Source organism: Vitis riparia, chromosome 5, assembly GCF_004353265.1.
Source record: "Vitis riparia cultivar Riparia Gloire de Montpellier isolate 1030 chromosome 5, EGFV_Vit.rip_1.0, whole genome shotgun sequence".
Lineage (NCBI taxonomy): Eukaryota > Viridiplantae > Streptophyta > Magnoliopsida > Vitales > Vitaceae > Vitis > Vitis riparia.
In genome coordinates this window covers 682,046-751,029 of record NC_048435.1, presented here as the reverse complement: position 1 = coordinate 751,029, position 68,984 = coordinate 682,046, and the positions used below count along the sequence as shown (strand labels likewise).

The 68,984-nt window shown below is 35.4% G+C and overlaps 8 protein-coding genes, 1 long non-coding RNA gene and 1 other non-coding gene across 14 annotated transcripts; 6 read left to right on the top strand and 4 right to left on the bottom strand.

Annotated features, from left to right (window-relative positions):
* The first annotated feature begins 487 nt into the window (after positions 1 to 487).
* Positions 488 to 2,461, top strand: LOC117914396. Of its 2 annotated transcripts, XM_034829737.1 has the most exons (3): positions 489 to 1,192; positions 1,270 to 1,638; positions 1,718 to 1,846. In XM_034829737.1, exons 1-3 carry the CDS (start codon positions 784 to 786, stop codon positions 1,753 to 1,755), a joined length of 816 nt encoding a protein of 271 aa, XP_034685628.1. In that variant the 5' UTR covers positions 489 to 783; the 3' UTR covers positions 1,756 to 1,846. The 2 variants fall into 2 exon arrangements, with proteins under 2 accessions (XP_034685627.1, XP_034685628.1); XM_034829736.1 differs by having other exon boundaries at positions 488 to 1,192; positions 1,270 to 2,461.
* Positions 2,462 to 9,093: 6,632 nt separating this feature from the next.
* Positions 9,094 to 10,460, top strand: LOC117913922 (GATA transcription factor 16). The gene is made up of 3 exons (XM_034829045.1): positions 9,094 to 9,509; positions 9,602 to 9,745; positions 9,839 to 10,460. Exons 1-3 carry the CDS (start codon positions 9,489 to 9,491, stop codon positions 10,133 to 10,135), a joined length of 462 nt encoding a protein of 153 aa, XP_034684936.1. The 5' UTR covers positions 9,094 to 9,488; the 3' UTR covers positions 10,136 to 10,460.
* Positions 10,461 to 16,680: 6,220 nt separating this feature from the next.
* LOC117914028 (extensin) lies at positions 16,681 to 17,736 on the bottom strand. The gene has a single exon (XM_034829186.1). The coding sequence runs from the start codon at positions 17,589 to 17,591 to the stop codon at positions 17,049 to 17,051; it is 543 nt and encodes a 180-aa protein (XP_034685077.1). The 5' UTR covers positions 17,592 to 17,736; the 3' UTR covers positions 16,681 to 17,048.
* A 6,124-nt stretch (positions 17,737 to 23,860) lies between these two features.
* Positions 23,861 to 27,756, top strand: LOC117915077 (COBRA-like protein 7). Its single transcript, XM_034830643.1, has 2 exons — positions 23,861 to 24,516; positions 25,879 to 27,756. Exons 1-2 carry the CDS (start codon positions 23,979 to 23,981, stop codon positions 27,294 to 27,296), a joined length of 1,956 nt encoding a protein of 651 aa, XP_034686534.1. The 5' UTR covers positions 23,861 to 23,978; the 3' UTR covers positions 27,297 to 27,756.
* Positions 27,757 to 29,015: 1,259 nt separating this feature from the next.
* On the bottom strand, positions 29,016 to 33,347 carry LOC117915075 (two-component response regulator ARR1-like). 2 transcript variants are annotated; one of them, XM_034830641.1, is made up of 6 exons: positions 32,876 to 33,347; positions 32,162 to 32,314; positions 31,668 to 32,048; positions 31,084 to 31,160; positions 29,804 to 30,988; positions 29,016 to 29,693 (listed from the first exon to the last, which is right to left on the bottom strand). In XM_034830641.1, the coding sequence occupies exons 1-6, from the start codon at positions 33,048 to 33,050 to the stop codon at positions 29,619 to 29,621; spliced, it is 2,046 nt and encodes a 681-aa protein (XP_034686532.1). In that variant the 5' UTR covers positions 33,051 to 33,347; the 3' UTR covers positions 29,016 to 29,618. The 2 variants fall into 2 exon arrangements, with proteins under 2 accessions (XP_034686532.1, XP_034686533.1); XM_034830642.1 differs by having other exon boundaries at positions 29,016 to 29,690; positions 32,876 to 33,346.
* Positions 33,348 to 39,657: 6,310 nt separating this feature from the next.
* Positions 39,658 to 42,658, top strand: LOC117915080. 2 transcript variants are annotated; one of them, XR_004651363.1, is made up of 4 exons: positions 39,658 to 39,789; positions 39,925 to 40,105; positions 41,406 to 41,996; positions 42,466 to 42,658. It is a non-coding gene; the product is annotated as an uncharacterized LOC117915080 (long non-coding RNA). The 2 variants fall into 2 exon arrangements; XR_004651362.1 differs by lacking the exon at positions 39,925 to 40,105.
* Positions 42,659 to 42,769: 111 nt separating this feature from the next.
* TRNAT-AGU lies at positions 42,770 to 42,843 on the bottom strand. The gene has a single exon. It is a non-coding gene; the product is annotated as a tRNA-Thr (tRNA).
* Positions 42,844 to 43,637: 794 nt separating this feature from the next.
* On the top strand, positions 43,638 to 48,358 carry LOC117915079 (protein DEHYDRATION-INDUCED 19 homolog 4-like). The gene is made up of 5 exons (XM_034830646.1): positions 43,638 to 43,891; positions 44,096 to 44,244; positions 45,276 to 45,353; positions 46,669 to 46,931; positions 47,900 to 48,358. The coding sequence occupies exons 1-5, from the start codon at positions 43,831 to 43,833 to the stop codon at positions 48,006 to 48,008; spliced, it is 660 nt and encodes a 219-aa protein (XP_034686537.1). The 5' UTR covers positions 43,638 to 43,830; the 3' UTR covers positions 48,009 to 48,358.
* A 558-nt stretch (positions 48,359 to 48,916) lies between these two features.
* LOC117915078 lies at positions 48,917 to 60,963 on the bottom strand. 2 transcript variants are annotated; one of them, XM_034830644.1, is made up of 6 exons: positions 60,408 to 60,963; positions 59,724 to 59,935; positions 50,329 to 50,614; positions 50,155 to 50,240; positions 49,951 to 50,042; positions 48,917 to 49,844 (listed from the first exon to the last, which is right to left on the bottom strand). In XM_034830644.1, exons 1-6 carry the CDS (start codon positions 60,732 to 60,734, stop codon positions 49,552 to 49,554), a joined length of 1,296 nt encoding a protein of 431 aa, XP_034686535.1. In that variant the 5' UTR covers positions 60,735 to 60,963; the 3' UTR covers positions 48,917 to 49,551. The 2 variants fall into 2 exon arrangements, with proteins under 2 accessions (XP_034686535.1, XP_034686536.1); XM_034830645.1 differs by having other exon boundaries at positions 48,917 to 49,811; positions 60,408 to 60,961.
* Positions 60,964 to 65,467: 4,504 nt separating this feature from the next.
* On the top strand, positions 65,468 to 66,213 carry LOC117915408 (major allergen Pru ar 1-like). The gene is made up of 2 exons (XM_034830989.1): positions 65,468 to 65,733; positions 65,837 to 66,213. Exons 1-2 carry the CDS (start codon positions 65,550 to 65,552, stop codon positions 66,133 to 66,135), a joined length of 483 nt encoding a protein of 160 aa, XP_034686880.1. The 5' UTR covers positions 65,468 to 65,549; the 3' UTR covers positions 66,136 to 66,213.
* Positions 66,214 to 68,984: the final 2,771 nt, after the last annotated feature.

Here is a 68,984-nt window from a genome sequence, read left to right as displayed (position 1 = left end):
TCTCGCCTGACACATGTGCTTAGTGCCTTGATGGGAACCTTTTCAAGAAGAAGACGGCACATGATGTAAAGATGCGAAGTGCCGTGCCACGACGAGGATTAGGAGAGTTTTAAGGTAACGTAACAATAACTATCGAACATTAAATTTGGGTCGTTGGAAATGTATGATGAAATAATATGAGGGATTAAATATAAACAAATGGAATTGAGGTAGCTTGAGCTTTGAGGTATTGAGGTTTCACACAGTAAATTTGGATATAAAATGATAAGATATTTGGACATAAATTAATAGGATTTGAGTTATAAGGTTCCTTTTGAAGAAAAAAAAAATTGGGTTATTGGACTAAAGTTAACATTGAAAACCTAAATTTGGAAGAATGATTTACCTTTCTTGAAAGTTAAAGTAATTTAAAAAATAAAAATAAAAATACCCTTCAACATATTATTCCAAATATTAATCCAAATATTTATTCCTTTTAATAAAATATTTCTACATTTTTTTCTATACACGTTCTCAAGCATTTTGTCATGATCCAATAATTCTTGCTTGTGTACTGTACTAGTCTTCTAAAATCCCTAGAGCTTGGACTTTGAACACCATTTTCCAAGCCATCTTTGCAAAATTTCATGATTACATTGGAATTATGGGTCGTGTGGGATTGAGCTCTGCTACCATCTCTCACAGCAACCAGAGAGGAAAAAGTCAACCTTGTGAAGTCTCTTAGGATAGTATTCCCACCACCAAGACGTCCATCCCAACAAATTTTTAAGAGCGGCAAATGAAATGACAGGTGAATTCTTCTCAAATGAAGAAGATGAGACGCAGTCTTCAAGCTCAAGATCAGCCTTCTGTTGGTGGAGAACAGCCCAGGAATTCCAAGACCATGCCCGTCTTAAACTGGATCTTCACACCCTCTCACACCTTACTCCCAGGCGCAGACTCCTTCGAGAACTGGAGAGACTCGCCTTAGTTGCCGACCAAGGCCTGGATGAGCTCCGCCACAAGCTCATCACCTACCACTCCGGCGATTTCTGGCTCCCCACCGGTGGAATCAGCAAGGCAGATATGGATGTTCCACCGGTTATCACTATGCTCCTGGTGGGTCTCTCTGGTTCTGGCAAAAGCTCTCTCGTCAACTTGATGTACAGTGTCCTTGGCCGTTCTGGCCTCATCCCTTTCGCTCAGACTTCGAGTAATGTTGGTTTACACATGGATTCTCTCTCTCTCTCTCTCTCTCTCTGAGTATGGTTTCTGCTTTTTTGCATTCAGGGGAGTCTTCCAATTACACTACGATGTTTTTAGAAGAACACAACGCCCTGAGATCGGTGCGAAGTGGGTTCTGCGTGTATGACACCAGGGGTCTAGATTTGAACCGCATGAGGGAGGGTCTCGAGGAGATCTCGTCTTGGATGGCTGATGGGGTACGCCATTATCAGCCCTGTTCCAGACCAGAGGACGACGCCACAACGCCTCCAATGGGGTGTCAACTGTCCTCTGCAAGATTCACCGCGCGCCCAGTCAATTGCGCTGTGCTGGTAGTGAACCTAGCAGAGATCACTAAAGCCTTCAACAATGGCGATCTTAAGCTAGCAGAGGCCACCAGAGACCTCTTCCGCTGCCCTGCCATCAGAAAATCAAGTAACCCTCTCTCTATATCTCCCCCTAGAATGATTCCTGATTTGAGATTGATTTCATGGTGGTCGTTGCAAACTTGCAGACGAGAAACCCCTTCTAATACTCACCCATGGAGACTAGTTAACGCCGGAGGAGAGAATCGGCGGTCGCCTGAAGCTCTGCGAGTATCTGGGTGTGGCGGAGGCCACGGGTGCATACGATATACCGTGTCTGACGGAGCTGGGGATACTACCCGAAGAGTCCGATCCGGTTACATCCTAAGCCTTAACCGAAGCAGTCTATCGGGTCCTGATCCAATCCGATCGGACCCATCTCCTGAAGAGAAAGCCCAAGGACTGGCTCCTCATCTTTTGGTCCTGGATCATGTGCTTACTTCTTCTCAAAACTTGGCCGCAAGAAAGTATAGAGAGCGTGAAAGTTTAACCTTTTTTTTTTCTTTTTTTCTTTTTTTCTTTTTTTGACTTTCTTAAAAAGGCCACATTTTGATTTTGCTTTGATTTCGTGGGTCCAAATTTGGGTCTAAGTGGGCTTCTTTTATTATTATATATGCCATAATAGATGGGGAACCGTGGAGGTGTGTGGATGTGGTTGAGCGAGAGAGAGAGAGAGAGAGAGAGATACCTAATCTCCCAAAGCCATCTGTCAGCCAACGAGTTTCCAGCTAATCTCAGAATTTTCTTGGGGCCCAAACAAGGCAAAAGGGCATTTCAAATTGTGGGCGTTTGGATATGGGACTTTGAACCAATTCGGATGGGTATGCAAAGTGATTATTTAAGGGGATGATATAATTACGTCTTGTTTGGTTATTCAAAGTTTCATTTTGGCATTTGATGACTCAAGAAATCTCTTCCTCTTATGTTTGGATCCATATTTGATGACTCAAGAAATCACTCCCAAACCCCCCTTTTCTATTAATAGTTTACTAAGTTAGAAGACTATGCTTTATTATAAAGAGATTAACAAAAAACCCATTTCTAAGAATAATTATCAAACAGACCTTTACGTTTTTCTATCATTCATTGGACTATGGACCAAGTGAAAACCAAAAAACAAAAGACTATAATGGTTAGACCCGATGCCTGACTTCTTGGGCCCTTACAGCTGGGTGTCTGCTAATTGCATGCTGGCTTGCTGCCTTGGTCTTTTGCCCTTTTAAGGACTGTCTAATCAGGTAAAACACATACCCCCTCTAGTTAGTGGATGAATCCCTTTGCAATAAAACAAGCTTTAGGTCTCTCAATTCATCCATCTCACCATGTTATGCATTTTTGGATTAAAGATATTTTCTTCCATCATTCTAATATTATTTTTTAATGATATATATTATTTTTAATTATTTTATATATTATTTTTTATGGGTAAATATATAAAATTTGAATTATTTTTAAAAAATTATTATTTTGTGATTTTTATTTTTTTCAAATGGGGTATGTGGAAACACGCTTTTCACAATAAATATTTTATTTTTATTTTTACTATTCTATTGTCATTGATGCATAAATAATAAAGATACTAACTCCACATGATCCATGTGATGAACTAATCTGAATATAGCCTATATGTCCAATTTAATTTTCATAGAAAAAAACAAATCTTGGGATTAAATAATCATTGCCAACTATCCATCCATACACATATCAATGAAGGTTGAATACTGTTTTCTTGTGACTCATTGTCTACCTTCATTTATTATAATATTACTTACTTTATTTACAATAATGTCATTTTTTAATTTTTAATTTTGTTTTTATTTGTCCTCATTTTATATTAAACATTAGTAATAAGGTCCCACTTAATATATCTCAATAGTTCTCCTTAGACTTTGAGAGCCAAATTTTTAAAAAAATTGGTTTCTTTCTTTTCTAAATTTTGAAAAGTTAATGATTTTAATCAACTAAAATTAGTATTTTTTTTCACAATAATCTTTAATTATGTTTTTTATTTTTAGTATTTAAAATTTGAAATTCTCGCTCATGTATGGTACTATTATTATAATTAGCATATAATTTATTATGTAATTGTATTTATTTGTATATTTTAAGACATATTATATAAACAAAATATTATTCATCCGTCATTTAACTAATAAGTCGTTTGCCTTACATGTGGATGTACCTATTTCAAAGAAGACATAACTTTTATCTTTTCATGACTAAATTTGTGGTCCTTTAAACATGATCTACTCAAATATTTAATTTTAAATTTAAAGTATGATTAGATGTTACCTTTCATAATTTATATGTGATCGACCCATATAAGTATTGTTTCATAAGGTGATTCTTGTTTTATATAACTTATTGTACTAGACTCATCTAACTTTATTAAATATTTGTTCAAGTTTACAGGACAATAAACTTGTGGAAGGGATCGTGTTCCCTTCTTCATGTATGAACGGACTTCATGGCTTTTTGCAAGGTGGGTCACCTAATCATGAAATTTGATTTGAGATATCACTTCCATTGAGACCTTGATCAAGGGTAGAACAAGGGAAACGACACCCCATTCTTTATAGTACCCTTTAAGTCGAGCATTGTATGTGACCTTGATGGGAAGGTTGACAAAGCATGTCTTTTGAAATTGACCCTTAACTCCTTATAAGTTTTAGAAGTTGTATGCTAAAGTCTTCTCACTATCTATCTATAAGGTAAATAAGTTATGAGTCACTGTATAGTAAGAAAAACTTAATCACGATTAGATAAATATCATTGACTTAGTCATCGTCATAAATGACTATAAGTAAATTCATAACCTACAGTAAATCTATTTGATTGATAAGGATTTGTGCACACATTCAATAAGCTTTAAATGTATTTTTATAAATATTCTTATCATTATCTTCCATCTAATGTTCCTTTTATTATATATCTTAATTTGATCCTCCATTATCGAGTTTCTTATAGGCTGTATAAGACCAATCAAGGATTTACCCGTGCAAATTAAAGAAATCGAGGGATCTATTATTACCTTTTATTGGGGAACTTTTTTGATAGGACTATCTTCGCTTTAGATAACAATTACTAGTTCCAATAAATAACATAATTATGGCTTAAATAATGAGTAATCAAACTTCACACATTTTTGTTAAAAGTAATTAGTCTCGATACCATTAATCATGACCCACATAAATATTATTACTTTTAGGGTACTAATCTTCAAGATATAACTTCAAAATATGGTCACATAAACTAGATGGACGAAATGAGACACAAGAGATGTGAAATAAACTAACTTTGGAAGTTGCCAAAGTGGAGTAAAATAAAAAAATGAGACACAAAAAGACAAGGCCAAAACCCTTAAAAACGAAAGGAAGGAAGGGTTGAAAATAGAGAGAAGCACGTGCACTTACTACTTTGAGAATGTTCAAATGGGGCAGTGACTGCTGACCAAACTGGCTCATCACTTGAATTTTAAAGGGTTATAATGGTTTGAAGGACCACTAAATTATTATAACTCAGTAAGTATATAGACTAGGAAAGGAGACCTACATGATAAGAGTCACCTCTTGCTGTGTCCTCCTGCAATTATATTTATACTATATAAGTTTTTTGCTTCAAACCCACCTCCCAAAAACACTAAACTTGCAGACTAGGGAGAGAGCTAAGTGGATAGTCTTTTACAAGAAGGTGAAGAAGAAACAAAACGCATCGTTTTTATCAAACATGGGGTTGGGTTTTGCTAAACAAAAACCAGTTTTTCACAGCAGGATTTCATTCTACCGAGGAGAGAGCAGCTGTGGCTGTCTTTGACTCTTTTTGCCTGCCCTCCAATGCTTCTCTTCTGCTACAATATGCATCGAGAGAAAGAGAGATGGAGAGGAGACCATGCTGCTGTGTGGCTCAGTTTTCGAGCTTAGTTTCCTTGTGTCTTCCTTTGAATTATGAGTGGTGGGGGAGGCAGAAGTAAGATATGAAAACCCTTCTATGGAAATTGAGGCTCTCATTGGTAAGTATTTTTTAGAATAATTTTCAAAAAATTGTTACCATAAAACTTTTTTGAGTATAGCTTTTAAAAATTATTACCATAAAATTTGTTTAATTTATTTTTTATCATTAATTTAAAAATAATTTTTATCTATTATATCTTATTTTTAATCATTTTTTTTGTATTTATATAATTATTTTTTAAAATAAGTAAAAATAATTGACATATTTTTCAAAAACATTATGTTTTCTGTATTTAAGAAAAAGAAATTTGTTTTTTTTATATATATATTTTTTTATTACCAAAAATGTTTTTTTTTTTGGGAGAATAGAAAAATTGTGGTCTAACAAGACCATAGTTATTTTTATTTTTAATTCAATAAGCTATGAAGCTATTTTTTTCAATATGAAAAGTGTTCTCCAAATCAAAAAATAGTAACATGACAAAGCATTACCAATCTCATTCTTAAACCCATCTAAATATTAATTGATAAAAGATATTATTAAAATGTTTGTTCTTAGGGTTCTCAACATTATTGAATATGTAGTAGGGTGTATGCACCAATAGTTCAAATGAAAAATAATTTTTTTAATATACAAATAACCAAATATTAGAAAATGGGATAGAACGAAACAACTAATTATCTTTCTTTTTTTTTTAGTATTTTCTTGTCATTGATCATATTGAAATCGATTTCTTTTATTCTTATTTAATTTCTTAGATTTAGCTATATATATATATATATATATATATAAAGTTCCAAATTTAAAAAATATGGATACCTAAAATTTCCTATAGTATAAGAACACATTTTATTTTATGGGTTTGAAAGGTGAAGATCATGTAGGTGTGGTCCTTTCTTCTTCTTTTCCTCTTGTCTTGTCTCTAAGACAAATAAAGTTGTCTCATGATCTTTCATTTTCGCCCCACTGTCACAATAATATCTGGAGGATTTGTCTCATTTTTCTTTTCTCAAACTTCATTTCTCCATGTCCACCACAAATTCACACCCCAAGATCAGATCTCTCTGTTTATCTGTTCATCATCCTTCAATGGCTATTCTTTACCTCAAATGTCACTACTGAAATACTAGGCCTTTTTTGGGAAAGTGTTCTTCCAAATATTTTTCCAAGGGAGAAAATATGTTCAACTTTTGATAAAAAATAAAAAAAGTTTTTGAGAATTTATTTCAAAAAATTCCTTGCAAAAGTGTGATGAATAATAATTAAAAATAAAGAGTTTTTAAAGAATGATACAAGAAAATCCTTTATTTATATATATATATTTAAGTTCTCAAACAGTTTTAATTTTAAAAGTAATTAAAAACCGTTTTTAAAAACAGTTCATAAAAACTATTTTTAAAGAAATGTTTTCAAAATCACATGTGGAAGCAAGTTCTAAACACCTCACATCAGAGGAGTGGTTTCTGGGAGAGCTACATGGATGACTGAATGCCACTCAGAGCCACTTGTGATAGACCCACTATTCCTTCGTTTCTCCTCATGGTAGTTATGGCAGCTTCTGAAGCTATGATATGATATCCACCATTTTTAGGGCTTTGCTTGTCTTATGTGGATGTGGCCTTCATTGGGAGATTGCTCAATGATTTTTTATTTTTTTTTTCTTTTCTCCACATAAGGTGGGGGAGTATGCATTGCCTCATATTTTTCCAAGTACCCTGTTGGATATCCACTTTTTTCTACTACTAGTGTACTGTATTGAAGGACCCTTCATTGGTTAATTATTCGTTACCAATGAGCATGACAACAAAAAGGCTATATATGGATTGGGGTGGCTCATAGGGCTTTTCATTTCAAAAACCTTGTATGAATCTCCCTTTTTCTATTTTTTTTTTCTTCTTTTGGGCCATGTTATATTTACTTAGGGTCACTTTTTGTTAATTTGTTTTTGGGTAATAATCACATTTGCACAATAGTAATTTGCATCTGACAGGAAAAATAGTTTTTGTCATGTGAATCTTAAGAAATACATCTAATTCAATTGATGCTTAAAGTTTATTTGATAGTAATTATAATAAACATTTTTAATTTATTTAGTATTTGAAAAGTTAGAAACACTTCACATATAATCAATATCAAACATATTCTTATTTTTCTCTGTAAATTAATTACTAAAACCTCATTTATATGAAATTTATTAAAAACCTTTTATAATTTATGATTGGGGAGATGATAGACGATCGATTAAGCGTAAGGAACTAAGAAAAACAATAGATCAAGTTATCATCACCCCCAAGTCTCAGGACCAAAAAAAATAAAAATAAACCATAAAATAGAATGATTTTATCACCTTATTATGATGTCATAATTGAATATTGCATCATCCTTCATACTCCAACCCTAATCAAATGTGTATTAGATTTATCACTATTCCATATGCATGTTCTCTAGTTAGACAATCATTGAAACTCTTATGAGATGTCTTTAAAGATTGTCGCTCTATACCATGTGTCCCTAAAAAATCACCGATTCTTCACTAATAACAATAACAAATGATACTAATTCACAATTACTAACTAATGCATATTAGTATATCCATTTGATAATTGAAGATTTTGGTGTTTTTTGGTTTCAAAATTCTCAAATTATATAGTGTCTTAAAGTTATTTTGCCCTCATTTTGAATGGCAATTCTAACTCACCATTGGAAGTGCCTTTAGTTACATTCCATCACCTTGATGCCCTACATGTCACCGTTAATTGAACAATACAATCAGTTTCATATGCTTGGAAAACTTTTTGCAGAGAAATTGAAATGCCTTTTCAAATGGCTATTGCAAATATGGGTCCATCCTCCATTAGGGCTTTTGGGGCTATAAAGGTGATGATTAATTGGTTTGAACTTAGAGAATAAAAGTACTTCTCCCCTAATTATTTTGTGATTTGGTCCATCAACTTTATCTTTTGTAAAGTTTACGTGGCTTAATACTTATCACAACTTTCGGGGATGGACCCGACTATGGTATTGAAAATACATAACCAATTAGATGGTGTCAAATGTGTAAAAAAAATGTCTCATTATTTCATACTTTAATCTATTTATTTGTAATTTAGTCTTGTGTGTTTTCATCCTGATTCAATAATTTAGATGTTGATCATATTTATTGAATAATTTGGATTAAAAGTTCAATTTGAGACTGGTTCAATGACATAATGTTTTTTCTTTCAAACCATATATAATAGCCTGTCATTTAATTATATGATCCATCTACTTAAATTCTTCCAAATAATCATATACAAGTTAATAATTGAAGAGAGGATTTTTGAGTAAAATCGAAGTTGATGAGCTTGAGCCATGATCATCCTTACTAAAACGATGTCGTCTCATTAATCATTGTCATCAGTGATTGGAAAGGAAAAGAAGAGAATGGCGCCCTTTTTTTGGGCTGGTGGAGGAGGGTTTTGGCGGGTTGGGAAAAAGGGTTTGGATTGAAGGGCATTTTGGTCATTAAAAAAATCATAGGGCTAGGGTTTTGCGTCTCTACATTTATAAGGTCCTTTCTCAGATCGGCTGCAGTGTGGTCTAGGTGTCGGTTGCCTTCCCTCTCTTTTCTCTCTCTCTCTCTCTCTCTCTCTCTCTCTGCTGTGTTTTGCTTTTTGGGTTTCGGCCAAAATTCCCATACGCTCCTCATTTCTACGGCCATTGTAGATCACACTCCTCTTTATCTCTCTGTCACTGCATTGTGGGTGTCATTCATTTCCACTGTGTTTTCTCCTGATTTGCTGAATTTGTGGGTGGGTTTTGGATTTGGGATCTCTTACTTCAATGTAAGTCTCCCGCTGTGTTTGCCAAAACTTGGGTAGATCTCTGTCTCTATCTGGGTATTTTCAGGGTTGGTCAGTGGAATAGTGAACACCTACTTGAGCTGTTGCTTCTGGGTTTGCTTCGGATCTTGGGAAGAGGAGGTGGGGGATGGTGGATCTGAGTGAGAAAGTGAGTGATCATCGCCTCCTTTATAATGGGTGCCTTTCTTTGATCTTGGATCTTCGGTCTCATGCTCCGTTTCATTCCATTTTTTGGTACAGGGGTCAGAGTCGGAAGACATGAACAACAAAAACCCAGATGCTGTTTCGTCGGCTGAGAGCCAGGTTAACGAGCCGAAGAAGACCTGCGCTGATTGTGGCACCACCAAAACCCCTCTCTGGAGAGGCGGTCCAGCTGGGCCTAAGGTGATTGATCCTCCAGCACCCATTTGCTCTGGATCAAACCTCCATTTAGCTTCGCTTTGATCTTGATTTTCTGATCCGTGTTCTCTTTTGCAGTCTCTGTGCAATGCATGTGGTATCAGAAGCAGGAAGAAGAGAAGAGCCTTCCTGGGGTTGAACAAAGGATCAACAGATGATAGAAAAGCAAAGAGAAGCAGCAACCACTCCCATAACAATGGCGGCGGCAACGGGAACAATAAATTGGGGGACACGCTGAAGAGGAGGCTCTTCGCATTGGGAAGAGAGGTGTTGTTGCAGAGATCAACAGTGGAGAAACAGAGGAGGAAGCTGGGAGAAGAAGAGCAAGCGGCCGTACTGTTAATGGCTCTGTCTTACGGCTACGTCTATGCTTAAAATATTAGCTGTAGTAGTAGAGAAGTACTAGAAGTGAACAAATAGAATCAAGAGCGCCACAAAGTGTACCTACCCACCATTTCTTTTGATGTCTCTTCCCTTTTTGTTTTTGTTTTTCAATTTTTGGTCTGTTCTTTACACAACTCTTTTTTAGTTTTAACTTTCTAACTGTTTTTGGGATTTGGAGAGGAGAGGGTGAAGTTGATGAAGAAGAAGAAATTGTAAGAATTTGAGAGTGATCTGTTTTTTGCTAACATAATATTTCATGTTTGCTCTAGATCTTATGTACTCTTCTTTTTGAAAAAATTTCCATGGATTTTCTCCATCTCTGAGCCTGAATCAGTTTTATGGGCCATGAGGATTTATATTGCTTTTCATGGGGTGCCAGATGTGGGCTTCAAAGCCCCATCTTCAATGAAAAGATTTGAGCAGATAATGGGCTTCCCAATAGCCTTTGCCTGAAGCACAAGAGACTAAATGGAAGTGTTTCTTGTTGTCTAAAGCACATGATAGGGACCTTTTACCATACTCATTATTCATACTGTCAACCAGCTAGTATAACCTCCTCATAATTCAAATAGTCAACCAGCTACTTGCCAACTCATCCTTTTTATTTCAACATGAAAATAACATGTTCTCAAGGGAATAAGGCCATTGATAGGGCTGGACACTTTTGAGCCGTAAGTCCAATTGAATCTAGAATCAAGAAACATGGGAACATGGCATCCCATCCAAGGGCTAATCTCATGGTGTGTACCCAATTTTACATGGAGCTTTTGCATGGATCCACCATTGTGTTATTCTCCGGGATCTTAGCAGCTCTAGAATGTTCCTCCATGATCAAAAGTTTGAGGTGCTTGAAGTAGCTTATGAAGTGCATGGAAGAAAATATAATGATCTGTCGGCGATATATCGTGTATCGGAGGGTATGGATACGATATTTTATGGAGAAATATCGATTCGGTGAAATTTCAGGAGAAATCCTAAAAAATTCGGCAATATCTCGCGATATATCATATGGTCAACGCGGGTCAACAAAAATCAAACGCGCTACAGTGAAGCCAAACGCGTTGCCGCTACAATCACGCTACAGTGCCTCAAAAATACCCTTTTTGCTATTGGGGTTTAGCTCATTTACCATTAGGGCAAGCTTGTTCCTTGTTAAATATTATGCACTAAACATATATATATACATATTTAAAGTCTTTATATAAAGAAAATATTAAAAGAATGTTTTTAAGAGCAAATTAATTATAATTATTTTATAATTAAATGCAAAAATTTCTTTTAATTGATTACAAAAAATATAAAATTTATCATGATAATTTTCTTCATAGTGTTTTTAATATCATTAATAATTAATTAAATATTAAAAAATTGTACATATATCACAATTTATTGAATTAAATGGATCATAATTTTAATATTAATATATATTTTAAAATTAGATATATCATAATCAAATATCATAATATTATTAGGAAATAATATTTAATTTAATTTAATAATAAATGTACACTTATAAAATTTATATTTTTATCGATGCATACGATATTATTATCAAATATGATAAATCGTATTATACATATATCAAATTATTTAATAAAATAACTTATAAATATCATTATACTTCTAATTACATTTTTTATGAAAATTTTCTTATACTTTTATAAATTTTGATCAATTTTAGGTTTATCGATATTTTTTTCCAAAATATCCGTTGATATATTTTCGATATATCCATAAAATCGAAGTATCGATATATTCGTGATTACAGATATTTTCATCCTTACTGAGGTGTTTGAAAATACTTGAATGATTTGGTACTTGATAAGCTTATTTGAGTCCCACTTCAAAGACTTGGAAGAAGGATGAGAACGAATCCCCAATGATACCTATTGTTAGTGTTAGATTAGCTAGTTATAAGTTGTAATTTTGCCTCGAATATGTTTTCATCTATGTACTTCCATGGTGCTAATCATCTTCGGAGTTGGGTTTTAGGTCTTTCAAAAAATAATTATGTAATTAATTAGGAAATTATGGGCTAATAGTCTTTGATAATGTTATCAAAGGCATGAAAAAGGGTACTAGGAAGCTCTGCATTGCACACAAAACAAGCATAAAAAAGGGGGCACTTGTGGGTGTGTGGATGCTCAATTTTTTTATGCTTGTTTTTTATTTTGTTTTGAAATTTATTTTTCTTGAAAGTTTGCCCGTTTTCTAATAGCTTTATGGTCCAACTTGATTCGGTATGTATGATTTTACCCTTCCAATGATTTCAAGAGAAGCCTTGTAAGTGGTTTCCATATTTATTGTGCTTATTGTATTATTCTATTGGGCTATGTATTCAACCTCTTCCCCCTTTAGTTTCTAAGTTTAAGAACATAAACTTTCATGTATAGATAGATTACCCTATTATTTATATCATAAGGTATGAAATAAATATGAATGCTATAAATGAAAAACATCAATTCTCTTCGACACTCTCATCACATGGTTATCATTGCTAGTAAGACAAGCAAGTACACAAATTTTCTTGGATCTAGATTTACTTGTGCTAAATAGAAATTCAAAGCTCCCACTCATTTGGAAAAGTCTAGTTAATGTGCAATTATTCTATATAAATATAAGTTGATATCATCATAAATGGTATAGTACACCTTCTGTTGTATAGCATTTGCTTTATGGTCCTTGGAGGATTACATATTGAATAGAAAGGTTGCACGTAGGCTCCACCAAATTGATTCTAGCCCATAGAGCTCTCTTTGAAAAGATTGTTCTTATTTACTTTCCTTCCAATTTGAAACACAAGACACTAGATATAGAAATGAATGCTACAAATGAAAACAATCAATTCTATTCGACACTCCCATCAAACTGTTGTCATTACCAGCATAAGAAATAAGTACATAGATTTATCTAGACCTAACCTTCACCCACCCCAAAAAAGCCCTAGCTGATGAGAAATTGTTGTATATAAACATGAGTCGAGACTTTCATAGAAGAGTGTAGTACACTATCTGTTTTATTTATGAGTGCCCATTTACTTGAGACAGCCCTGTTGGTTGTATAGCATTTGCTGCATGGTCCATGGAGGAGTACATATTGATTAGGGATGTTGCAGGTGTTGTAGTTTGGCCGGTGAGTTGTATTGATAAACCAGCTGCCCTATCAGCCCTTTAGGCAGAATCTTGAAGACCATTCAAAATTGGTGTATGAGCGACCATGCCCTAACCTAACACATTTTGCTTCTTCTCTATCAATTGTAGAATTGGTGGTACAATAAATTCGTGTACAATGTTGATCTTGATTTAGCACGACCAGCCTAACTTTGGATAGTATTTTGAAATTATATATATAGTGGAGACTATAAGTTTAGGGAAAGTTATATATTGATGGGGTATTGGGTTGTGGATCCTTGCTTTTGTTTGTTTTCTTAAAATTGGTGTTGTGGATCCTTGCCTATCAGTCACCAATGAGGCACTAATATCCATTCCATTGGCTTAAAAGCTTTAGTGGTAGGTTTAAAAGTAGTAGTTGATAGGGATTGGATGCATCATAACTCGAGTTTCCATAGCTGCCTTAATTCCAATTGTTGGTTGAGGTTTTGAGTGTAGTGGGAAGTGCCTTAAAAACGTTTTCTAGTGCCCGTTAGAAATAAAGTGTTTGACAATTTTTTTTTTAAATTATTCTTAAAAATATAGAAAATTACTTAAAATAATATTTAGACAATTATTTGGTAAATCAACCTTCTAAAAATTAGGATTTTGTTATATAAGTGTTTTTACTCAAAATGTATTTAATAATATTTTTATTTAAAGTGTTTTTAGTGAAATAATGTAACATGTCCTTATAATCGGTTCGGTGTCTTTATCTCGTTCTCATTTCCTCCCTCACAATTCTATATTTTTATTATTAGAAATAAAAAAGATAATAGAGTTTAGATTAATCTTTCAAGGTAAGTATCTAGCCTATGAATTAAATATTTTAATTCTATTTTAATAATTATGAAAAATAAATAACTTTGAATCTTTTAGGTAATCTTTTGAGAAGATTCGAATTAGGATTAATTCATTTATTTTATTTAAAAAATAGAAATCTAGAGATGTTGATTTATTCATTTGAATCAGAAAAATATATATTTTTGAAAGAAAAGAGTATAAACTTGAATGTTCAATTAATTTATTGTTTAATGAGATTGTTACATGGTTAAAGAGGAGAGAGAGAGAGAGAGAGAGAGAGAGAGAGAGTTATGGGAAGAATACGAGCAGACATGCTTGATACTGATATTGGAATTCGTTTGATATTGATTTTAGAATGTATTTCTATTTTTTTTAATATTTGAAAACTTTTAATACTAAAAATGTTTTTGTTTGAGTCATCGTGGAGTAAGCTTGTAGGGTCATAGGCGTAAGTGACTTGTCAAGACAAGTGCAGTGGGGAATTGTGAGTAACACTTGATGGTAGGTATGGGAAAATGACGCTTTAATCACTTATGGCAAGCAAACATATGTTCTCAAAGATGGACAGACATGCTTGATACTGATATTGGAATTCATTTAATACTGATTTTGGAATATTTCTATTTTTTTTTTAATATTTAGAAACTTTTAACACAAAATGTTTTTTATTGAATCATCGTGGAGTAAGCTTGTAGTGTCACTGGCATAAGTGACTTGTCAAGATAAGTGCAATGGGGGATTGTGAGTAATACTTGATGGTAGATATGAGAAAATGAATGACTTGTCAAGATAAGTGCAATGGAGGATTGTGAATATACTTGATGGTAGATATGAGAAAATGATCGACTTGTCAAGACAAATGCAGTGGAGGATTGTAACACTTGATGATAGATATGGGAAAATGACGCTTTAATCACATCTTGAAGGCAAACATGTGGAGCCTCAAGTAATCCTTTAGTTTCCCATAATATCTGAAAGTTATTTTTTATCAGGCAAAAAGAGATAATAGAAGAATTCACATGTATAGGTTTCTAATTTTTTTTATTTTTTCTTTAATTTTTATTTCATAACACCAAGTATAATAAGATGAATTAGATGTCCTAAAAATCGAGGGTGGAAATAGCAATGATTTAATTTTACAGAAGTATCAATATTAATGGATTTTTATGAACATAAAATAAGGTTTTTTATAATATATAAGTTGATTTTTTTTTAATGTTATGGACAAGTTTTAAAGCCATAAAAATCTCTTTCAAGTTCAAAGCCAATAATATCTATAAAGTTAGGAATGGCGGGATATACCGGAGTATATAAATATTTTGATTAAAATTATTTAAAATTTTATATTATATTAAAAAAAAATTACCAGGTTCTGTCTCCTTCAAAATCAAAAAGAGGATCCTCCACATTCCCCTATTATGCGGCCCTTAGCCAACTTGGCTGGACCCCATGCTCCTCAGAGTACGTGCCTTCCAGCTAATCCCCCAGCACACCCATGTGGTCCATGTCTTTTTTCACTTTATTTCTTTTCAAAATCCCTTCCTTTTTTGGGTTTTTCCCTTAATTTTTTTCCCACAATCAAAATGTTGACAACTCCCCCACTTGCCACCAATGGTCGCACTTCATTTCACCCGTGGTCCAAAAATTTTGACGGTCCAAAATTAATCTCAATATATATTGAAATTAAAGGCCTTTTGTATGATTTTATCTTTCAACTAGAAAAAGGGTGCACCGCCTTTTGTCACATGGGATTAGGGAAAAGGCCACCATGACCAACCCTACATTGGTAAAAGCTAAAAAATAATAAATAAAAAAAATAAAAATAAAATTAAAATTAAAAAGACATATCAGTACAGGTTCTTGGTTTGGTGGAAGAGATGCTCTATTTTGAATTATACTTTCTAAGAATAGAAAAAGAGAAATTTTCCCATAGTCCATTCATATATGATTATGAAAGGTGGGATTACTCAATTATAATATTTTATAGTAATGGATTCAACAATATTCACTTTTTTTTTGGAATCCTCTTCATGCATTCCTTTCATACATGTAAAATATATCATTACCCAAAAAATAAAAAAATTAAAAAAAATTAAAAAATAAAAATAAAAATTCTTTGAACACCCAAAAAGACCCATCATCAAAATTTGAAAATAATAATCTACAATTTAATAAATTAAGAGGAGTGGGTGGCAGACAGAGTGGTAAATGGCACTATAAAGGTAGAATCTTCGTTCAAAATAGTGGGTTCCTTTCAATAATAATTGCCCATGCACCCATCTTATTCACTATGCCTTTTCATGGAGAAGGCATTCTTATAATTCAAGACATTACTATTTTTGAATTCTAAATTATGATTTTTTTTTATTGAAAATTCTTCACAATATTCAGAATAATGTTTTTATGACTTTTTTTTTTTAAAAAAATATTAAATTTATTTTTAAAAATAATTAATGTTCAAAACAAATTCTATGAGGCAAATTTTAACTTTTTGAGCTAAAAAAATTAAAAATAAAAATGTTGTCAACCCAACAAAAGCTTTTTTTTTTTTTTTTAAAGAAATATGGGAAATGGAAATAAATATGGATGGAAAATATCTAATCTCTTTATTTTTTATGATAATTAAGAAAAAGGGTCACAATTGTGAAGAAAATTACAGATGGATAACACTCTACAGAGAGACCAGGGGAGAGATTTTACTTCATTCATCGTTCTTGCTTTGATTTGCAGAGTTTCTTTGTCTTCTTCATCTTCTTTCTGTCAATGAAGGGCATTTCCGGAAATGGTGAAGCTTTTCTCGTTCTCGTGGCTCTTGCTGAAGTCTGTCACCTTTTCTCCTTCAAGATCACAACCCCTGCAACTTGAAGATCTGCCAATTTCCCACAATTATTTTCAATCTCTTTTGTTTTATTTTTTTTGTTTTGTTTTTTTTTTTTAGGGGGGGGGGGTGTTTAAAGGAAACAGAATAAGAGAGAAATCAGAGCGATAGTGTAAACTGTAGAGTCCGAAAAGTAGACAGAGTTGGCCGCCGACGTCGGCGGAGGGTTGTGGTACCAGAACGGGAAGTACGGTACGATGGGGTTCGGGGGCGGCGGTGCAGGGTAGTTCTGATACGGCGGCGAATAGAAAGCTCCACCGCCACCGCCGCCGCCTCCGTTGTAGCCATTGGGCGGCGGAGGAGAGGAGTACACGTAGGTGGGCTGCGAGGGGGGCGGCGGGGAGTAGTAGTAAGTAGGATTGCTGGGCGGGGAAGGCGGTGGCGGGCAGTTGGAGCTCGACGACGGCGGTGGAGGCGACGGAGGCGGGGGAGACGGATTCGGCGGTGGGGGCGACGGCACTTGGTTGCATGGGTTGTCACAAGCAGAGCACATTGTGCACTCGATCTGGTACTTGGACTTCGCCGCGACATCCGCCGTCACCGGCCAGGATTGCCTCTGCACCACCATGAAAACCGCCACGAAAAGTAGCATTCTAACTCTACGGAGCCTCTCCATCTGAAATCCCACCAACCCAGAAAACCAAATGCCGATTAAGATAAAGAGAAAGCGAGGCTGGAGAGAGAGAGCAGAGAATAGTAGAGTGTTGCAATGAGGTCCAAGCAGTGACTCTTATCTTTGACGCAACACCATTAATTTCTTTACCAAAAAAAAAAAAAAAGAAAAAAAAAATGGTAGAAAGAAAAGAGTACACCGACATATTTTACTTTAACAGTATAGAAACGGTCCTGTAAGTGTTAGATGAGAATTGACAACAGTGGGGGTGTTGAAGAATGGGAGAGGGAAAATGATAAAAGGAATAGGCTTTGACTGGTGGGGTAGCGTTCAGACGTGGAAGAATGAGGGGGAGCGTGGAGGTGGAGGCGTATACGTGAAGGAGACGCAAGCATTCTCTCAATTCTTTGCATCATTTAGGAAAGGTGTATTGTTTTGGATCCTTCGCCAGCCTTCTCTACTAACCCAATCTCACATGGGCGGCCTCATGTGAGTTAAAAAGAGAAGTTATTTACACTAGCTAAATCCGTTTTTTCAATATATAGAATATACAGCATCCATGTAAGGAAATTAAGTTGTGTTTGGATATACCCTTTTTAATCGGATGTCACTTTTATCATTTATAAGAAAACCTGTAATTTATGTGATAATGACATTTATAAAAGATTGGATGTAACCCATATAGACATCTGTCCATAATTTCACATACCTGTTTTCTACAATATCTCAACGGACTACTTTGACTATTTTGGCTGTCCATGGTGTGAAAGCCGGAGATGAGTCATAGCAAATCGCCGACCATGTCAGCTTTTCCAGGCTGGAGATCCACCAAGGGCCAAGGCGGTGACAATTATCAAGTTCCCCCAATGTCAAATTTTTGCTTCTACGTTCCACTTCTACCATACCATGGAGTATAAAAGAAATAGCTTTTAAATTATAAGATGTCATCAGCTCTTTTAACTCCCAACACATCAACCAAAGGTGGCTTTAACGCCCATACGATATGACCATATCTAATTTTTTTATGCATAGAGAGAGGGAGAGAGACAGATAGACAGACAGACAGAGAGAGGCTACAAAAATAGACAATATGTTATTATTTGTAGAGCTTCGGCAATCTGAGATTAGTCCCTAAGTAAAGTGGCATCCATAGCTTTACTTCATATTTTTGTCTTTCCATTCATCCCCTTTACTTTAGTCTCCCTTTACAATTAGGAAAAAAGGATAGGAATCTTCAATGTGATGGAGCTCAAATTGGTTCGTCCTCAAACAAAATATTCGATCATATTTTAAAACTATTGTTTATTTAATAGTCTTTTACCACATCTCTCCCATGCAATTGAAAGAAATTAGTTGAAATGATATTTGAAAGTTCATTTACATATGATTTAGGAAGTCCTTTAGTAAAAAAATGCCAAAGGTGAAAGAATGTATAGGAAATTCTAAGGAAAAATCCAAATTTAAAATATGAAGAATCTTGCACTTTACTTCTCCTTTTCTCTTTTCCTTTTTGGTTGTCAGGTGATCTTCTGAACTTTCATTATTTAACCTTTTGATGCCTTTGTCAACAAACCATGATTGCCCATTGCCTCAGTGGGAAGAAATTCTAAAATATGCCCATTTTCTCCCTCCACATTGCCTCAATATTCTCCAAATTCAGGCCTCCCTAGGGACATAAGCTCAATGATAAATGGAAATTTTCTAACCCCATGAATCTCTTTTCATATTAGTGAGTACAAAAACCACCCCAAACCAAATTCTCCCCTATTGTGATCTAGGGTGTGTAGTAATCAAAATTTTGACCCCTATGTATTGGCAATAAGATGGTATGAAAAGATAGGGTTAAATCAAGGAATGGAATCAACTTTTGTCAAGTTTTATCTTTACCAAGATACTATCATTTTGATGGTGTATATCAAACTCTAATGAACACAAGACAACCATTGAATAGTAACCTAATTGAGCCCTCAACTTATCACAAGCTAAGTCGAAATCATTATATTACACATGACATATTTTAAGATAAAATATAACGATTCTAAAATAGTCTGTCTAAATTCATCATTATATATATTATGATGTGATATCTTATATTAATTAGGAAAATAATTATGTTAACGCATTTTAAAATTATAGAGATTCATATAGAAATAGAAGTGAGTTAGTAGTGTTATAAAATGACTTTAAATTTAATACCATGTCTGATATAGGATTTTAAGTGAGTGTTTTGAGTAATACCAAGATCTCGTACAATAAATTTTTATATCTCAAAACTTCTAGCACTTAAATGTGTGGACCCTTACATAGGAACACCTAGACAAGTAAGTTATGCGGTTTGATGTATAATTAATTAGTTGTGCGGTCTTAAATCTGAGGCCTATTATCATGATTATTCCCCAAATTCTAAACCATGACAAGCCAAAAGAAACGTTATAGTATGGTCACTTAAGGAGAATAGAATATGAAGCCTATGGCTAAGAAATTCAGGAAAAGGAAAGTGGTTACTGCGGATTATGGTTATGACATTGACATATGACTTAGACGATGGTGACTTGCTTAGCCTTTATCACCAACTTTGTACCCATCTAAAATGACTTAAATTTAAAAAAGGGTGTTCACTGAATTCTCTAATTATAAGCTCATAGACTGTCACACCAAATAAATTTGGACCCATTCCCTATAAATGAGTAGGAACCTTCATTGGCCTCCAGTGTGGATCTTGTGTGGGAATATTTTAGTTAACTTTATTCTCATCCCATGTGCCATGCGGTACCCAGTACCCGCTGCCTTTCAACCACAATTTGATGAACGGTAACTGTGGTTTCACGTGGCAGATTCTGGTTATTTTAATACCTATGTTTATCCATTTGCCTGTACATTCTTTCTTATTGATCCATTACTAACAGCAAAGGAAATCAGTTCTTCAATTTGATCAAAATTAAGTTCTTGATTCTGGCAAATTCAAACATTTTCGTTTGGGGGAGGAGACATTTTTGTAAAATATAGTACATTAGTTTGATTTAGGGATGATAATAAAACAAGTTTCTTAAGTGTTTCACCATTATTTCACCTTTAATAGCACGAATTTGAAAAAAGCTTAGATTATTAAAAGAGGAGTTTTAATTTATTTTTTAAAACCCGGGTCGAGTTTGAAATGGTTTCAGTATTACTTTGTCCTATCCTATCCTATTCAAATTATATATAAAATAATAATTAATTAAAAATAAATATTAAGTTGTTTATTTTGATAATATGTTACTTTTTTTTATTTAAAAAAAATCAAATATATTTATTTTTTATATTTAGCCAAAAATTTATAATAAATTTTAAAAAATAAAAATAAAAACAAATAAAATCATAAAACACCTCCGAGTTTAGCAATCTTCTTCCAAATTCAAAGAATGGGTTGTTGATGCCTTCAGCATTGGGCTCTTCCAATCTTTTGAGGCCAAGGTGATATGGTGTAAGTTAATAGAATTCTTCAACGTGTGCCCCCTTAAATCCCATGGGAAAAATGTGGAATTCAATTGAAAAGAAGATGCTTTCAGGACAGTTTCCATTATGGGTGTGGCAGCCCATACTAGCTAGGTGTCTAGGACAACGTCCCTCTAGGGCCAGTCTTCAGAGAAATTTGGGTTAAGTTTGCAAGTAGTTCACATGTTGTCTTCTCTTGTCTCGATTTACTCTGATTAAAGATATAATTAAATAAAATTTTTTAAAAACAAACATTTTATTTTTTATTTTTTAACACATAAACAAATTCTCATAAAAATAAGCATCAAAATTTAATGATATTTATTTATTTATAAATCACATTTATTTTTAATAAAAATGTTTTTAAAATATAATTAATTCACACAAGGGGTTGTTCATGGAAGGTTCAAGGCTTCAAGCATTGGACATTTCCAATCTTTTGAGGCCGAGGCCGCATGCTGTAAGCCAATAAAACTCTTCAACATGTGCTCCCTCAAAAATCCCATGGGACAGTCTCCCACCAGGATTATGAGTGTGGCAAGTGGCAACCCATACTAGGAGTCTAGGATAAGGTTTCCAGGACCAGTCTTGAGGTGCTCTGTCCATATCCACCTATCCCAGCTAGCAAACATAGGTGTTACTGAAGGAGCTTTATCTCTTCTATCCCGAAATCTGTTTTGGGCAATTCTGCAGCTTGAAGCCTGAAAACAATATCTCTACGGTGTCCCATGTGCCCACTGCTCTTTTCCAGGTCAAGTACAGTGGAAGTGGTAATGATTTTCTTCTCTGAATCAATCAATTTTTTTTCTAGGAGGATTTGTGGGCAGCTGGGGTGAAGGGGCCTCTGCTGGACTTGCAGTTGGAAAGCTGGAGTTAAGGGCTTTCAGTTCCAGAATGGCAGCCAGAATTGGTCAGTTCCCAGAGTAGGAAGGAACCCACTGTTGGATCAGGGGCTGCCAAAATAGAAGTCCTCTTCCACATTTGCTAATTAACCTGATTAACATCCTGTTTATTCTACTATAATTTCATGTATATATATATATATATACATACACGCCTCCCCCGAGGAGTACATGGACTCCTTCACACACCGTCCACACTACAGACCTTCGGCGGAGTTTCCAATTAATTAGAAAGCATGTCGGTCATAAAAAGGTTTCAAAGCGACAGCAGAACACCCTAATCACGTTTTCATGATTCAAACCTATGACCCTTACACCTTTAACTACTAGCAATCCTTCTGCCAATATTAGAATTCCTTGGAGTGAACCCATGACCTGCGATTAGATACTCATTCATGGTCGAGTTTTGACCAACTCACATGAAAACAAACTGGCATCCAATGAGGGTATCATTAAGTCTATGATGACATTCGACCATTAAACTTAAGAACGGTATTATTACATCCCGACAAATAATTTATACTTTTTTATGATATTTGACATTATATCTTATGAGTCTATTTTAAAAGCTGTCATTTGGATAATCCATTCTCGGATTTAAGAGGAGTGTTGTAGCATCCCAACAAGTATTCATTTGAACAGCTCAAACTCTTTGGTCATCCCCAACTAATCCTTGTGTAATTTTCTATTTCACATCAACATCGCAGCGTGGAATAACTCCTCTCCCTTGGTAGCAATCTTGGGACTAGTTCAGCTTGAACCAATCAGCCTCTCTGAAGAAATTGTCCTAAGAACATGTTCTACTTTACCAGAGAGCTACCCTGATTGACCAATTCATCCATAACCATAACCCACGATCCATGACTTGTGTCCCATTTCAGCATTAATAAAACCAAGTATTTGATAGTTTGGTGGTGGTGGTGGTGTTGACTAATACAACCCCTTGGCTCAGACAAAGACGTCCGCGCTATACAAGCGGCGCCCTTTGCGGAGCTGGCTTTTATCAAACTATCTACCATGTTTCTCCATCATAAGTAAAATTATAGAATATTTTTAAAGTCTTAATTATTTTTCTTAAATACGAAAAAATCTCTCACACCCATAAATCATAGAATATTTTCTTCTTCTTTTTTTTTTTCATTACTAAAAGAAATGGAAATAAAAAATGGGTGGGGAACTTACTTTTATTTTGTTCTTTATTTATAATTAGATTCTATTTTTATAAATATTTGGAAATAAAATTTGATGATTTCGAGCCACTTTTGAAAGCCTACCATGGTCCCAATGGATAATACTTCGTGAATTTTTTCCTTTTAAGTGCCTAAAATACGTGTTTTTGGATAGTATGGTAATTTCATATTCTTAATTTTTGTTCCAATAAAATATATTAATTATTTTTATTCCTAAATTTAAAAACAAACAAATTAGGATTTCACAAGGGGAGCAATCTTTTTCGATGGCATATTAAAAAGTTACCATGCCTCAAACGCATCCCAATCTCATTGTTTTATACCCGAAATTTCATTAATTTAATGGGCCCAATTGAAAATTATATCATAATTTTTTCAAAATTGAAAAGATTTGCTATTTGGACTTTCGGAAAAGGCCTAGGATGCCGCAGTGTACCAACCACACCTAAGCCCAGCCCATGGATGCATCCCACCCCTCCCAACCCATTCAAAATTTCGAATTCAGAGGATGTTTAGAAGCTTCCTCAGACACAACGGTTCCAAACGGCACCTCGCACCCACGCTTTCACATAAATCAAATATTATTTTTATTGCGCCAAAACAAAAAATAAAAACATTTTTTTATTTGTTTTATAAAACACGAAAGCACGGCTCAAGGGGTGCGCCCCCAAATAAATAATTTGAAAAGAAAAGAAAATTGATTTTGGAAAGCAGCACACAGCTCCCACTCTGCTGTCTTTCGTCTACGCGTTTGCGTTTCCGCTTCTCTCTCTAGTATTTAAAATTTTCCTTCTGAGTTTTGGGAAAGACCAAAATCCTTAGCCATGGCTTTCAGCTTGATTAGGCTGTTGGTCTTGGATCTCATCGTGGCCGCCCTTATTCCGATCGCTCTGTGTCAGTCTGAGGCGCCGTCGCCGGCGGCTGATTCCTGCAACGGCATCTTCTTGTCGTACGCGTACACCAGCGGAGCCAAAATCCCGCCGAATCTGAACTCGGATCCGACTGAGCAGCCCTACAGATTCGAGTCCACGCTCACTGTGCTCAACAATGGGCTCGAGGAGCTCAAGTCTTGGAGGGTCTTTGTGGGGTTTCAACATAAGGAGTATTTGGTGTCGGCTTCGGGGGCTGTGCTCGCCAACGGTACTAGTCTTCCAGCCACTGTTGGAGGCGGCGTCATTTTTGCTGGTTACCCTTCGACAGATCTCAAGACGGCGATTGAGACCGCCGGCGACACGACCCAGATGCAGGTTCAGGTCCAGTTTGTGGGGACGCAGTTCGGAGTGGGGTCGCCGAATGTGCCGATGCCGACGAATGTGTCGCTCGTTAACGATGGGTTTGTTTGCCCTAAACCCACTATGCAAGGTAATGCTTTTTTTTTTTTTTTTTTTTTGCTTCCATGGGTTTTGGATTCAATTATGTCGTGTTCATTTCTAGGGTTTTTTGGATTTGATTTCTTTGCCTGCATTTTGATTCTGGGTGTCTTGGGGATTTTAGGCAGGATCTGTTCACACAGACAGGCTAGGTGTGCACTGTTGTTTGGTTGTTAAGTTCACTAAAGGTTGGAAAAAATTACGCAAAATTCAAATTTGGATTGGACCATGTTGCTGAATTTGATAAAAATAAATAAATTTTCAGGAAAATTCTGGTAGTTCTATTAGAAATTCACTGAGATTCTTGATGAATTTTAGTCAGAAATTTAATGGGACTCTGGTCCTGTAAATGAAAATTTTCAATTCTCAAAATTCAGTTTAAAAAATCCTGCCATTCAGAATCATCCAGTCTCAGAATGGTTTTCTGAATTGCCTGCGTTGATGCTAAATTTTCTAGTTGAAATGGTAAACAAAAATTTCATTAGGTTTTGGCACACTAGTTTATTTTTGTGAGAATCATTTCCTCCTTTGATGGTTGTGTTTTGAGTGTTTAGCTCAGAATATGAGCTGTTTCATTAGAGAAACCTTTCATAGCATGCCCAAATGCACAGAGGTTTAGCTGCAGTATTTTACTGGAAAATCTTATAGGATCTGTATCCTGCATTTTTGTCATTTGTGAAAGGAAGATCATAGATTACTTTCCCATTCACCGATGATAATTAGATATGGTTTGGACAAGTACTGGATGATGTTTCATGAATTTTAATCTGTCAACGAGAGTAGGAAACTTGGTATGTAACTTTTGATTCTCTATCTCCACCTATGTTTGTTATAGGCCTAAGACATCTGTATTTGCAAGTAATTACGAGATGGAGTTTTCTTCAACTTACAAAATTTCATCCTCTCTCATTCTATTCACTCCCAGAGAACAATGGAGATTCTTCCTCCCACTAGTTTTCAGAAATTTTATCTGAGGATCAGTTTAGGTTTTATCAGAACTTTGCCTTGATATAATTAAAAGGTTTATTGAAATCTGCATAATATGGGATAATAGAGGATTTACTAAGATGGAAGAACTGAAAATTATTTTTTATTATTGCTGTTGTTGTCGTCATCTTGTTGTCTTTTTTTAGTTTTTGGACATGATGGGAGAAAATTTCAAGTAAAAAATAAAATTAGGGTTGTTTGTCTGTTTGGAACATTTTCTTTCTCTATGTGAACCTGCTGATTTATGTGAATTGACCAGGTAGTAGAAGATATAATATAGCATTTCTTTGCAAGTTGGTTATTGAATTTTGATGTCTATCTAGTATTAGTCTAATAGGTGGACTTTCTGGTGGTATTTTTTTTTTAGGGACAAGTGAGATGCAAGTTTGTTGCACAAAAGATTCAAACTACAAGTCAAACGTCTCCTCAGATGATGAGTTCCTGCCCCGACAAAACGGAGATCTTACAATAATGTATGATGTGACCAGAACATATGAAAGCAGTTACTGGGCCCAGATTACAATCTCAAACCATAACCCTCTTGGTCGTCTTGATGATTGGAAGTTAAGTTGGGACTGGATGAAGGGTGAATTTATCAATAGCATGAAAGGGGCATATCCAGATATTGTTGATACGACTGACTGTATATTTGGTGAACAAGGTCAGTACTACCAGGATCTTGACTTCTCCAATGTATTGAATTGTGAAAGAAGGCCAACCATAATCGACCTGCCTCCAACAAAGGCCAATGACACTACACTCGGGTTGATCCCTTTCTGTTGCCGGAATGGTACAATCCTGCCACCAACAATGGACCCGAGTAAGTCAACTTCAGTATTCCAGATGAATGTCTACAAAATGCCCCCAGATCTCAACCGGTCGGAGCTGAGCCCACCACAGAACTGGAATATCAGTGGGACACTCAACCCTGATTATCAATGTGGTTCTCCAGTGCGTGTGAGCCCAAGCGAGTTCACCGATACTAGTGGCTTGCCATCAAATTCAACTGCCGTTGCCAGTTGGCAAGTGGTTTGCAACATCACACAGCCCAAGGGAGCAAGCCCCAAATGCTGTGTATCATTTTCTGCTTACTATAATGAATCTGTCGTTCCCTGCAAAACCTGTGCATGTGGCTGCCCTAGCACCCCGAGCCAAACTTGTAGTACTACTGCTGCTGCTATTCTTCTTCCATCAGAGGCTCTTCTTGTTCCATTTGAGAATCGGACTGCTCTGACCAAAGCTTGGGCTGAACTTAAACACCTGACAATTCCAAATCCAATGCCCTGTGGCGATAATTGTGGTGTCAGCATCAACTGGCATTTATATACAGACTACAGCCGGGGATGGACTGCAAGGATTACGATCTTCAACTGGGGTGAAAGTAGTTATGTCGATTGGTTTGCAGCAGTTGAAATGGACAAAGCAGCCCCTGGTTTTGAAAAAATGTACTCATTCAATGCAACTGCATTGGATGGTGTTAACAATACCATATTCATGCAGGGTATTGAAGGCTTGAACTATCTTGTGGCAGAAACAGACGCAGCCAACCCAAAGAAGGATCCTAGGGTGCCTGGGAAACAACAGTCAGTGATCTCGTTTACAAAGAAACCCACGCCTGGAATCAATGTGGCTGGTGGGGCTGGGTTCCCCAGTAAAGTATTCTTCAATGGGGAGGAATGCTCACTTCCATCCGTCCTTCCAACAAGCAGTAGTTACAAGAAGAGCCCAGCTATGACCATTTCAGTCCTCCTATTGATTGTAGTTCTCATGTTGATGCAGCAATAGTTGTGGAATGGGGTTTGAATTCTCGGATACATAGCCACTGCTGGATTTCTTTAATTCTTTCAAATGATTTGATTGATGAGTGTTGAGACAAGGGTTTTAGCATTCCTTCCGGTCCTTGATTACCAGAAGACATCTACACTGCCATTAGCATATACAAGTAGCTCTTGTGCTCTAATTTGGAAGGGAATTGTTGCCATTGCCCAGCAGTTGTAAACCATTAATGTAGACCATATTTGTACACAGTATTGGACAGGGCTTCTCAGTTTATTCTTTCTGCTTTGTTTTTTTGTATCTCCTGGGTGGATGTTTTGATGATCCCTATTGTTCAATTGACTTGTGTCCTCGACACCTGAGTAGCTTTGGTGCCAACAAGTTTGAGATTATGTACAAACGGGGAAATTTCATTTGTGTTCTACCCTTGAGATTATTTTATTTGTTAACTTTATTCAGTTGAGCAACAGCCATGGTACTGATAGTTTGATTAGAATTTATTGTAGATTATGATTCTGATATTCAAGAAGCTTATTTAAGACCCTTTTGTATTTCAAAAGGGACTGAAAAAGGTGGAAGAGAACTTGAGAAATGATGGCCCACTCTAACTGAAAGATAATGTGTTGGGTTTTCAGCCTTTTGTTTTGAAAGGGAAAACATAGAAGTGCCTTGCCGTGTAGGCCCAGATATAGAAATGGGCATGGGGAAGTCAGGATGAGCACAGCACATGTTGCTTTATGGTGAGTTGAGTTTAATACAAATTAGGCTCCCAACCGTCTAGGGTTTATCAAATCAAAAAGGGATTTTGACAGCTTATTAAAAACAGTAATCATGGACCCATCAAAAAGGAGTCTGTCTAATGATGGGGAAATAAATCAGCTATTTAGGAAATGTTTGACAATGCATTTAAAAATAGCTTTTGAGAATTATTCTTAAAAATAATTATCAATTACTTAAATATAAAAAATAGTTTTACGGATCTTTTCTCTATGAAGGGGATTTTTGATAAATTTATAATAAATTAAAAAATATATTCACAAAATTACAGCATTTTATTCCTATTTTGAAGACATAATTTTAATATATTATTTTAAAGTCATGTTCTCAATACACAATTCTATGTATAATTTTAAAACACAATTCTATGTATAATTTTAAAACCGAGTCTTAAATACATGATTTTAGCATATTGTCGTGAAATTTGTGGGTTCAAAACATGACTTCACTTCTTTTCCTTTTTTCTTTTTTTATGCAAATTAATTTATTACTTTTTCATGTTTTTTCTTTATTTTTATTGTTTTTCCAAACCTTTATGTATTTTAATGAAATCTTTAATATTTTACATTAAAATCGTGTCTTAAAGACACAATTTCAGTAAAATATACTACAATCACGCCCAAAGTGTCATAAATTTGGAAATATTTTTTGAAGTGTCATATTTTAAAAAATAATTTTTAAAATTATGGTTTTTTTTTTATTGAAAAAAAAAAAGCCCCCATGAAGGCTAGTCTATACTCACAATCCAAATGTTTTGGACAGAAGTATTTCCAACATTTTCATTACTACCTCATACAACTCTCTACAAAAAAAAAAACAAAAAAATAATAATAATGATAATAATAATGATAATGATAAAAACACATTGTCAATAGGAATAAATCACATCAGAGAATAGGTGGTTGTAGCAAAGGGTAAAAAATAAAGCAAAATATCCAAAAGGACAAGAAAACAACCCAAAAAGAATATCCAGACTTATGCCTTGAACAATCAAATAGGATATGTACACTAGAGTTATGAGTCAATTCCTAGAAAGAAATTAAAGAAAAAAGAAGACAAAAGAAAGTAAAGGAGAAGGCAAGCTTAAGGTGTTATTAGAGTTAGACAGATTCCTACAATTCTGCAAATGTCTCAAAACCATATCTCCACAAATCTGGATTTTTGCCCCATACCCAACACAACTTCACAACCATCCTAAAGTTAGCTGCTGCTCGCTACATTCGGGTACTAAAAGCAGTCAAAATTTTGCATGTACACGTTCGCATACCATGCAGCTCTACTTTACATGCTTTTCCTCCGTCTTCCAACATAATGATTTATCTGAATTAATCATCTGGTGCCGTCTTTTTAACTTCAAATTGAAAAAGTAGAAAGAGCTTTTCACAACAGGAAGATGAGGCTATGTGAAAATCAAGCGAACCTGTTTCATGAAGTAGACATGAAGTTGAATCTTCATCCCCAATTCCAGCAGGGATTAATAAAATTAATCTGAAACAGCAACTATGTACACGAGAAACTGCAATCACAAAAGAAAGTTGGAGCATGGAGCATGTTTTACACGGGAATGTTATCCATGGAATACCCATCAAAGTCAAATTCGCCTTCAACTGCTCCAATGCCTTCCTGCTGCTGGAAAACAGGGGAAATGTAACTATTTCTTGTTTATCCCCCAAAATCATAACTGCATGGAAGCATTTGAAAAAACAAGCCACAACAAGGATACGGAGACAGAAACTTACCTGCTTGAGAAGTGCACTCATGAGATCCTCCTGAACATAGTGTTCAGGGAAGGGGGTGATTTCACAGCATGGATCAAGAATTTTTTCAGTCTTGACCCTTAATGAACTGTCAACAAGCGTGTTGAGGTGTTGACTGATGTTGTGTGTGTTCCCATGCTCACTTCCTGCCCCCACCGAGAACATAGCCTTGCTAACAACAGGCGTATTCATGTTTTGTCCACTCTTTTGGCCAGAAGAAAAGACTTGGTGGACCAACACTGATGGTGAGACACCCAGGTTTCCTGGTATAGAGTTTGCATGTTGAGAGGCATTAAACGTCAAGCCTACATTTTGTAATTCCCAATCTTGAGATTTGGGCTGATGCAACTCATTAAAAATATCATAACTTGGAACAAATCCTCTTGATCCTTTTATTTCTGAGCTAACCTCTTCCAACAGCCCTTTGGATTGGATACTGGATATCCCAGGATTGGTCCCAAGAGGGAAACTGTTACCTGGCAATTCTGCAGTGTGGTTCATTGGGAACTCTACCACTGAAGGGCCTTGGGAAACTGGATTGAATCCAGCCCCTCTGCCATTTTCAACAATCACATTTCTTGTTAGAAGCCCACCAGCGATGCCATTTGATAAAACAGGCTGCCCCATGGATGATGTGATCCGGGAAACATGATTACCAGTAGTTTCATTAAGTATTTGTGCCCTTGAATGTGGTTGGGCCATCTGCATCAGTAAAGAGCTACTGTCATTTCCATGGGCATTGACTTGCATATTAATGCTCCCAAACGACTGTGCAGACTGGCGCAAAGTAGCAAGCTGCTTTGGCTCCATGGTTGTCGGGATTCCATGTAGTAAGTTCAGTTGTTTACTGCTATTGCTCAGTTGTTGCTGTTGCTGCTGACCCTCCCCATATCTGAACTTAGGGGCTTCAAAACTAAAGAGGTTCCTTTGATCAACAAGCGGCATAGGTAGTCCCGATTTACCAGTTGACCTACCAAGCCCTGCTGCTTGGAGTGTGGCGAGGCTTTGTGCTGGGAGTTGACCCGCAACAGCAAGAGTCTGAAGATCAAGCCCATTAAGTGAAGATATTTGTCCAAAAGTTGCTTCTTGGGGACCCATGAAAGAGTTATTGAGCCCATTCTGGTGCTGTGATACACCACTTAGCCTCCTAAGATACAAACGATATTTCTGCACCAAAGTGGCCACATTCATTACTCTTCATAACAGAAACAAAATTAGAACCATAGATCTCTTTCCTAATCAAGATTGTAAGAATTTTCTACCTGAAGGTGACTGGCAACATTTTCTCTAGTAAGCCCAGGAACATTCATCAACTCCAGAATTTTTTTTGGAACAGCCTCTGCATCATACCAATGTATTTAGGAACACAACATGAAGGAACAGAGGACGGTGTATAGTGGAAACGAATGGCTACATTCTTGAAGAAGCATGAACTAGTCGAACAACACATAATACCCACAAACTAGATTGGGTGGACCAAAACAATATAACAAGATATGTTAGTGATAAATCACAGTAATTACAAAGCCTGGAAGCTCAGTACAGAATATCATTCATGTAGAAGTGTGGCATAAATCCAATAAGGATTACAAGTTGCTTACATTCCCATATCCTCATAAAAAAACCTGTTGTTTCTCCAAGGTCCAGTAGATACTTTTAATCCAAAGAGATAAAGACAAATGAAGAAGTAAAAGGTACCCACAATCGACAGGAACTTCACACTTTCTAATACCAGCACCAGCAACAAGATTTATAATCAAGGAAATAAAAGGAACAACAAAGAAAAATATGGACAAGAAGAAAATAAGAATATAAAAACTGAAAGAAACGGGTGAAAGAATCATACTGTCAATGCCCAGTTGATTAACAGCAGCCACAAACTGTTGGTGGAGCTCTACCGACCAGACAACCCGCGGCTTCTTCAGGGTGGAAGTATCATCCCTCTCCTCCGCATCATCTTCCTCATCTTTCCTCCTCTTCGAGTTTTTCCAATTCCCTTCATTTGCTGAAGATGAATAATCCACGTCTTCCGATGGTTTTTGCTGGCGATCTCCATCTTCCACACTTCCGGACTGCTCCAAATCCTTCCACTCGTTCTTCCTCTTCCTAACCACATGCTGCCATATGTTCTTCAGTGCCTCAATTCGAACAGGCTTAATCAAATAATCACATGCACCATGAGTGACACCCTTCATCACAACATGTTTTCCGTCATCAGCAGACATCACTGTACAATAATTAGAGAAACAAAAATTAGAATTTAAACATAAACTAAAAAAAAAAAATACTGGTTTCATAGTGATCTAACTCCATCTGAAGTGATTGAAAGAGCATACTTACTGATAACAGGCAGGTCCATCTCAAGCCCAATGTGCTCAAGGAGTTTGAATCCGTCCATGTCGGGCATGTGTACATCGCTTATAACAATATCAAACCCGCTTTTATTCCCTCGCAACAGGGATAATGCTGTTTCTGCTCGATTGCATTTAGTAACTGAAAATTTCCCAACAAATTAAATCAATCATCCAAGAAATTACTCAACTGGAACCCTCCAATCTCTAGGATACCATTAATCCAGCAGAAACCAAGAAAAAAAAACAGGGAAACAAAACCATGGACTTTTTATCAGCAGAGTCAAGGATCAAAAACTCAAATTAATCTCTAAAACATGTGAAGCACTTCATGAGTATAAGAAATCCCACAAGAATATGCTGGGTCCAAGCAAATCACAGAGTCTTAACATAAATCCATATTTTGAATCGAAACAGAATTATGGGATTTATGATGTTAAACCCAACTTGATAGGTTTCCTTCCTTCTGTTCTTTTCCACCACAGATTTCCAATCTCACAAACACAATCTTCAAAACACAACAGACAAATACAAGAACAACCATGCCCAACTGGTACACACATAAATTAACAATACCCAAGTGAAAAAAAAAAAAGCAAATATCAAACATACAAAAAATCAAATCCAATTAGAGAAAACCCCAAGCAGAACGAAGAAGAAGAAGAAAAAGAAAAATCCTTTTTCTCGAGTAATTCAACAATACCTTCATAAAGGCAAGTCCGGAGCATCTTCTCCAAGATCATGAGACAAGTGGGATCATCATCAACCACCAGGACCCGGAGACCCGCCGGAAACTGGTCGGGGACCACATCTCCGGCCTTCCATGCACCACTAGAACTCGCCGTCGACATGGATCCCTGTCCGCTACCCAGATTCATGCTTTGAAACCCCGATCCAAAAGCACAAAAACAGACCCAAAAATCCGAATCACGTAACAGAAGCTTGCATCAATAGATAGCGAATCAAACACCCAATTCAACAAAATCAGAAAACCCCAAGAATAACCCAGGAATCCGTGAAGAGGAAGAAGAAGAAAGAAGGGAGATTTGGGCAGAGAGTTAAATATATTTTTGATATTTAATATGGGGTTGAAGGAGAAGACATGGGCTGTATAGTAATGTGCTTGAAGCTCATTCTCAGCACTTCCCCAACTTCCCTTTTTTCCATTTTTTTTTTCCCCTTAAAATTTTCAATTGTGAAAATTATAAAGAATTTTTTAATCGAAAGTGGGTCTGTGTTGTAAGAGTGGATCCAGCTCACAGCATAAGTTAACTAACCCCACAGCCACCCAACTAACTACACATTACATCCAAATCTACTCCCAACTCTCCTTTTCCTCTTCCCCTTTTTTCTCTCTTCTTTCCTTTCAATCCCACTCTTCCAGCTGTTTTACTTCCCCTATCCAAAAGTCAATCCCAAAATTTTCAATTTTTCCTTAACTGACTTCCCTTCCTTTGGAAAGTGTTTTTAAAAACAATTTCTAAAAATTATTGCATGAAGTTTTGTTACTTGTACCCAAAAAAATTTGTTAAGAATCATTCAAAGACTTTTTGGTTTTGGGTGGATGACATTAACACAACATACCACATGTTCCCCATGCCTTAATGCAGTATCACTCAATTAATCATTAAATTTAGTAAACAAAAAGTCATATTTGGGATGATAAATAAATAAATCAAAGAGGGTATTAGGGGGTATAAGAGTGGGGGGGAATAACACGTGGTGAGCAAGCAAAGCTGTCCATTCCATGGACTCTTTTCGCTCTCTATCTTGTTTTGACAGCAAGCTTCTCTTCCCTTATATCAATCACTATTTTTATGGTTCTCTAACTTAGTCATCTACCTTCAATTGACATCTCCTATTTTATTTTATTTTTAATTAATTCATTTTTCCCATAATGTAAGCAAACTTGGACCCTTTTTCTCTTTTAAATATAATTTGTGTATCAATCTCTCACCTGGCCCCTATCAAATCAAGCCAGAGCTCAATGAAAACAACAGATGATGATTATGATAATGAGGCCACCCCCTCAACCCCCCAAAACGACGCCGTTCTGGAAAAAGGGTGGAAAGAAAGAAGGTGGATCCATGCCGAAGATATTGAGTAATTTTGTTAATTTTTATTTTTAATTCATTTATTTTTGTGTGTGTACATTCACTACATTGTCTCTTCTTTTAAAGCACTTTTTTTTTACACCAACCCTTCGTCAGTTTTTACCCATCGTCCTGTTCCTCTCCTCTGTCAGTTATTTAAGGCTCCCATTTCTTAAAAAAATTTAATATTTTTATTTTTACCCGGGTCTCCCCCGCCCTCACACGTGTCCTTACCCCACAATTGCAGCGTCACTTGCCCTTAATTGCAAGTTTTGTGCATGCAACCCATCACCCTCCTCCAACCCTAATTTTGGTTCATATGGAGGACAAGCGTAGAAAACTATTTTTTATATTTAATTTTTTAATTTTTGAAATGGGTCTATATCATACCCTTGTAATCCCCAAATGGGTGGATTCAAGGATTTTTTTTTTGTACTTTTTGTTTGAAAGATTTTTGGCACTGGGGTTTGTGCAAATGGGTATATTCTCAACCCAGCCTTTTTTTTTTTTTTTTTAATTTTTTTTTAACCCCACTCTCTCAAACTGCTTGAAGCGTCAGATTCAAACTCCAAGAGAAGCTCCCCAAGAAAAGGGTTTTTTTTAGTAATGGGACCAAAGCTTTGTATTGGGCACTGCAGGTAAAAGCAGAAAGAGAGAGAGAGGGGAGAGGGGGAAGGATTTAATATCTCAGAGTGAATGATTTATTAATAATTGTTTATTGTTTTTGGTTTTAAGCTTTTTATGGCGGAGATATGCTTTTAAAGAGGATACCGAATATATGTGTAACCTCGAGACCATTATTTCACGCGCGAATTAAATAATTGAAACCCGGCTTCTCAAATTTAGCCACCTGGCATCTCATGGAAGTTGCAGAAAAGTCTACCTCACTTTTGCTTGCTTTTCCCATCTTTCAATTTCTGCCACCCTTCATCATCACTGCCATCACACCCTATAACTCACTTTACTTTTTGGACTCTTATTACATTTCCTTTTTTTTTTTTTTTTTTTTTTTTTTGGGGTTTGGGGGTGGTTTCCACTTTTTCACTTCTTGTTTGAATTTGGTGATCGGAGATATTTTTCCTCTTTTTTAAAAAAAAAAAAATTAAATATTATTGTTGGGAACATGGTGTAGAAGGCATCAAGAGGGTCTCTTGCTCTTTGGTTTTTATTATTGTTTTAAAAAATATTTTTATTCAAAAAAAATTTAATGGTTCAAAACTTTTTATTGCATAAATATTGTGAGGAAAACATCAAATAATTTAAATCAAAATAATAATTATTTTCGTTGAAAAAGATTGATGAGACCACATGCTTATTTTCATTATTTAATTACAATACTTCAAAATTAATTAATTAATTTAAGAACGTAGGAAGTGAGTCACAATGCATGGTACTGAGGTACTTTCCTTTTCTTATTTCCCTTTTTTTTTAAAAAAGAATAATAATAATAAGAATAAGAATTAACAGCGGGGAGCCAGCTATTCCAACGCGGACAGACCCAGGAGAAGAAAAATAAAAAAATAAATAAAAAAAGAGTGGGGCGACACCAATTGGAAAAGGGTCCACATCAGCAAGGAGAGGGGCAATAGACGTGACGTGTTGGAGGATCTTAACTTACAAGCGGAGGGCCACGTGGTGGTGTCCTCTAGTGATATGTGGGCCCCGCCCCCTCTACGCTGCATAACAGGCCAATTTCTTACGGACTCCGTGGGCCAACGCGTTGTGTGTTTGGGCCGGGCCCCACCTCATAACTCCACCCTTGGCCCACTTTGACTCCGTTTTCCTCTCATTACCAACATGTGCTCTGTGCCTCGGTGGTTCAAATGGAAAAACATTGCAATAAACAGTAATAACAGTAACAACAATGGTCATAATTTTAACTTTATTGGTTACATTATTATTATTATTAAATATTCAAATATGTCAGGGAGATTTCAATTTTGAAACAAAAATTAAATTTTTTTATTTTTGGTATTTAAGTAAAATATTTGAAAATAATAATAATATTTGAATAAGAGGGGGAAATTTGTTTAATGTATTACATTTAATATATATATTTGTAATTTTGTTACCAAACACACCCTAAATCTTTTTAAAATTCCATTAAAAATTGTATGCATAAAAAAATTATTGTGATAAATATTTAAACAAAATGGACTACCTCAAATATTCTGTATCAAAGCTAATTCAAATATGTACATAACTATTATACGAGTTTTTCTATCAAATTCTAATGAAAAAAAAATCTTAATATAATAGTCTATTTTACATCTAGACATGATATAAAGGTCATATTGTTTCAAATGAACTAAATTAAGACATGGTAATATTTTTTTTTAATAATTTACCATAATTTAAATGAAGCTTTGAGGAAAAGTTTAAGATACCAAAGAAGTATTTATCGAACCTTTCACGTAATTCGTTTGATAAGATTAAAAAACCAGATCGAATATAACGTAATGACATCTAAATGCATATTCGATAAACGTGATTAATTATGTTTTTCTTTATATATACAGAATCGATACTACAACCAACCCAACCTAACTTTTTAAAGATTATGTAAACATTTGATTTACTTTTATTATCTTGGGTGTGAAATAGGATTAAAGTGATGTGATCCAATGAATTAGGAGGCCCTCCCTTTTTTTCTTTTTTTTTTTGTATGTGTACTTGTGGGATGGGATGAATGGTTGGAGAGAAGACAAAGTCCATGTACCATAGAGTGGTTGGTCATAGATAGAGTGGGTTGCTTTCCCTATCCTTTAGCCCATTTATGGGAACATCTTACAAGTAACTTGTAAAATCAAGTGATATGAGGGCACGTGGGAGTGGAAATTTTGCTCCCCCCACCACCTCTCCTAACTCTTTTTTCTTTTTGGGAGGGTATCAAAATATCAATTCTTCCTTTGGGAATTATTGAACTCAATTCAAGCCCCTTGCAAGTACTAGTCATAAAAGACAAGGCATCTCAAGCTTTAAACCCTCCTCTTCTATTCACGTCACCAAATTGCTTCATTTACTACATCAAATGAAAACCAATACCCCACCTCTCTTCATTTCCCCCCTTCTAGCTCATGCTCTGCTGTTTGTTTGACCTAAATATTTTTTTTTGACTTTGTGGCTTTAAAGTAATTAAAATTTTGATATCCCGTCGATTTGACGTTAAAAGATAAATTATGAGGTTAAGTCATAAATCGATAATGACCATTAGATTAATCGTTGTTGATTTTATATCTCTGTTTAGTCAGAATTCTGATATCATGTTAAATTATCATTTTAATGTAGAAGTATAAACCATCAAGCTATGTCATAAATTGACGATGTATGTATCAATGTCATACCTTTAATTAATCAAAATTTTGATGCAATATAAAAATATAAACCATTATATTAGTTCATAAAACAAGAATTTATATATGTTGATTACTTGTCAAGTTCAAGTCTCGTATTTAAATTCGATTTATTTATATTTGTTAGATCTTAATCAAACTCATCGATTGAGTTTATGCCTTATTCATTAAGTTAATTCAAGGATTGCAAAGATAAAAATAAAGAAAAATTAATGTGTTAATACAATTTTATGATTATGATATGTTGATGCTATTTGAATAATCTCGACCCACCTAGGGTTTTACCATCTTAAAACTTATATTAGGACTTTGCTAGTTATACTTAGCAAATATATTTGTCCGCATCATTTATCAACTAGAAAAATAAGAATAAACTTAAATGCAAATGGTTGAAAATTCATGATGTACTTACAAGTATAAAGGACCATTCATTTGATTCTCAAATAGTTATAATGCGGCCTTAGTAACATCTAATGTTATAAAGTATTAGGTTTTTTAATAAATCTATTTGTTTCAAAGTGTTTAAATTATTGTGCGAAACAATAACTTATATGATTTAAAATTTTCATTTGCAAGGGAAATAAACTACCATTAAGGATAAAAATATCATAAATTCAAGAAATACCGAAGATTAGATTTTACGAGAGAAAAAAAGTTATCTACCAAATTTGCTTGAAATGTTAATATATATAAAATAATTGTATACCCTTAAAAAGTTAATATAAATATAAAATAAGATATAATAATATTGGACAATAAAAAAATATTTACTAATTTGATATCACGAAACATAGTTTAAACGATAAGTTTTTTAATTTCTTTCTATAGCTTATCATGACTAATTTTTTTCAAAAGAATTTACACTATATTTTAAATTGCATAGGATACGACGACACCCTTTTTGTAACATGATAATTTTAAATTACGAACATGTGAATTACGGATATTTTCATATTTGGTTATTACATAATAAGATGGTTAGCAAAAGAGGACAACAATAATAATAAAAAAAAGACGCTTTAAAATTGATGGCATCTTTTGATTTCTTATAGTTGCGCATGGTTAGGTTTTTTGCTGATGTAATTTTAAAAAAATTAATACCATAAAAAATAATTCTATATTTATCATACTTTTAGATTTTGGAGAAATAAATTTGTCTTTTAAAAGGACGGCTCAGTATAATAAATTTTAAGATAAAAAATAAATTTATTATTTTGAAAGACAAATTTAGTATAAAAATGAATTCGTCTTTATATCCAAATCTTCGAGTATATATTGGGAAGTAAAGGATGGGTGTACCGTATAGAGGTCCACAACCCTTGGCATTTATTTAGAGCAATGTGCAATCTAGCTTCAGTTTGCTTCATTTATCAATTTTCTTTTTAATGTTGACGAGACTTGCACCAACTATTCATCAAGTGTACTACCAAATGATCCATCCCTTTCACTTCATGGTGCTCATTAAGCTTATAAATGAAAATTGAAAACCAATCTATTTAAATCAATCAAAATCAAAATCGATTAAATTGATTCAATTTTAATAATTATAAAGATTGGTTTAAGAGTTTAGAAAAATCGATTTTATGGGTTTGATTTTTTATTTTCAATTTTCTTGCCTTTAAACTATAACAATCAGAGCAAACTATCATTTTAAAACTTCTTATTATATTTATCATAGTCATTTACTAAAAAAAATGTCGTGTATTAATTATGGGATAGAAGAACGATAATTTTAAAATGAAGAAAACAAGTAAATGATTAAAAGAGCAAAAACTAACATTTAAATAATCGGTCAATCAATACTATTCAAGGCGGGTCGAGGTTTATTAAGTAATTAATTAATTAATTTTTTTTTTGTATGTGATGAATATTCTTAATTTTGTGTTAAATATTTTAAATTATGAAAAAAAAAGGAAAAATTGGGGTGGGTGACCCAATGGGCCGAGAGCCCAGGGGCACGATTGCCACAAAGCGGCAGTTTAAAAAAGGCTCAAAGCCTTGAGCCCTATATTCCCGGTTGATGGTTCAAGTGGCCATCAACCGACTCCTAGCGCGCGTATTCCACAATTCGTGGGGGCCGTAACTGCAAAAATGCATGTATTCATGCTTATGTTCAATCTACCCAACAATCCAAATCTTCTCTAGCAAATTCAGTTGTTTCCATTCCGCGGGTATGTCTTCTTCTTCCGTTTCATTCTTTAATTGTAGTCTTTGGTTAGTGTTTGAGTGGTTGTACTGTAGAGGACACTCGTTTGAATGATGTGAGTTAATGGGGTTGGTTTTTTTTTTGGTTTTGTTTCAAACAGTTGGTGGGTTCTCATTGATTTGTGCCTTTTCGATGCTTTTTGTGTCGGTTTTGAAGGCTGGTTTCGAACTGATTGTTTTGTGGATTCTACTGATTTCGTATTTCTTTGCTTTGATTGATCGAGTTTCAATTCGTTCTGTTTGTTGTCAAGGATTGGACCATTATGTGAAGATACAACACTGGTATTGCTTTTAGAATCAATTTTAGTTGACAATGCATAGAACTGGGTGGTTTGCTGGGGATCCAAATCCTCATTGTTTTTCTTCAAGTAGGAAAAATATGTAATGGGGTTTTGTTCTTTTCGATGGTTGGATTTTTAGTGATCTAGTATTATTCTGGGTATTGGGGACTGTCTAGAAATGGGTTGGCCTTGAAACTAACTGACAATGAGCATGATGATTCTTCAGTATGACTAGGGTTCTTCATTTCTTCTAGTATTGAGAAACTTTATACGTTTATATTTATGAAATCGCCTAATTTATGTGGTTTTATGTTGTCCTGCGATATCGGAAGGTTAAAACAGACTGGGGTGGGTGAAGATAGTATTTAAAATTCCAGTGAGAGTTGTTGTGAATTGTGTGAGGAGTTTGAGAGGGGATAAGCGAGGTGTTTCAGTATTTGCTCTACTCCAATTCTACAGAATCCTAAGCCTTTGGGGAGTACTAAAATGCCAATGTAATATACCGCTGAATGGAACACTAAACATAACAATACCTAGAAATTGGAGAATACGAGAAATTGGTTGCAGCAAGACTGCAAGAGAGCAAAAATATAACTAGTAACCAATTAACCATCTTGTGATGTAGAAGAGCCACTAAAGCACAATAAGACTTTCTTTTCTCTTAAAACTCATTTTTTGCAATGACTTAAAAAGGCTGAAAGCACGCTGAGAAGAAGAACCAATTTTTCTGGTATATTTGGGAGGAACAAAAAGCCAAATTGGTGTGGAGAGCAACAAAGGGAATCGGGTTTTGACAGCTACTGTCTGTCACTAGAGGATCATAGATTAGGGGGGTTGAGCGGGGAGGCACATTTTTCTTTATATTATAGGTTTTAACATGATTTTGTATATTTATATATTGCATAGATGTTATCAATGAGGTGATATTTTGAATTGAAGAACTGATTCGATTACCGTATCTTTAATAATCTAAATTGATCCATAGCATGTCTTCATTCTTATTTATTAATAAGGTCATGCCCTAATTTATCAGTAAATGAGAATTCTGCATCTTCTACTTGCCTAGAAAGAAAATTTGTTTCAGTGAATCATACTATTTGGGTTTGTCATGATGGATCAAGTGGATTTGGGTTGTGAGACAATAGGGCGTAGTTATAAGTTCTTCATAAGATGCTAGATAATATTGGATTTTGCTCCTTGTTTGTTCTTATTGTTAAATCATAGCCAACTTCTCATGGAGTTTGGAATCTTTAACAATTGGAATTTAACTTTGTTTTAGTTGTTGATTCAAATGATGACAGGTTTTATGGGGTTCTCTTTATTGCAAGCTTTCAGATGCAGAATACTGTCATTGCCTAACCTTCCAATAATACGATTTGGCAGTTTTTGGTTGGAAAACTTCCATCAGTTACGAACTACTTTTAAAAGAGATTCCAAATCCAAGTTTATTGGATCCAATAATTTTGAAGCTTCTCGAGGTAGTTTTAGTAGGGCATGGATTTCACGACCTATAACACCAAGAATTGTAGAAAAAGACAATGACAAAGATACAGGGAGAAGTAAATCAAGCCACCCCTGGCATGAATCATTGGAAGCAAGTTTGAGAGCAAGAAGTATAAGTGAATCATCATTCAGTGAATTCAGTACTTTGATGCTGAACAGAGGATTAAGGAGAGCCAAGACTTGAAGCATCCAGTAAAAAGATTTGTTATTGATGTTGAAACTACTGGATTTTGCAGGGAGACTGGCTGGATTATTGAAATTGCTATCCTGGATCTTCTAAGGGACAAGAACAGTTGTTTCCAAGCCCTCGTAAAACCAGAACAGCATGTTCCAAATTCTTTTCTGCATGGTATTACAACCCAGATGGTTAATGAACCGAATGTTCCAAGGTATGTTATTTTTTAACTGCTGAACATTTTATTTTGATTCCTCTCTGCAATATTTTGGCATGTAATAAGGTCCTCCCTGTTTTATTCAACTTGTGATCCATTCCCTTGTTTAGGAACTGTGAAGAAATACACTGCTATTCCTGGAAGGAGATCACTGATAGCAATTTGCCTTAGTTTGGATGCCCTCAACTGTGGGATCCTCCGCGCTTTCTTGCTCCTCATGCTTCAATAGAAAAGAAAAACAAAAAAAAACAAAATCTTTTTTCTTGATATACCATTTGAAAGGCTAACTGAAATTCTGAGATTATTTTTCTTGAAATTGGAACCTGTCAATGATTCAGATAACCTTTGTAGCCAAAATGTATGAAGAAAAGATGATACAATTTGTTTCTAAGAAACTCAAGGAGTACTTTGATAAAGCAATAACTGATTACTAATTCAGTCTTACTGATGTGCATTTCTTGTTTAGGACGAAGGACTTGATTCCAATCCTAATGAAGTATGTTAAAAGCCGTCCATAAACAGGATCAAAACCATCGTCAAGAATCTCACTGCAGGGACTTCACAAGTACCATGGGATGCCAGTGATGGGTTCAAAGCATAGGGCCATGTCAGACTTCTTTGAGGTTAAATATATATAATTGTTTGTGACTCATTGGTCATCACTCATGACATTTTTTTGAAGTTTCTGTACTGTTTCTTCCATGGATGGAATGATATTTTGCTTATAGCAAAAAGTGTAAGGAAAAATATGTACACGTTCAGGGTGGGGCTGCTTTCGTTGAGAGTTGAACTCAAGACCTCCCGCTTACTAAACGGGTGCTCTAACCAACTGAGCTACGAAAGCAATATGCCTGTGGATTTATAAATATTTAATAATTCAAACAATTCAATTATCTACTGGCTCAACCAAGACTATATGCCAGCAACTCTTAATTTGCTATTAATTTAAATAAAATCATAAAAAAAATTTAATATATAAAAACAAAAATACATTATACCAAGATAAATTATCATTTTAATTTTACTATTAAATTAATGATTATAATAAAATAGCATGATATTTATACAAAGATGGACAATGTCTTTGGTGAGTTGGCCAATATTTTGAAAAACATGCTTGAAAGGTAGTTTTGAAAAATTATTATCCATTCTTTTTAGGGACAAAATTTAAATATAAAAGCAGTTTTTGTGAATTATTCTTCCTAAAATAATATAAATTTATGTATGATACAAAAGTTTGTAAGGTGTTTTCAATGTTTTTTATTTTTAATTAAAATATTTTCCAAATTTTGAAAATACTTTTTTTTAATTAAAAATGTATCAACCTTATTTTCTAATTTGGAAAATTTACAAAAACTATTTTCAAGATAGTTTTCAAACATATGGTTAATGTCTTAATGAATAGAATACATAGGAAGAAAGTAAAGTAAGAATTTTTCCTATGGCATCGTAGGTGATCTGCGTAGGTCACCCGCAGGAAACCCTCTCGTGTCCTCTCGCTCCCCAGCCTCCCTTCCGACCCACACCCACTCACATTCCCAGAATTTTCAGTTGTCTTAGTGTTCAGGCGGTTAGGGGTATTTCCGAAAATAACCAAAACTCCATGGTCTTTTCCGCAAACCGCGTCCTATAAATTCTCGTACTAGCGAAGTCGGTGGGAGACGCGGACACTCCCAGCAATTTTCTCCTCGCTTCTTCCTTCTTTCCTCACTGCCTTTTCCGTCCTCAGTTTTTGGCTATTGACGCATAAAGTCTTAGGTCTTCATTTTCTAACATAATTTCCAAATTGCCACCATTTCACTAGGGTTTCCAACAAGCCTTTTCACGATCAATGGACTCCGATTTCGCCGCTCGTTTCTCTATTCTGTCAAAGCGTTTTCAGTCTCGATCTGGTTCGTTTACTTTTATTTATTTATTTTTATTTTAGTTTTGGGGGTGAGATAATCTTACGTTTGGTTTCCGAGAAAGTGCGGGAAAAATTTAGCTGTTCGGAGTGGTGGATGTGAGGTTTTTCGGCGATCGGGCGGAGGTTTAGGGTTTTGCGTTGGGATTTTTTGGAATTGGTTGTGATTTTGGTTTGGTTTGTGTTAGTACAGATCTGTATCTGGAGAGAGGAGGAGAGGAGTTTGACGGCGATGAGGAGTGTTTGCCGGAGTTTCTTTGTCCGTTTTGTGCGGAGGATTTCGACGTGGTTGGACTTTGTTGCCATATTGATGAGGAGCATCCCGTTGAAGCAAAAAATGGGGTAAGAGGTTTGGAATTGGATTGTAGGCTGTTTTGTGAGGAATTTTAACTCTCTTTTCCTTGTCTTTTTCCCATGAAAGGTGAAATTAACGTTTTTATTTGGTTTTACTCTTTTGCCTATAACTGTTGTTTTGAAATTTGTGACTTTGTTGATTCAGAATCTCACTTTTTGGTAAAGTGAGATTGATATTGCTCGGTATTGTCTTGATGTTCGATTATATGTTCTCTAGGGTTACTAGTCCCTAGAATCTTTTAGAAATTGGTTGTTTGGTGCTTCTTATCTATAGTAATTTTCCTTTCTGTAGACTTTGTTTGTTGACAAAAGGATACCAAGAAAAGAAAATTGGAATTGTACAAACAAATATCAAGATCAAGCATGCTTGGGTTAAATGTATTGTTTTAGTAGGGAAGAAAGTAAAGCAGAGTTTCAATTTTAGGGTTTGATTGGCTTCTTGGAAATTCATACTTTATTCATGGACTAGCACATTGTGAATTATGTTGTTGTGATTTGCGTATGGACTGTGAGGTGCACTACAATTGAAAGTGATAGGAGGGGCTTCTTTTTCGGTTTTTAAAGGTTTCTTCTAACCGATGCTAAAATGCATTATGCTTGTTTTCCAGCTTAACATTGTGTTATACAGACATTTAGAGGGCCTATTGTTCTTCTATAGGAGCTAGTGTGGTCAACAAGCACTACTCTGAACTTTATTTTACAATATGTAAATGCCTAATGCCTATAGTGTCTATTGTTCCCCAAATAAGATAATGTTGCCACACTAGAAACTTTCTTTACAATTTTTGAATGACTATAAAGGGAGGGATGCTGAGGAGTGTGGAGACTAGAGAGACTTCCACTATGGGAAAATTAGGAAGATGTTTGGATGATGTTAAACAATTATCTTTGTTGGGGTAACTTTCTTTCAATTAAATTGATGATGATCAGTTGCTTGGTTGGAAGGAAATTGTGCTTTTCAGTTGCATTCACTACATCTGTGCTCACACTGTATTTGTTTGAATTGTCTGTTCTTGCAGGTATGTCCAGTTTGTGCGAAAAGAGTGGGGATGGATATTGTTAGCCATATTACAATGCAACATGGAAATTTCTTTAAAATATCCTTTTTCACTTGAGTTGCCTTTAAGTCTTGTTTTGGATGGGGAATGGTTTGTGGTTAGTCTGTTTCTGGTTTATAAAATGCTCAGATTGTGAGAACTTGTTGCATAATATCAGATTGATATTCATTTATGGTCTAGAGTTGATCAATTAATAATGGAACCTGTTTCTTTATTGACAATCATTTTTTTTTTCCCTAAAATATGCTAACAGCCTAAGCAGTAGGATTGTTTTCCAAGGTAGTGCTCAAGTGTGTAAGATTAGGGATGATAATGGGCAGGTTTTTTTGCGGTACCTACCTGTTCTGGACCTAATAGAATGAGTTTGGGAGAAACATAAACAAGTTAAAGGTAGGTTTGAGGATTTTTTTTAAACTTGGGTTGAATTTGAGTGTTGCCTTGTCTTGCCCTGCTTGAATTATATATATAATTAAATAAAGAATAATTTAATTTGCTTTCATTTTTCCCTTTTCTTAATGCATAAGATAAATAATTATTTTTTTATAAAATAAATTATAAAAATTTATAATATTTATTTATTTAGAAATTATATTTGTTTTTAATATAATTAAAAAATTTAAAATTAAAAGTGAAAAATTGTAAAAATGTTAAACAAGGCGGGGTGGGGCAAGTATGGGAAATTCCCTTTTCTACCTACCACCACCACCCCCTGGTGGGTGATCCACTTGAACCCGCCCTGTCACCATCCTGATGCTTGATTAATAGGTATCTAAACCCCACCCAATAGGAAATCATGTGGATAAATATTGTATGAGTTAGTTTTTTCAAGTATGCTTCTAACTACAACATCTTTCACAAGCCTAGGCTCAATCCAGTGGGGCTCAAAGTTGATGAGGTCCAGGTTTTTCTTCCTAGGATTTGTGCTTGATGATCCATTTAAAGGACAGCTTCTCCTTTCAACAACAAATATCTGGGACCTATTTTTTTGGAGTTTTCTTGTCATTTTAACTTGGTTTTACTCATATTTCATATTATGATTGTGATTTAAGACATGATTTTGACCTTAAGTCTTCTAGTTGCACTTAAAACATCTTAATCCACTGTGTTGTGCATCTCCATGTCTTTAAGCCATTGTCCCCACAATCTATTTTATTGTGTATTCGTTTTTATTTCATGTTTTAATTTTCTTAAAACTCATTTAGACCACAGCTTTAATATGAGCCTACTTTTTTTTCCTTTCAATTTTCTGTCAATTTCTTCAAAGCCCTCAAAACTTTCACCTGTTCCATGCAACTTCATGGCCTTTATTTGTATGATCATGATGATGTTATATTATTCCTTGACTAATGATTACGTGCAGCGGAGGAGGAGATTCCGCAGGGGTGGGTCCAACTCAACATTTTCTATATTGAGGAAAGAGCTGCGGGATGGAAATCTGCAATCTATTTTTGGGGGTTCTTCACGCATAGTTTCTTCCTCCAATTCAGAACCTGATCCATTGTTGTCATCATTTATGTATAATGCGCCTGTAGTTGATGAACCTGTTGTTGTACAACCTGATTCTTCCGCTGAAGCAAGTGTGGTAAAGGAGAGCTCAGATGAGGGTTTCTCAGAAAGGTATGATCATGGGCATTATTGGTTTGTATTTTTTCTTAATTCTAAAACTTTTTAAATGTTATTCTCTGTTATCTAAGAAATGAATGGAAAAAACCTTAAAGCTTAAGTTGCAAAAAGGAAGTTTGTGCTGTTGAATTGAAATATATTAGTTCAAGGGGGTGGATAGTTACTTTGGATCAAATATCTGGTGGTAATGGTTTTTCTTTAAATAAAATTTTTGGTATTTATGCATGTTGGTTGAATTTTATTAGAATTAGGTGTTGGTAATATTTCTTATTCTAGATGACTTTGCTTTATTGACTTGTATTCTTGCTTATGTCCCACTGTTTTCAACATTAGCCGAGCCATGATCACAAAATTTAATTGGGGAAGCTGGAAGGAAGGAATTGTTTCCTTAAATGTTTGCATTCTTATGGCTTCGAAGTGCAAATGTTTGCTTATATATCAATGTTAAAGACAAGGGGTTCCTTGCTTTTGTGCAGTTTGTTTTGTCTAAAACTTGTGAGAAACTGCTTCATAGACTAATGGTATGTTCACTTGATTTTTAAAGTATGTTCAATGAAACTTTGGAATGGACAAGCATTAGTATCATTGGGGATTGAGTTTCTCAATCATAATTAGGCATAGTAATTATAGGTTTGCCCCATTGTATATTTTGTTTGGTTATAGAAGACATGAGATAACACAAACAAAAATGCAACTGATGTTTAGCCATTTGGGGGGGCTTACAATCTCTTAAGGTCTTTTAAGATTTACCCTAGAGACTTCAGAGATAAAAGATTTAAGATGCCAGACTTGGTTGAAAAATGGCAGAGATTCTTTTCACCCATCCTCTGCCTCTCCCTACCCCTGCCATTAGCAACTGAAAACACTTTCTGCTTTATATTAGGAGCTCATAGTATTGTTCTAAAATGCAATTATTCAGAGCATTATTTTTGTAAATCTGACATTAGTTTATGATGTGGCAGAAACATCCAAAAGCCTCAACTATCAGATAAAGAGCAAGAGGAGAAGGCTAGGAGGTGTGAGTTCGTCCAAGGGCTTTTGCTGTCAACTATTCTTGAAGACAGCTTATGAGAGTTATGTATAATTGGCTTGTACGGCCAAATGTATTTTGAGTACCGGGAGATAAGTTCCAAGAAAGGGGAAAAAGATGTGATCAAGTTGGATATATAGTTGGGTGGGGAGGGGAGGAACAATATATTATTCCCTATTTGTATGTAGAGAGAGAAGATTATGATGAAGAAGATGGAATAGGTTTTCCAACTTTTATGTGCTCAAATGAGGTGCTTTTACTAACTTATTTTACAAAGAGGTGGTGGCAATTGGGTCCTATTGTATTTAGGCTATCTCTATGTTCATAGTGGAAAACATGTAACAATGACTTAAAAACTACTTAACTTAGGCATTGCTACAACGTTAAAGCATGAATGCATTCACAAGGCGTTAATCCAATTCAGGGGCTCGTCTCCAGCCCCCTGCTGGTCTCGTTCATGAACGTCCGCCCACATTTCCAGGTCCACTCCCTTGGTTGGCCTGGACCACGTATTACACTTCTGGTGCCATGTCCTGCCGGGCCCATCCTCTGGCCTAGCCTGATTTATTGGAGCCTTGGGCTAATTTGGTCTTGGCCATGCCAAAAAAAGTCCAGGGTCCTCGTATTTGGGCCGGACATGATGTATTGACCCAGCGCATGAGAAATATTGGTCCAAGTCCATCTGGGTCCCAACGGCCAAATTACAGTCCTAGGCGTGAGAATTTAAAAATGATAAAAAGAGAAATCAGAGATTCTATTGTCGTTAAACCACAAGAAGGGTGGTAGTGGACAACTGTTATTGTGCCCGTTACAACTACCCCAAGCTTGTGAATCCATGATTCATTCAGCATCCCATTTTGCTACCCATTTTGAAATAGGGCACAACACCCACATTCCCCTCAGGCTAAATAAATATCTAGAAGATGATAAAATTTGTTGATGAAACCTTAAACTAAAAAGGACTAATAGTATACATGTCAACCATTAGCATATGGGAAAAAAGGCAGTCAAATTCTGTAAGCTGCTAGTTTACAGTATTAGACAAACATATCAAATATACAAAATATCCCCAATTTTTCATCATCATCATCACCATCTCTGCTTAACAAGCTGCATTTACTGATATTTTCAGTTTATCAACCTTAATAGTCTAACTCCTAGCTTCACAAAATCATTCATACACGTTATCATTGGAAAGCCCTGCCAGTTGCACTGGAATATCACATATTCCACACCTCTTACCTTAAAAACACTTCCCCAGCACATCTCAACAGCCATTAACTGACTATTATTACATTGCCATCATCCTTCTGCCTACCGTGCCCTCATGAATGTGAAGAAGTAGAGCATTTCTGGCACTTCTTTAATCCAACATAAGGCGTGCCACCAGATAAAAGGAAAAGGCATATATAGTAGGCCTGAGGCTGTGAAGACACAGTGCTCTATGACTGACCAAAAATCTAAAACATTGGGGGACAATTGCTGCATATGTGCAATGGGCTTCTTTTCCAAAACTACTAGTATGGATCCCTTTGCATCCTAAAAAAACGAAACAGAGTCTGACTAGGAAAAATTCTCCCTATCTCACCTCCAATATGAATTGTGGGACACAAAGAACTGGTAGTCAGGATGATTAACTTTCAAACTTCTGAGCCAATTATCAGCAGCTCGCAATAGAGAATTGGCCTTTGGACATTCACAGACTCCATTGTGATTCCAAACAGAAACTTTGAACTTGTAGAAAGCAAGCCCTAAGATGGATAATGACAGCTTGAAGGGCATACCAGCACCATGGACCTCCTGAACACTTGACCCACGAAAATCCAGCCAATCAGTGTTTGCACCTGTCTCAAACAAGATGGAAATTCTATCACAACCTGCATGCAGAAGCAGATGAATTCATGCTCATGCATGTGCACATGTATGCATACACATGTACATGTACATGTACATATAAACAGAGGATGGGGCAAAGAGAGATACTTTGGAAGGGTGTTGACAGGGAATGAAATGTTAAGAAGCAGGCGTCCAGATTCTGTAGAGTTGGACCCATGGGTATCCTATAAATGGGGTACCTACATCAAGTACCCAAATAAAAACTGTAAGGTCAATAATTTCATTGTATGGTTTTCAGACTAAGAATCATTTTTAATAGTAAATCACAATCACCATAGGGACATTACATACCAAGCCACAGAAACCCAACTTGAAGGCAATAGATCACAGCTTCTGTATGTCCTTAGTTCCGGAAACTTAGATGCAAGAACTGATATCTGTTGGATGCAAGGTGATGCATATGTTATAATGATGAAAAATCTTTGCAAGGGAAATATTGAATCTCCCAGTAGATATTGAACTTGCCTTATCAGCCAAAGGTTCTCGACCATATGGGGAATCCTGCTCCAAGTACTGAAACAAAAGTAAACCTGGAGGGTTGGGAACCTCGCCCTCACCACTTGGTGAACCCATGAAGGGTTTATTTCTCAGAGAGAGTCTATTCATATTCTGGGTATTCACATCTGCTAGTTTCTGTTGGCTCCAAGGCCCCTGAGCAACCCTATTGGCACCTCTTTCTACTCCATAATCAGCACTGCCGTCACTACTTGTTTCCCTGGATGATTCTGCATCACTCTCTTCACCAGGTCGCCTGTCACAAAATGGAAGAAAGAAAATGAAATACAATTAGTGCACCAATAATTAATTGATTAATCTTCTTGACATGATTGAACCTTTTCTCCTCCAATAGTTACAGTGAACATAGAAGCTACATTCTGTTCAAGTAGTATAACATTTCACCTGGGTTACAAGTTACATCCTGTTTCAAGAAGTATAACATCTCACAGGGGTTATGAACAGGAAAGTATAGAGGAAATAATGATGATCCATCAGAACGTGACACCAGCCAATGTGGCGTTCAAAGGCAAGGATTAACTGAACATTTTGAGTATCAGCCACCAAATGCCCATCCACAGAATGAACACAGGATTGCAGATGAATGTGTCACTGGAGAAGAGGAGCTCTTTATTCCTTGCAATGTATTTTATAATTGTACTGGACATTTAATACCCAAACTCTGGGCAGTAGGATGTTAAACAGCTGCAATAGTGTCTGAAATAGCGCTTTGGAGCACATTACAGGTAATTCATATTCCATATAACTTATTTTTTACTGAGCTTATTTATCTTTTCTTTTTATCTCCCAAAATTTATGTATTTGAGTTTTATCTGAAACCAAGTCCTATGACTGGTGTGAGGATTGAATGGAGGTAGAAAGGGTGTTGGCCAGAGGTTCTAGGAGGTTCAGGGAAAGACTTCTGAGTTTGGAAAGGTGGCGACATGAGTCTGGGTGTGAGGTGAAGGAGGGGTCTTGCAAGGAGGCATGGGTGAGAGTGTTGGGTCTTCCTTTGCATTTGTGGAGCCGTGAAGTGTTTATTAAACTTGGGGACTGTTGTGGAGGTTTCGTTGCAGTGGATGAAGGCATAGTGAACTCGATTCAATTGCAGTGGGCTAGGATCCTAGTGAGGTTGAATGGGAAAAGTCTACCCGCCTCGTCGCAGCTAGTGGTTAGGTCTTCGAGCTATTCTATCCAGTTGTGGTGGGAAGTCCCCCCGAAATTTTCCAAGGTTGTTTCGAGGAGTTGCAGCAATGGGTAGCTAGAGTTGGAGGTCAGGGGTGACGAGGGTGGTGGATCACACGCGGGTACAGTTGTGGAGATGGACATACCTCTGTTGCAAGTAGGGATGATGCGTTGAACTCTAGAGGGAAGAATGGCTGTTTTGGTGAAAGTTCGGACTGCTGCATTCAAAAAGTTGTTGCAGGTGGGGAAGAATTTGGAGGTGGTGGCAGGGAGAGCTCGGTTGGTAGGAGGGACTGCTTGGAGGAGATCGTGGGCTTGGAGTGGGAAAATGGGGCCATTGTGGGAAGCCATCTTTATTGCAAAAGGCCCATAGGGTCAGTGGGCTGGCTGTTGGAGAAGATGGTGGGTTGGGCCGGGCCCAGGGGTGTGGCCTTTCTTTTATTAGGGAGGAGGTTTTTGGGAGGCTGGTTAGCCCTTTAGGGCTTCTCGTTGGGGGTGATCGTGCAGTAGAGATTGTCCCGACGGAGATGATCGAGTCACCTTCGGCTTGGATTTCAAGCACCGATGAGGCTCTCTAGGTTGAAGCGACAAGGTACACCTCTCGTTCCTCTTATTCTTTGGTGCTTCAAGGGATGCAGGGTTTCTCTTCTTCTTCTTGTCGGAAAAGGGCTGCGAAAGGGGACTGTAGTCTTGTTTCTGGCTTGGGGATAGAGGTGGTTGAAGCGGATGTGAGTATTCGTCCTCTAAATGTGGTTTTGGTTGACGGGAGTTCTACGGCGACCTCTTCTGGGGAGGAAAGGGCTCTGGTTGTGGTAGGTGAGGCGAGCCTTGAGGAAAGGGACAACTTAATGAGACAGCTTGAGTGTGGAGCGAAGTCAATTGAGGAGTGGACAAGTTAGTGACTTTTTAGGCATGCCGACCACGGGTTTTGAGGAGGAAATTCTAGCTTTACTCAAGAAATGGAAATTGAGGAAATAACAAAAGGACAAGTGGTCTGGGTCTAAAAGGGTTAAGGTTGATTCCTCAAGGTTTGAAAGGAAACTTAAAAAGCTGGAGTGTTCCATTAATTTTAAAAGTTCGGGAAGTGGAAGAGCTCTCTCCCGAGAGAGTGGGTGTTCAATTTTTGTGGGTAAATGAAGTTAAGAATCCTCTCTTGGAATGTGAGAGGAGCAAATGATAGCGATAAAAGAAGGATCATCAAATTTGCAGTTAAGGCTCAGAAAGCGGATTTGGTTTGTCTCTAGGAAACCAAAATCTAAAGTCTATCGTGTAGTTTGGTTCAATTTTTGGGGGTGGGCAAGTTCTTGGAGTGGGGCACTCTTAATTCTCAGGGTATGGCAAAGGGGAGGGTGTTAGTCTTTTGGGATAGTAGGGTGTTAGAGCTTAATGGAATGGAAATTGGCCATTTTTTGATTTCTTGTCGGTTTAAGAATGTGAGGGATGGCTTCCGTTGGGAGGCTTAGGAAAGATTTCTAGGAGGAGTTGGGGACCATTAGGGGTTTGGCAAGATTTGTGGTGCATAGGAGGAGATTTTAATATTGTCAGATTTTCAAGAGAGGAGCAAAATTTCAAGATTGTCTTCAGCAATGAGAAGATTCTCGGAGGTCATTGAGGATTTGGAATTGCGGGATCTCCCTTTGCAGTGGGAGTCTTTCATGTGGAGTGGTGGTTTGAATAATCAGTTACAGTCGAGGCTGGATTAATTTCTAGTTTTTGAGGATTGGGAGTGCTATTTTAGTGGGTAGTTCAGTGTCTTCTTTCCAAACTTGTTTCTAACCACTGTCTAATCTTGTTGGACGACAAAGGAGCGAGGAAAGGTCCTTTCCCATTCAGATTTGAGAATATGTGGTTGAAGGAAGACGATTTTAAGGATTTGTCAAGGAGTTGGTGGATGGGTTTCTAGTTCAAAGAGTCTATCAGTTTCACTCTATTTGAAAAACTTAGAGCGCTTAAGGCTAGCTTTAATACTTGGAACAGAGAAGTGTTTGGAAATATCTCTGCTAGAAAGGAATCAGCCTTAAAGCAGATGGTGTTTTGGGATTCTGTAGAAGGAGAAAGGGTATTGTTTGCAAAAGAACAAAGTCTCAAAAAGCAAGCTTTGGAGGAGTACAAGAAGTGGTTGATAATGGAAAAAGACCTCTTGGAGGCAAAAGTTTAGAGTGTTATGGCTGAGGAAAGGAGACAAAAATATTGGCTTTTTCCACAAAATGGCTATTGTACATAAGACAGGCAACTCTATGGTGAAGATCAAGATAAATGAGACTTGGGTAATGGAAGAGTGTGACATCAAAGAAGGAGTGGCTCAGGTTTTCCACTCTCTTTTGTCTGAAGCAAAGGAGTGGAGGCCCAGATGCAAAGAGCTGCAGGTTGGGGTCCTTAGAGGGGAAGATGCAACAATGTTAAGAGGCTCCTTTCTCTAAGGAAGAGATTTTTGCTGCTCTCTTGAACCTCAATGGAGATAAAACTCTTGGTCTTGATAGTTTCTCAATGGCGTTTTGGCAATTTAGCTGGAGTTTTCTGAAAGAGGAAGTTATGGGGTTCTTTAACGATTTTTATGATCAGGGCAGGTTTGTCAAAAGCATTAATGCCACTTTTTTGGTTTTAATTCCTAAGAAAGAGGGAGCTGAAGATCTCAAGGACCTTAGGCCTATAAGCTTGTTGTGCAGCTTTTACAAGTTGTTAGCAAAGGTGCTAGCTAATAGGCTTAAAAAGGTGGTGGGAAAGATAGTTTCCAAATCCCAAAATGCTTTTGTGGAGGGAAAGGAAAATCCTAAATGCTTCTTTGATTGTGAACGAGGCTATTGATTCGATGCAAAAAGACGGGGGTGGTGGCATTCGTTGTAAGCTGGATATTGAGAAGGCGTAAGACCATGTAAACTGGAGTTTTCTTCTTTGGTTGTTGGAAATGATAGATTTTGGAGCTAAATGGATCAACTAGATCCAGTGACGTATTAGTACTGCCAGTTTCTCCGTCCTTATTAATGGAACCCCTTCCAGTTTCTTCCAAAGTTTTCAGAGCTTGAGATAGGGGGATCCTTTATCCCTTTACCTTCTTGTGATTGTCATGGAGACTCTCAGTTGCTTGTTGAAGAGAGCGAGGGAATGAGGGTTTTTTCTAGTGTGGCGGTTCAGTGGTAGAGGAGGTGTGGGAGTGGAGATCTCTCACTTGTTGTTCGCAGATAATACTTTAGTCTTCTGTGAGCCTTCTCTTGTTCAGGTGTCCTACTTGAGTTGACTTCTTATGTGGTTTGAAGCCATGTCAGGGTTAAGGGTGAATTTGGACAAAAAAGAGCTCATTCTAGTGGGGAGAGTGGAGAATGTAGATGAATTGACTATTGAGTTTGGTTGCAAGTTTAGCACGCACTCGTCTTCTTACTTGGGTCTTCCTTTGGGTGCTCGTTTTAAGGATGTGGCAGTTTGGGATGAGGTTAAGGAAAGGCTGAGGAAAAGACTTTCCATTTGGAAAAGACAGTATATCTCCAAAGGGGGCAGGTTGACTTTGATTCGAAGCACTCTGTCCAGTATGTTTATCTACTGTATGTCCCTGTTTTATATGCCAAGGAGTGTGAGTCTGAGATTGGAGCAAATCCAAAGAGATTTTTTTTAAGGTGGTGGGGCCCTGGAGAGGAAGCCCCATTTAGTAGATTGGTCTATTGTTTGCTCAGATAAACGAAAGGGTGGTTCGGGTGTGAGGAATTTGGCATTGTTGAATAAGACTCTTTTATGCAAATGGAGTTGGTGTTTTGCGGTGGAAAGGGAGGCCTTGAGGAGGCAAGTTATTTGTGGGAGTATGGGGAAGAAGTGGGTGGTTGGCGATCTTGTGATGTGAGAGGTAGTTTTGGGGTTGGTCTGTGGAAAGCTATTAGGAGAGTTTGGAATGTAATGGGCAACGATATGGTTTATTCTGTGGGAAATGGTAGAAGGGTTAGATTTTGGAAGGACAAGTGGTGTGGAGATGATCCTTTGTGTATTTCTTTTCCCTCCTTATTTACTATTTCTTTGGCTAAGGAGGCCTGGGTGGAGGATGTGTGGAGCCACTTTGAAGGGGAAGTGTGGGCTCCTAGGTTCTCTAGGCGGCTTAACGATTGGGAAGTGTTCGATGTGGAGCGTTTTCTCTTAAGGCTGCAAGAAAGGAGGGTTTATAGTGATGTGGAAGATCAAGTAGTTTGGACAAAGGCAAAGGATGGAAGATTTTCTGTCAAGTCTCTCTATAAGGCTTTGAAACTGAAAAGACTAGGGGATTTGGAACTCTTTGGTGCCTTCGAGGGTGAGTTTTTTTGCTTGGGAGGCTACGTGGAAAAAGGTCTTAACCTTGGATTGTATTCAAAGGAAAGGGTTCCCTTTGGCTAACAGATATTATTTGTGTCTTTTAGAGGAAGAGTCTACTGATCGCATCCTCTTGCATTGTGAGATGGCAAGAAGTTTATGGAACTTACTTTTTTCCCTTTTTGGGGTGTTGTGGGTGCTCCCATATTCAGTTAGAGAGGCGTTATTGGGATGACTTGGGTCTTGTGTGGGAAAGAAGAGGAAGAAAGTGTGGCTTTCAGCTCCCTTGTGTCTTTTATAGATAGTTTGGAAGGAAAGAAACAATAGGACTTTTGAAAATGAGGGGCATTCAGTTCAAGGGTGTAAATATTTTTTCCTGTGTAATCTTTGGGTGTGGGCTAAGGGGTTTTTTTTTTTTTTTTACTTTGGCCCCCCTTCCTTTGTGGATTTTGTAGATTGGTTAGGCTCTATTTAAGGGGTTCTTTAATCTCTTTTGTATACCACCTGTATACTTTGGGGCGCTTCCTTGATGTGCCTTTTTCTTTTTTAATATATTGCTATTTATTCATAAAAAAAAAAAGTCCTATGACTGGTGTAATTTAACCAATATGGAAATGAAATCCAGTCTGAAACCAACATCATAAACCAGCCTGTAGAATAGATTTAAGATTATTTTTTCTCATACAGGCAAGGCTAGAAAACCAGAAAGGGCACTAAACGTTCAATAAAATAAAGGACAAGTACCACTCCCCTAGACCACAACAAGAACACAGACAAGAAAAATAAAAAACCTCAGACACATGTTTTCTAAGTCCTGTCACTGTGCAAAAGTAATCATTCCAAGTCAAAACACTGCATATGGCTAGTGATTATCCTGTTTGTTGTTGCGAACAATGTCAAGCAGAGAGAAGTTACAGATAATGGTCTAACCCTCTTCAAGTATGTTTTCAAACATCAGTTCACTTAACACAAGAAGGAAATGCCTCAATATGCCTGATCAGAAAGTTCATAATAATTTTTCAAATCTTATTTTTTCTTTGTTGGAGGGAATAAAAACAGTAGTTTCTCCACTATAATGGCTGCCTAAGTACTCGATAAGCTTTTGCATAAGGTAGGAAACGCAAGACGGGTAAGCCAACTTGAGCAACAGATTATTGATTTTACTTGATTTTCCTGCCAAAGCCAGGTTGGAAAATGGGGAATAAAGACACCTTTGAGAGCCTTGGTTAGAGGAAAGCTTCTTAAAGATGTTGGGAACATTGGTATTCTTGAGGGATATGCTCTTCTAACTCTGGTCTTAGACAGCCCTAGAGTCTCAAAGAAACCAATGCTAGAAGACACGTTCAAGATAAAGGTTAGTTAGAGGCAGAAACCAAAGTGAAGTGGATGAAGAAAGGGGATTCAGAATTCTAAGCTTTTGAAATGCATGGGTAATGGTAGAAAAAAATAAGGTGGGACAGTTAGTACCCCGAGGTTTGGGTCCTCGTGGAGAGTCCTAAGGGCTTGGCCATGAAAAGTTCCTCGGTAATAAAAATAAAAAATAAAAAATGGTAGAAAAAAATAAGAATGCTGGGAATGAGGGGGCTAAGGGTTTGATTTTGCAAGGGTGAGCAACATGGTTGGAGTGCGATAAAAAAAAAATGGTTGGAGTGCAATTGAGCAGGAAATCAAAGGGTGAATTTGGTAGCAAAATGTTCTCAATTTGAAAAATAAAATCAATGAACATGATAGTATTTTAACAGTTTTCAACTGTCAAATTGCTTATAATATTGAAAATGTGAATATAATAATTTTAACATTTTTAGCGACTTATTTTCAGGAAATGTTTTGGAAACAGTTTGCGAGAAAATGTATTTACCAAACCCACTTTTTGAATTTTCTTCATTTTTTTTTTCCGTTTTCAAAAATAGAAAAGAATTTCCATTTCCACTGCTCAAGCCCTAAAGATGCCATCTTCAATATGATGGAGAAAATTATAGGCCTCAATGGTTTTTCTTTCGGGTTACACCAAGAGCTTTAACTTACCTTGAGAAGAACTCGATGAAAGTTCAGGAGACGCCATTATTAAAAGCATTTACTCCACCTTTATCAGTTATTTTTCACCAAGCCTTAGACCATGAAAATAGGTGGTTTTTAGACCATGTCCTCTTTAGTAAAGGCTTGAGCCTAAGAGAAAGTCGATTAAGGTTGTTTGTCTGGAGTCAACATTAATCATAAACATTTTATATGCTTGCATCCTTTTCACAGTGTAGAATTAGTGGCTAGCTTTTATGTTAGGTAGGTCTTTCTTTTTGAGAAGGTTAACTAGATTTTCGAACTCTGTTAGGAAGAATCTGTGGAAGATTCAATGGGTTGAGACTACTTTGATTTGATAATATGTGGTTAGAAGATGTAGGCTTTGAAATCAGTGAAACAATGGAGGGAGAGGGTGGCTGGTAGAACTTCTAGTTTCGGGTTGGCCCATAAGTTAAAAGCTTTGGAAGAGAATTTAAAAAAAATAGAACAAAAGGTTTTTAGGATTGTGGTTACTGAAAAACCTACGCTTCAAGGACATAAGAGAGTGAGACACAAAGAAGGGTGTTGTAGGCCTTCTGGAGGAAAAGGTGGTTTTAGGAGCTTGGAGAGAGGGCATTAAGGATCTCAGTCAAGCAAGAGAAGATGACTTGGAATAAAAAGATCAAGAGCCTTTTGATTTACAGAGGGTGATAGTAACACTAAATTTTCCATCAGCTAGCCAATGTACATCTAGGGCAAACTCAATTGGGATTCAAAAACGGGGGAGTTAAAATTCTATTGAGAAAGAGAATATACTAGACATCTTAACATTTTCAAAGGCTATACGAAAATGACTAGAGGCCAATACCAAGGCTTGATGGAGTAGTGTTTATGTCCATTGAAGCAAAAGAGAGGATTTGGTTGGAGGACTTTCTCAACAGAAGAGGTTTTATTTGCTCTAAGTGATAGGGTAAATATCATACTGAATAGCTTCCTAGCAAAAAAATTAGGGGACTCTGGAGAGGGGACATGGTGAATCCATTAGAAGCCTTTCCACCTTTTTGTATTGCTTCCAAAAGCAGAAGAGCAGAAAGACACTAGACCAATCAGCCAGTTGTGAGTGTGTACAAGTTAATTGCTAAGATCCTCAGAAAAAGAACTAGAAGGAAGTTTTAAAATGTCATAATGCTTTTGTGGTTAGACATAAGATTCTGGATGTTTGTTCTGATATCTAATAAGGTTGCACCTTTTCTATAAATTCCACTGATGTGTGTATGTGTAAAATTTTCTGGAGCTAATTGTTATATAACATTTATCTAGGCCTCACATGGCAGTAAATTTTTATTTTTGGTCAATGAGACAATAAGATGAGTTATAGATGGGAAAAATAGCTAAATCTACATAACTCAAAACAAAGCCTTTATAGGCCTATACATAGTGAATGATAAGAAAGATCAAAGATGAGAAACAGACATATAAAAAATGTATTACAGCCTCCACAAGTCATTTTCCATTTCAATGATGCCCTCAGGCAAGAGTTCTCTCTAAAAAGTGAGTGCATTAACATAACAACAAACACCATATAGTAGAAACTGAAACAATACATGGCTAAAGAAGGAGTGCAAGTGTAATGAGAAATGGAAGAGTCCAAATGTGAGGTGATCCTTGTAAACCTAATCAATTTCACTTACAGACCTAATAATAAAAATTCAACAATAACTTCCATTGACCCAACAAAGAGTTACAAGTTGAAATCCAAGAATGACACAAATATCTTATCGTTGCAAGGATTCAACTCAAAATAAAACCAATCATTAAAATTTTCAATTGGATCCTCTAGGAAACAAAAGTGGGGATATTAAACATAAGGAAAAACCAATAGGATGAAAACGGAAAAACCAATCATTAAAAAGACTCACCTTAGCCTGGGGGAGGGCTTTGATGGGTCTATATAAAGTTGAATGCCAGACAAGTAAGGCACATAGTACTGCACAACGGATTCACTTCCATTCAACAAAAGAGGAACTCCCGCTCCATATGCACTCCACTCCTTGAACGATTCCCATAAGTCCCCAAGGATGAAGTATGGATGAAACTCTGTTTGATGATTTCTCCATCCCCTCATGCTCGTCTACAGTTCACCAAATAAAAGCCATTTCTTCACAAAAATGAACAGAAATAAAAGACATTCAAGCAAAGATACATACCTTTGGTTGCCTGGAGAAAGTAGGAAAAATGAAAAGAAACTGAATTCTGACTTCAAGATTTTCATCATTGAACCAACTTAAAACCTTCGCTTAGTTGGCTCTAATCAAACTTCTAATCCCGTTCTATGTAAATCAAAACAGCTCAAGCACATAATTCAAATTTTCATTTTATTTTCTGTGTCTTCTTTCTCTCGGCAACCAATTTGGTTCAAAAAGTAGACTATCAGAGAAACCTATTTCCGAATCCCAAAATGTCGGTTGGCTTGCACCCGAGGAAAATGGTAGCTAGTAAAACTATATTTACTGATTGATGTAAAACATAAAATTCAAATTTTAAAAGTTTTCTGAGCAACCAAACAGAAAAGCGAAGAAACCCTAGCTTCCACTTTCCGGTACCTTGGGGAAGTGCTGCGCCGGAACCACCGGAGTGGTGTACTCCAAGAACCGATCCAAATTAGTGGAATCGCCGAGTCCCTGGTGAGAAACCGAACACGTTGACGAGCAATCATCGGGCTCGGTTCTGCTCTCCGGCTCGGCTGCAGCCTTGTGCTTCAACGGCTTCTGGACCTGTTGCCGATGCACCATCTGCTGCTGCTGCTGCTGCTGCTGCTGTTGCTGCTGCTGCTGCTGTTGCTGCTGTTGATTTCTTCTCACGGCGGGAGGGTCGTAGAATCGGTGGCCGTTGCGGCTCCGGCTGATCGAGACTCCTCCCTGACCAGACATTGCTGCGAAATCAAGTGAGTAGATTGGTGTGGGCACAAGAAACAGCGTCGTTTGTCTGAGAAGTGACGTTGATGGATATAGAGATGGAGTTTCTAGGGTTTTGGAGGCCGCAATGGAGTCTCAGAATTGCCTAAATTGAGAGAAAGAGATTCGCAGCGGAGATCTGAGGAACCAAGGGTCCAGAAGCCTCTAGAAATCGGCCTCACCTTTATTTCTCTGTGCCCGTTCGAGACGATTCCTGCTCCTTGTGTTTAATTACATATTTGCCTAGCAACCACCCCCCTATATAGTTTACATATAAGAAGAAAAATGTTGTTATTTCAAAATATATTTGGGTCATGAAAAAATAGTAGAGGAAAAAGCATAAAGGAATCTAAAATCTGGTGAAAAATATGAAGAAAAATTAGATATAAAAAAATTATCTAAAATTTTATATTGTAAGAGAATTAGAGAAAATTAAATTACTAAATAAGATAAACCTATTATTTTTATTTTCCTCTCTTTTCTTCCATTTATTTTCTTGCTATTTTTCTCATACTTTATCTCAAATTTTTATCATATGTTTTGGCCTAGAAAAATATTAAGAAAAGAAAAAATATTAACAAAAATAATTTTCTCACATTTAATTTCCTATTAATAATATAAAAAAAACCTTAAATATACTTCAAAAAAAATATTAAATTTAAAATTATTTTTTATTTAAATACACTTCTTGAGTTTGGTTTCATTAATTTCCTATATATTTAAATAATACTAAATTACTTCATGTTTTCATGTTTTGGCTATGAAATTAAAATGACACCATAAATTTGGTGATATTAAAATATTAAACGTTATAATTAAAGTTTGATTTATTAATTCCGATTTTATGTTTGTTGAATTAAATATGCATTTTGATTTAAAAGTATTTTCGTTCACATCTTTTTGTATGCAAACTAAATACAATGTATTTTAAATGTGAAATATTAATTTTTCGTGTTAAATCATATGTAAAGTTATGACCTACTTAAATTTTAGGTCTCAATGGAGTGATTAACATCCCAACCAAACAAACCCTATTTTTTTTTTTTATCAAGATTGTTATTAATTATCATTAGGGTACATACCTAGTGACATAAATGTTATAGCTTTTAAAATATGGAAAAAATTCAATTTAATTAAGCATAGAGATTTGACTTTCGTAAGAGGTGGGCTTCCACGACCTTCCCTACAACACTTGCTGCCTGATCCCCCCTTTGATTTCTTCCACAGCATTGATGGCTTCACCCACACTAAGGATCTCAATTGTCATCTTTGAATTCAATGCTCCTTCACCTCTCAAAAGAGATGGATTCAACCTTCCCCAGCAATGGATCATCACCTAGATCAATATTGCATACTTACTCACCAAATTCTCTAGTCTAATAGATCGATTTGATTCTTCACATATTTCCTTGCAAACACAATATATTTAGAATCCATTTAGAAGTAATATTATTGAAGATTTTCCAATGTTTGAAAGCGCTTAATTTCATATTAAATATTAAATATTTGATAAAGTTTTTTTTTTTAAATTACTTGGTAGGGGATTCTTTCAAAGTTACTTTGTTTTATAATACAATATTGTAAAAAACATGATTAAAATACTTTGTTAGTTTATATTTAAAGATTAAGTGATTCTTTAAAGATGTTACTAATAAAAGCACTACAAGTAAAACGTTTTAACGAAAATATAATTGTTTTCTTTATATCAAGTGTTTTTATGAGAATCATTACAATTGATTTTTTTTAAACTTTTTTTAAAATGCTTTTTAGATTTTTCCAAAGTCTAATTTTTCTTTAAAAATGTTTTTTTATCTTAAAGTGTCTTTTAAAAGAATTGCCAAACTGAGTCTTAGCTTATTCATTTGAAGTACATGAACACAAAAAACTAGTATGTAGAAATTTATGATTTATCGACCCAACCTTAGAGAAATTAATTTATTGTTATGAGGGTTCCATTATCTTTGTTTCCTTTAATCACACCAATACTTTTTACGACATCAAGCAAGATTGTTAGGAGAAGGTTATGAGAATCGACAAATAATGCCTTGGAAAATCTTGCCGTTGTAATTGAGGATGTAAGCTTCACAACATGGCTAGTGCCACTCATGTTTATCTAAAGACATGATACAACTCAATAAATTTGTGAGTGAGGAGTGATGAAGATGATGGAGAAATACTAAGAACAAAGATGATGGAGGATTAGCAGGGTATTTATAGATAGAGATTAAGGAATAAGTACAAGTATGAAATTAGAAATATCCCCATATTGCTTTCACCATTTAGTTTAAATTTCAGTTTAATTTTTATCTCCCAAGTTTGTATTGTATATGGAAATAATTTTTCCTAATATATCCCCATATTGCTTTCATTCTATTAGTTAAATGTTAAATTTTATCTCCTAATTATGATGATGATTTTTGGAAGATAATTAATATTATTGTATCTTTGTGGACATATATAGAATATTCTAAAGCGACATTTGTAGTAAAATAATGTGGTTTCTCATGCATTCTATTTAAATTTCATTGTAATAATATTTGAAATACTTTGCATATGCCATAAGAAGCCTAGATTTTTAACTATAGACATCCAATTACCATCCATGGTACATTATGTGGAATTAATTTTCTATTAATTTTTTTTTTATAAAGGAGGTGAAACTAATTATTAATGAAATTATACTAACTAATTAGGTCAACAATTGAGGGCCAACATTATTAAAGTTTTCCCCTTTATTTTTTTCTTTTCATGTTTAGACTCCTAAAATTCATGGGATTAGTCATTCCATTATCTCAATCTGTAAAACTAATTTTTGTAAGCTTACTATATAATAAGATAATACTATTGTGTCTTATGTCAATTTTGTGTTTAGAATATTTAATTTTGATTGGATTTTTAAATATAATTACCAATTTATTAATTATATTTCATACCATATATTTAGCAAATATGTTGATGATATTTTGAGTTAATTGATAATTTTATTTCATTTTTTTACTCATTGGATGCAATTTACATCCTTGGTCATCTCAAGATAACTTTGAACTTCATTAGATTCACATTTGGGTTAAGTCAAAGTCATCAAATTCAAGGTAATTAAGTATTCATTTATGGTTGGTAAAACTTATGTGATGACTAATACATGATACTATGTTGGAAATTATGGACAAAAGCTTGAAAAATTGGAAATTGGAGAGTTGATTTTGGAGTAAGTGTTCAACTACCAATAGGGCGTTTGAATGCTCCCTTCAAGTGTTCATACATTGAGATGACTTTTAGGCATTTCCAAATTTGATTTTTACTTTTTTTTTTTTTTAATTTTTAAAAGGTTTTTGGAATGTTTCAAAATTAGGAAACTCTCCATAATTAGTTCATAGGATTTTTGAGTATAAATAGATTTGTTTTGAAGAATAAAAAAAGAGAGAACTCTAAGAGAATAATTGTCATTTCCAAAGCTTGAGCCTCCATCTCCTAATACTTCGTAGATTTGCCTTGTAAGTATATTTGACATCAACAGAGGTCAAAGATTCTAATTTTGAAACTTTAATTCAAGAGATTCACAAGGAAGCATAGGAGAGTGTTATGTCAGAGATGTAAAAAACGAGTATAGGTATTGATAGTATAAAACCTTAAGAAGTGCATTTGAACAGGTAAAATCATGATTGCTAGGTGATTTTTCACTTAATATCCTATATTTTTTGTGTGATTTGAGTTATCTTTATATGCATAATATTTGTAACATATTGTTCATAATTGGAATACTTAATTTTAACTTGTCACTTTCTTGAATACTTAATTTTAACCTATTTTGAACTAGCATCTTCAAGAGCAAGGCATTGTTGTGATAAATAGTAACATAATGCTTAATTACGACATCTAAATAAACTATTTGTAAGATTTAATTTGTCAATTTTGTTCCATAAAACATTACTATATATATATATATATATATATATATATATATATATTAATGAAACTTGTAGGGTAAGGTAGCTATCTATGCTAATTTGCAAACAGCTGTAAGGAGGAATGGTTCAATTTTCATTTGGGAATGGAATGTAATGGCAATAGTTGCATAAAATTGTGCCAATTCTAATATCAACACTTGATAATAGACATAACCTTGATAGACCTTCATAATTGAATGAACTACTTTATAGAATCTAGAAGAAATAAGAAAATGACAAATTAAGGTATTACTCAGTAGAACTGAAAATTTAATATTTTGTAAGTTAAAATGACTTATCTTAATCTCGATCAATTTGTTGATTTAAATTTTATTACTTAAATTTTATTTTAAGTGTTAAGATTATTTGATAATTAAAATTGATTTTAACCTTTTTTTTTTTATAAAAAAAATAGTATTAGAATTTAACATGTTTACCCTTATTAATGTCAAATAATGAGTTCATAAGTGAAAGCAACTAGTTGACTCTTGCCCTTTAGCTGGTGGACGGAATGATTTCCAATCTATTAGGCGTATAAATTATATATCAACTTGTGTAGACTCAGATTAGAAATCAAATTACTTAACCCTTTTTTCTTGGTTATCAGAAAGTTCTTCTAGCGGCCACCTTAAATTTTTTTATTATAATCTTGAACTGCTCATCTTTGTGGATGTAGGGATTGAATGAGTCCATAATGGAGTGCTATCAAGATTGAATTTGAATATAGACTTTCACAGTACTTAGGGTACCTCAAAACCAAAAATCTAACCATATAACACCATATCTCAAAACCTTCTGCATCGAAGTTGATCATCTTCAGCTCCTTCTCCCCTTCAAAGCACAGATGGGTGTCACAACTTTTACTCAAGAGTTTGTAACTCCGGTCTCTCCTGCTCGGATGTTCAAGGCGCTGGTCGTGGATTCCCATATCCTTGTCCCCAGGTTGGTGCCTGAATCAGTAAAGAGCATCGAGTTTGTTGAAGGTGATGGTGGGGCTGGAAGCATTACACAGACGAACTTCTCTGGTGGTTAGTCTAGCAAGAAAATCGACTTTCTTAGTGAAAATTCCTATAATATATCTGCGGCAGATCAGTATGAATAATGAGGAATTTGGTTTGGTTTTTTTTACAGATAGTGATTGCGAGTATTTGAAGTATAAGATCAATGCAGTGGACAAAGAGAAGCTAGAGTGCAGATACACTTTGATTGAAGGTGGTGTGCTTAGTGATCAGCTTGAATCGATTGTTTATGAGATGAAATTCGAGGAATCTGGTGATGGAGGATGCATTTGCAAGACGAGGAGTGAGTATCACACTAAGGGGGAGTTTGAGATTAAGGAGGAGAGTATCAGAGAAGGGAAGGAAAAAGCCATGGGAGTGTATATGCTGGTTGAGGCCTACCTTCTTGCTAACCCTGACGAGGAGTTGTGATTACTTTTTCTAATGTAATGGACCCTCATAAATTCATTCCTTGGCTCTGCTCTGAAAACCTTATTTATTTATTTATTCTGGCTGGTTTTTGTTGAGAATATTAATCTTTCGTAGTCTATAAAAGACCCACATTGTTCAAAGATATTGATCCATTTCCATGGAAAAACAGATAAAAAAGGATATTTTATATTTTTATTAATTTTTTATTTCATAGTCCAAATTTAATCATACAAGGACTCTAATTTTGGTATCTCACAAATTTTCCTAATTTAGATAATGGATATTTAGTCTAAATAAAGATGTTATGAATCTTGGAAAAAAAAAATCTAAGTGTATCCAATATGAATAGGGTTGCAATTTGAAGGAGTTAGTCAGGTTGATAATTAAATAAATATTATTATATAAAAAATAATAGATATTATAAATATTATAAAAACATTAAATCGATTCGAATTAAGCTTGAGTTATTCGAACTTTGATCCTAGTCCAACCTAAATTGAGTTTTTGTTGAAAAAAACTTAACACAAATTTAACCTTAGTATTAAAAATGTTTGTTCAAACCCCGCCAAATATCAGGTTGAATTGGTTCAATTCACCGGCTCCTAAATATGAGCACCTCAATGCCTAACTTAATTGAAAAGTGAAAAAGTCATGGAAAAAGGGGAAAAAGAATTAGATTAATTTAAGTAATTTAGGTAAACTTTCTTTCTTAATAAGAAGTTTATATTTTACTTGATGCATTCAAATCAGCTGTCAAGAGACAAGGAGTGTTCTAATTTATATTTTGAATGTGCAAGCCACTAGAGGTTAAAGATGAATTTGTATTTTAAACAAAACAAAGAAGTATTACTTGCTAATAATTTATCTTTGAGACAAAAAAGAAAAAAATTGTAACTTCATTATGAAGCATCATAGATCAGCCTCCAATTTTGACTCTTAACATTTTATATATAGCATAGCCAGTTGTGTAAGGAACGATTAATCCAATATCATATATGTAACATTGCGATATGTGTAAGAGGCATTTTATATCATATATAAAGGATAATATAAAATAGGATTTGGCATATTCTTATAGATTCCAATCCATATTCCTTCATATATAGAGCTATTGATTTATTTTTTCATTTTTATTAAGCCATTGAAACATGATAATGTTCTCATTTTCTTCTCTTATTTCACCTAAATACATTTTAAATTCCTTTAGGTTATGTTTGGTTCCAGGAAAATACTAAGAAAAGAAAAAAAATGTAAAGGAAAATGATTTTTTCATGTTTGGTTGTCATATGAAAAATATCAAAGAAAATCAAATATAATTAAAACTAATTAAAAACTTATATATTTTTAAATTATTTAATCTTTATATTAATGAGTTAAAATAAATAAAATGAGTTTGAAGTAACAAAAAAAATAATTTATCAACTTTTAATCTATTTTTTTTATTTTCGTTCATTTTTTTTTCCTTCTATTTTTCCTTTGTATTTTCTTTCCCTTGCATTTTCCTTTAAATTTTTTGGAAACAAAACATAACTTAAATAAACAATTGAGATATTGGACTTTGTTTTATTAGGGATTTTTTTACTCTTAATTTTGTCATATAGGAGTTGAAAGTAACCTACAAGGTCAACTATTGAATGATGACAATTGACTTTTTTCTAATCTTAATTCTTTTAAATTTATACTTTGAATTTTTCTTCAAGACAATAAATTATTTAAACCATTCATTCAATTAACAATAAATAAATTTTTTATACCCACTCATTTTGAATTATTTTCTTATACTACATAAAAAGTGACTAAAAAATTTTTTAAAAAATCATAATATGACATACTTTAATTTTCCCAACCCATTGATGAAGACCTTGAGATCAAGAAAATTAATTATAAATCATAGTAGTTAGGCGGATATCAATTTCTTTAATATTAATGCAAGTATGAGATTCAGATATATATGGCCATAGTTTGGAGACTTGAGGGTGCTGTCACAATCCTCGGTCCGTACGAGAATTTTATGTTGTTAGTATTCACACTAGGTGATGTTGATTAAAATCTGACCTGCCAATTGTATATTTTGAAATATTTAAAATGAAAATATTTTAATAAAATTGGAGCCACGGAGGACATGTGGCCAAATCTCAAATTGTGAAAGGAGGAAAAGAACAGATGGTGATGGCCAATATTGACCCTTGCAGCCGTTGTTGAATATAAGTCTAAGCTTCTAGTGGTTTTGCCGACTTGGGAGATGAAATTAAATATAGCAAAATGTTGAATAATGATTTAAAAAAAAAAAAATTTAATATAAATATTATCCATTCTAGATGTCATAATCTTCACCCTTTAAAATATGATTCAACAAACTTTTTCCGCTATATGATAAAAGATATCACATGCAATACCATATTGTATCCGTTGAATTATAGAGTCAAATGGATAAACATTTTTATAGGATCAAATAAATTCCTGCTAGGTTAGGATTTAGATTTGATACTATATATAATGACTTGCTTCCACAAACATGCCTTCATCCTCTATCCCACATACATAACCTGATTTAAACATCCAGTCCTTTCACCACTGCTCCAGCTTGATCCCCATCAAACTGAACACTACCGATTTGCTGTTGTGGTGCAACCGATCACTCTCTTAGTTCGTAATCTTGGTGTTCATCATTTGTCAAATGGAGAAGAACCCCCTAAAGAATTTAAGGATGACAAGGAGGAAAAATGTCGAAACCCAAACTAGCAATGATGGACTTTAAGCTTCATGGCTTCTTGGAAACATGAAAGAAGATTCATTGGTGAGACAACTTATGAAGATCTTAAGCCTATTGTGGGTCCTAAGTAAAATAA

Excerpts from the sequence above, each read along its gene's own strand:
- LOC117915077 (XM_034830643.1), top strand. The coding sequence starts at position 23,979 with ATGGCTTTCAGCTTGATTAGGCTGTTGGTCTTGGATCTCATCGTGGCC. Across the intron at positions 24,517-25,878 it reads CCCTAAACCCACTATGCAAG|GGACAAGTGAGATGCAAGTT; the intron begins GTAATGCTTTTT and ends TTTTTTTTTTAG.
- LOC117915075 (XM_034830641.1), bottom strand. The coding sequence starts at position 33,050 with ATGAATCTGGGTAGCGGACAGGGATCCATGTCGACGGCGAGTTCTAGT. Across the intron at positions 31,161-31,667 it reads TAATCAACTGGGCATTGACA|AGGCTGTTCCAAAAAAAATT; the intron begins GTATGATTCTTT and ends GGTATGATGCAG. Across the intron at positions 30,989-31,083 it reads ATGTTGCCAGTCACCTTCAG|AAATATCGTTTGTATCTTAG; the intron begins GTAGAAAATTCT and ends ACTTTGGTGCAG.
- LOC117915079 (XM_034830646.1), top strand. The coding sequence starts at position 43,831 with ATGGACTCCGATTTCGCCGCTCGTTTCTCTATTCTGTCAAAGCGTTTT. Across the intron at positions 45,354-46,668 it reads AACATGGAAATTTCTTTAAA|GTGCAGCGGAGGAGGAGATT; the intron begins ATATCCTTTTTC and ends ACTAATGATTAC. Across the intron at positions 46,932-47,899 it reads GATGAGGGTTTCTCAGAAAG|AAACATCCAAAAGCCTCAAC; the intron begins GTATGATCATGG and ends ATGATGTGGCAG.
- LOC117914028 (XM_034829186.1), bottom strand. The coding sequence starts at position 17,591 with ATGGAGAGGCTCCGTAGAGTTAGAATGCTACTTTTCGTGGCGGTTTTC.
- LOC117915078 (XM_034830644.1), bottom strand. The coding sequence starts at position 60,734 with ATGTCTGGTCAGGGAGGAGTCTCGATCAGCCGGAGCCGCAACGGCCAC. Across the intron at positions 50,043-50,154 it reads AGTTGGGTTTCTGTGGCTTG|GTACCCCATTTATAGGATAC; the intron begins GTATGTAATGTC and ends TACTTGATGTAG. Across the intron at positions 49,845-49,950 it reads CCTGTCAACACCCTTCCAAA|GTTGTGATAGAATTTCCATC; the intron begins GTATCTCTCTTT and ends TTCTGCATGCAG.
- LOC117913922 (XM_034829045.1), top strand. The coding sequence starts at position 9,489 with ATGGTGGATCTGAGTGAGAAA. Across the intron at positions 9,510-9,601 it reads TGGTGGATCTGAGTGAGAAA|GGGTCAGAGTCGGAAGACAT; the intron begins GTGAGTGATCAT and ends TTTTTGGTACAG. Across the intron at positions 9,746-9,838 it reads GCGGTCCAGCTGGGCCTAAG|TCTCTGTGCAATGCATGTGG; the intron begins GTGATTGATCCT and ends TCTCTTTTGCAG.
- LOC117914396 (XM_034829736.1), top strand. The coding sequence starts at position 784 with ATGACAGGTGAATTCTTCTCAAATGAAGAAGATGAGACGCAGTCTTCA. Across the intron at positions 1,193-1,269 it reads CCCTTTCGCTCAGACTTCGA|GGGAGTCTTCCAATTACACT; the intron begins GTAATGTTGGTT and ends TTTTGCATTCAG.
- LOC117915408 (XM_034830989.1), top strand. The coding sequence starts at position 65,550 with ATGGGTGTCACAACTTTTACTCAAGAGTTTGTAACTCCGGTCTCTCCT. Across the intron at positions 65,734-65,836 it reads ACAGACGAACTTCTCTGGTG|ATAGTGATTGCGAGTATTTG; the intron begins GTTAGTCTAGCA and ends TTTTTTTTACAG.